The sequence below is a fragment of the Lampris incognitus genome, chromosome 6 (genome assembly GCF_029633865.1).
Source record: "Lampris incognitus isolate fLamInc1 chromosome 6, fLamInc1.hap2, whole genome shotgun sequence".
NCBI classification, from domain to species: Eukaryota; Metazoa; Chordata; class Actinopteri; order Lampriformes; family Lampridae; genus Lampris; species Lampris incognitus.
In genome coordinates, this window is record NC_079216.1 from 37,534,753 (window position 1) to 37,595,700 (window position 60,948).

The 60,948-nt window shown below is 46.1% G+C and overlaps 1 protein-coding gene and 1 long non-coding RNA gene across 2 annotated transcripts; one reads left to right on the forward strand and one right to left on the reverse strand.

Annotated features, from left to right (window-relative positions):
• Window positions 1-23,532: 23,532 nt before the first annotated feature.
• Window positions 23,533-27,095, reverse strand: LOC130114795 (uncharacterized). The gene is made up of 3 exons (XR_008810421.1): window positions 26,947-27,095; window positions 24,683-24,941; window positions 23,533-23,572 (listed from the first exon to the last, which is right to left on the reverse strand). It is a non-coding gene; the product is annotated as an uncharacterized LOC130114795 (long non-coding RNA).
• A 17,986-nt stretch (window positions 27,096-45,081) lies between these two features.
• Window positions 45,082-56,711, forward strand: tat (tyrosine aminotransferase). The gene is made up of 12 exons (XM_056281693.1): window positions 45,082-45,214; window positions 46,095-46,399; window positions 46,670-46,774; window positions 47,083-47,150; window positions 47,415-47,573; window positions 50,649-50,787; window positions 52,296-52,348; window positions 54,374-54,526; window positions 54,770-54,898; window positions 55,671-55,754; window positions 55,996-56,094; window positions 56,300-56,711. Exons 2-12 carry the CDS (start codon window positions 46,102-46,104, stop codon window positions 56,438-56,440), a joined length of 1,428 nt encoding a protein of 475 aa, XP_056137668.1. The 5' UTR covers window positions 45,082-45,214; window positions 46,095-46,101; the 3' UTR covers window positions 56,441-56,711.
• The last annotated feature ends 4,237 nt before the right edge of the window (window positions 56,712-60,948 follow it).

Here is a 60,948-nt window from a genome sequence, read left to right on the forward strand (position 1 = left end):
ACTTTGTATACAGGGCTGTCAGCAACTTGTTCCTTCACTACATGGATGGTCTTCTCCCAGTACGATCTCAACTTCCCGGAACCTCCTCTCTCGCTCAGGTTCCGTACGAGTACTCGATCTCCTGGCTGTAGCACAACTCCTTCCAAGTGTTGGTCGTAATACTTCTTGCCACGTGCACCCGATCGTTGACTGTTCTCCCCTGCGATGCGGTAGGCCTCAGTCATCCGTTTAGCCCACTTCTCAGCATACCCCCGTGGCGTCTTTGGCTCCTCATCTGTCCTCAGGCCGAACAGCAGGTCTATGGGCAGGTGTGAGTGGCGGCCGAACAGCAAGAAGAAGGGGGAGTACCCTGTCATCTCATGACAGGTACAATTGTACGCGTGTACAATCTGAGGTAGGTGCTCTTTCCATTTCTCTTTCTCCTTGTCTCCTAGGGTCCTCAGCATCTGCAGGATCGTACGGTTAAACCGTTCTGCCAGGTTGTCCTCGAATGCCCCACTCCACTCAGCTGCTGTAGTGTCCGGAAGAGTTCGTTCTCAAATTCCCTGCCCTGGTCGTGATGCAGTTTTGAGGGGTAGCCGAATCTTGGGATGTAGTCGTCAAATATCTTCGCTGCTGCCATTTTTCCAGATTTTTTGCGCGTTGCATAGGCTTGGGCATACCTCGTGAAGTGATCGACCACAAAGAGAATATACTCGTAGCCTCCTTTACTGGTTTCAAGATGTAGGTAGTTGATGGAGACCAGTTCGAGTGGTTCGCTGGTGATTATGCTGGCCATCGGGGCTCTCACATGTGTCACTGGCTTCTTTTGCATTATGCATGGGCACTGTTTGGTTACGTAGGCCTATATGTCATGCTTCATGGGGGGAGAGCAGTCCATGGTTGGGGTGGGTGGGATCTCTGCTGATGCTCAGACCCCTTCGAAGGCAGCGTTTGTGATAAATGTCTTTTATGGCTGGGAGCTGGGTACCGGTGATATGCTGGGCCACCTTGACGATCCGCTGCAGAGCTTTCTGGTCTACTGAGGTGCAGTTGCCGTACCACACTGAGATGCAGATGGTCAGGATGCTCTCTATGGTGCAGTGTAGAAGTTGGTGAGAATTTTGGGGGGTAGACGGGCACTCCTCAGCCTCCTCAGGAAATGCAGGCATTGTTGAGCCTTTTTCACAAGGGCCTGGGTGTTTAATGTCCACGAAAGGTCCTCGCTGATGTGGACTCCAAGGAATGTAAAGCTGGAAACACGCTCCACTTCCGCCCCATTAATGTGTATGGGGGAGTGGCTGCAGCTTCTAGACCTCCTGAAGTCCACAATCAGCTCCTTCCCTTCTGCACATTAAGGACAAGATTGTTGGTAGTACACCATGATGTACACACAGAGAAGTAGAAAACTACAGAGTTCATATGGAGTGCATATGGAGTACATTTTGTACTCCAAAATTCCCCCCTTTTGTTCATCATTGAAAACCAAGAGGTAACATAGAAATAATACAAATCAGCACACATAACATGTATACACAGGAATAATAAATGGACATGAGAACAACCGGAATGGAAAGGGTTAACCAGTGTTCGTCATAAAGTATCATTCAGACGGGGGAGTCGCTGTCATCGGAGGAGGTGTAGGAGGATTCAGAACCGGAGTCCTTGTGGGGGGGCGGGGAAGAGGGGAACAGCAGTGGTGGAGAGGGGGAAGACGAAACAAGGTCCCCATCCTGTTGGGCAAGGAGGTGATAATACACAAGCTGAGTAGCAATGAGGCCGTTTATCAAACGCCGAACTATGGGCAAGATGCAGCAGGTGAGGAGTAGCAGGACACCCAGGAAAAGGGATGCTGCTATGGCTAGGCGAGTACCCATTATTTGCATCAGCATCTCCAACATGAATGGCACCGGATCTTTACCGGCCTCACTGCCTTCAGGAATGTTCAGTACATGGAGATTGGCCCTCCGAGATCGGTTTTCGAGGTCGTCGATTCGGTCCTGCAGAGACAGGTTTTGGGTTCGGAGCATTTTGATGGTGGACTCAGCTGCAGTTAAACGTTCAAAGTTGTCACTGGTTACAGACTCCACAGAGGCAAGGTGATTTCAAACTCTCAAAGCCAAACCCAAATCTGTGGTCTCCAGAGCTAGGGAGTTGGTGCTAGTCTCATCTAGACAACCAGAGGGGTCTTCATGTGTGGGAGGATTGGCTGGGCCAGGAGCAGACCACCCTGACCCCCTCTCTCACCCGGAAGCTGACCGGGAAACCTTGGAGACCACCCTCACACCGACACAGCTCCTACAGCCGCGCTATGTGGCGGGTTGCTGTTTGTTCTGTCCAGCCGGGAGGCTGTCTTTCCGTGGAGCATACCTGGGGCCCTGGACCCGGTACCACAGGAGTGGGGGTGTTACCCAGCCCGTCTGGAGGAGAGGGAGGAGCAGGTGGTGTCAGCTCTGGGCAGGCTGCATAACCCTGGAGGAATGTTTTCAGTGCATGGACCTTTGGTTGGACAAATCTGGAGGGAAAAACTTTCAGAGTGAAACTGCACAACACTGAAAACACTGTCATTCCAGGATTCTGAAGATTTGTAGTCAACTTGATTCAGTGTTCTTCAGATACTTCCGCTATGATCTAAGTTTGTATTCGTTTGTTTCCTATGAAGTAAAAAATCAAAGAAAACTGTACAGAAGAAGGCTCACAACCATCCTAAATTTCAATTCCTCATTCCCACTACCCCTCTTTTGACACAAGAACAAAACACATTGTGTCAACCCAGTTAACCATGAAGAAAAAAAATGAAATTATGATATAATCAGTTTGTATGTTAGTTGTTAGTAAACCAAAAAACAATTTCATGCAGTCAAATGAATCTGACTTTCATTTCATCCAAGCTGTCCATAAATGTTCCGAAGTCTGTAATGTTGTACTTATCTGAAATAAATTGTCTTTAAAACTAAAACAGATGAGGGATGATAAAGATAGTTGTTATCTCAGATCCTGAACGTTCAAATAAACCTAAATTATAAAACCATAAGGTATCTTGTAAATCATTGAAACAATGAGCTGTTTGAAGACAAAAAAACAAGTGCCCACCACCTTAACCAAGTGAAACAACAAGCCCCTTTCAAGGCCCCAAAAAGAGGGGGGGGGTTTCAAAGAAAAGAAACGCTCAATTAACAATACAAAGAAATTGATGTAATCAGCCAAAACCAAATAAATCAAACCAAAAATGAGTCTTATGAGGAGGTTCAAAGTCATGGTAAAAAATAACATAAACATAGCTGTAGCATAAACATTTAAAACACCTGACTCAGTAGGTTTCATTCATATTCAAATAAAATGTAATCGTCCTCCACACAAGAAATTGTCAAAGAAATGAATACCCTCTTTAAAAAAAAACCTAAAATTCACACCTTAGTGTTGAAAAACAAAACGAGTTCAATTTAACACAGAGGTAAGTCAACATAAAAACAAATGAACCAATGGGTGTCTTCTAATGGAAAGAAAAACAGCAGCTTAACAACATAACTGTGGTTTACATTGTCCCTGTTACTATCAAGCGTGACACGCTCCCTACGCCCACCCATATCTAGCACAAAACCCTTAGGACCCGTCTCAAGAACCCGAAATGAGCCATCGTATGGGAGTTGGAGGGGCGAGCGGTGAGCATCATGCCGTACAAAAACAAAACGAGCCGACATGAGCTCCGCAGGCACGAACGACCGCAGAAAACAGTGGTGAACGGGGCCTGGAACCCGAGTACTGTCGGACAAAAAAGGATAAACGGCCGGACGGGGTCGAGGAGCGGAACTCCCAGGCAAAAATTCCCCAGGGACGCGGAGCGGCTGACCGAGCACCAGCTCAGCGGGTGACGCGTCGAGGTCCTCCTTAGGAGCCGAACGCAACCCGACCATAACCCAAGGTAAACGATCCACCCAGTTACCATCCGAGAGCGCAGCGCGCAGCGCTGCCTTGAGCGACCGGTGAAAACGTTCACACAACCCGTTAGCCTGAGTGTGGTACACGGTAGTGTGGTGTACCTGCACACCCAAGGATCGCGCAAGTGCCGACCAGAGCTCTGACACGAACTGGGGGCCCCTGTCTGAGGTGATATCTGACGGAGTGCCGAAACGGCCGACCCAGGAGGAAAGAAAAGCGCGTGCAACATCCGAGGATGTTGTGGAGGATAGAGGGACAGCCTCTGGCCACCTGGTGGTCCGATCTACCATTGTGAGCAGGTGCGTAAAACCCTGTGAAGAAGGTAGAGGGCCCACCAGGTCCACATGCACGTGGTCGAAACGTCTGGCCGGGATCGGAAACGGTTCGAGGGGCGATTTAGTGTGCTGGTGGACCTTAGCGCGCTGGCACGCTACACATGCAGCTGCCCATCCCTTGACGTCCTTGCGGAGGCCAGGCCAGACGAACTTGGAACCGACCAACTTCACCGACGCCCGAACTCCAGGGTGCGAGAGGGAGTGAATCGAATCGAAAACTCGACGGTGCCAGGCCACTGGAACAACGGGGCGGGGACAGCCGGTGGAGACATCGCAGAAGAGGACAGGACTGCCTTCCTGCATCACAGAAACCTCTAGCTTGAGACCGGTACGCGTTGACCTAAGGGCAAGGACGTCCGGGTCGCTGGGCTGGTCGGCAGCCATAGCGGAGAAATCCACACCGAGGTGCACAGGACACACAAGCACACGCGACAGACAATCAGCAACAGGGTTGGACTTCCCGGCCACATGCTGAATGTCTGTTGTGAACTCGGAGATCGCCGCTAGGTGGCGCTGCTGACGAGCAGACCACGGCTCAGTCACCTTGGACATGGCAAAAGTCAGCGGCTTATGATCCACATAAGCCGTGAATGGGCGACCCTCCAGCGGGAAGCGGAAAAGCCGGGTTGCAAGGTGCAGTGCCAGCAACTCCCGGTCAAAAACGCTGTACTTGCGCTCGCTATCCCGCAGTTTGCGGCTAAAAAATGCGAGTGGCTGCCACGCATTCGCCACACGCTGTTCAACCACAGCCCCCACGGCTATGTCAGACGCATCGGTTGTTAAAGCTATGGACGCCGTGGGTGTGGGATGGGCGAGGAGGGCAGCGTTAGCCAGGGCGCACTTAGCTCCGTCAAAGGCCTGGACCTGTTTGGGAGTCCAGTCGACAGGGTCGTTAGCCTTCTTAAGCCGCAGGGCTTCGTAAAGTGGCTGAAGGAGGTGGGCAGCGCGAGGGAGGAAACGGTTATAGAAATTCATCATGCCTAAGAATTCCTGCAATACCTTAACAGAGACTGGGCGGGGAAATTCCGCCACCGCTTGCACCTTAGAAGGCAACGGGACCGCGCCTTGCGGCGAAATGCGGTGACCCAAGAAGTCAATCACCGGCAGTCCAAACTGACACTTGGCCGGGTTGACTATCAGGCCGTGTTCGTCCAGACGACGGAAAACCTGTTTCAGGTGCGCCAGGTGCTCTTCAGCTGACGGACTGGCCACTAATATGTCTTCGAGATAAACGAACACGAAAGCAAGGTCACGCAACACTGAGTCCATCAGCCTCTGAAAGGTTTGCGCTGCCCCATTCAAGCCAAAAGGCATGCGCATGAACTCAAAAAGCCCAAACGGGGTGATCACTGCGGTCTTGGGCACGTCCTCTGCGCGCACGGGAACCTGATGATAGCCGCGCACCAGGTCCACCTTAGAGAAAATAGTGGTACCTGCCAGGCGTATGGAAAAGTCCTGTATGTGTGGGATGGGATAGCGGTCATAGGCGGTGACGTTGTTCAGGCGGCGAAAATCGCCGCAAGGCCGCCACGACCCATCCGCCTTGGGCACCATGTGAAGCGGCGAGGCCCACGGGCTGTTGGAACGCCTCACTATACCCAGACGCTCCATGATGGCGAACTCCTCCTTAGCTATAGCCAATTTTACCGCGTTGAGGCGCCGCGCGCGCGCAAAAACTGGCGGTCCCAGAGTGGGAATGAAATGTTCTACCCCGTGTTTAGTAACCGCGGTGGAAAAGGCAGGCGTAGTCACCGATGGAAAATCCCCCTGTCTCGCACGGAAAAGTGGCGAAAGACACCGCATCAATTAAACGGCGGTTTGCAGCATCAACCAGCAGACCATTAGCACACAGAAAATCCGCGCCGATAATAGGAACAGTAATGGCGGCGACTACAAAGTCCCACTCAAAATGGCGCCCGTGGAAACAAACAGTCACCAACCTTGTGCCAAACGTCGCAATGGACGAACCGTTAGCTGCACTTAACTGTGGGCCGCCGCCTTCGGCCGACCTGTCTGTCTTAGCAGGAGGGAGTAGGCTCTTTTGCGAGCCTGAGTCCACCAGAAACCGTCTTCCTGACATCGTGTCCTTAATGAAGAGCAGCTCACTACGTCCGCCAGCGCCCACAGCTGCTACTGAGCGCTGGCCCTGGAGTTTCCCGGCGCCTCAAACGTGCACGGAGGGACGCAGCGCCTCGCCTTGCCGCCGAACCGCTGGTGGAAGAAACAGAGGCCTCTACCGCGCCGTCTCCAGGCAGTCACTTCAGCCACCACTGCCGGGTCCGCGTCCTCCGACGTCGGCTGCAGAGGCTCCGATGCCACACTCTGCACAGAGAACCGTCTGGTAGCCAGCAGGACCCGATCGGCCTCCTCAGCCAAACCTCGGCAGTCACCAGCGGTGAGACACGGGGAGTTAGCCAAAGCCGCGCGCACAGGAGACGGGAGCTGGCGCAGGAAAACGTGCGGGAAAAGGAACCCACCTTCGTCTGAGCCTAGCACCGACAGCATATTGTCCATGAGATCCACAGCCGTCCCGTCGCCCAGACCGGATAGGGAAAGGATTCTATCTGCCCTCTCCGCGGCAGATAGACTGTACCTCCGGAGCAGAAGATGTTTGAGGGCGACGTATTTATCGTGTTGCGGAGGGGCGCGCAACAAATGCATGGCCCGGCGTGTGGACTTCTGGTCCAGCGCAGCGACGACCAAATAGTATCTGGAGTCGTCCGCGGAGATTCCACGCAGGTGGAACAGCGCCTCGACATGCTGGAACCACGAGGCCGGGTCGCTCTGCCAGAACTCTGGGAGTTTCACAGCCGCGGCGAGAACGGCCGGCTGTGAGAGTTGGGGCGGCGTGGCCGAAGTGGATTCACACTCCTCTTCTGCTCCAAACATGTTCAATTCGGGGTCACCAATGTGGCAGGAATGAGGAAAAACACAGGAGACCCTAGTGTCCGCCACACAATTACATTTTATATGAGGTACCTCAAAAAGAAAAGAAATAGATTTCTTGAAAGGATTTGAATAATCAATGCTTCAGGTTGGTGACTTTCTAAATCCAGTTGTTTGTCAAACAGGAACAAAAACCGGGTTGGGTCTGATAAGAATGCTAAACGAGGTGGTCTCTGAAAAACCCCTCTCACACCCCAATTGTCAGGAAAACAAAAGGTTTGGAAAAGCCAGAACAAAACCTCCCCCAGCCTTTATATCCCCTTTTAAGCCGCTCTCAAGGACTTGCAACTTCTAAACAACACAAAATGGCCAGACGGACAAACACGGAACAAACTATGAACACATACACAGACAAGTCATGTCAAACACAAAAGTCAGTCAGGGTCAGTCAAGGTGCGGTTTGGTACCAATGGTTTCGTGTCATAGTCCTCTGTAGTTTTTTCTTTCCCTACTTTCACACTCTTTCTCCCACATTCCCAAAATTCTTTCTTGCTCTGCCATGTACTCTAACCATTTTGTAGGAATCTTTTTCCTTTCTAAGACCTTCGCTTTTCCCTTTTCCATGGACTGTCGGACTTTCATTAGTTTATTCTTGCTCAAAGTTCCTTCAACAGGAAACCCATGACCCTGTATCCAGTCTAAAACATATTTTACCGAGTCTTCACCATATTTCCTTATCATTATCTGATAGATCGGACCCTCCATATCTATCGGGGGCAGTTTACTGCCCTTGTTTCCTTTTTTTCTAGTTTCACTTAATCCTACCAGGTAACCACTCTTATTAGTGCGAGACCGAGGGTGAACAACCGCTTATCGTTGCGCTGGTTCACTTAATCCTACCAGGTAACCACTTTAATAAGTGCGAAACCGAGGGTAAACAGCCGCTTATCGTTGCGCTGGTTCACTTAATCCTGCCAGGTAACCACTTTAATAAGTGCGAAACTGAAGGTAAACAGCCGCTTAATTGTCAGTGCACGACCTCATACGCGTTTTTAAATGATAATTTTATCCTTTAAAGAATTCTGCTTACCCGTGCGATGAATCTCCCAGGGTTTTGCTGAGGAATCTCAGCGACACCGACCAAACGGACCACCCGCCTCTCCCTTTCTTCTTCTCAAACCTGGTGAGGTTATTGGGAGATCGGTGACTATGTCCTTGTCCCGAGATGATCAGTCAGCCGGTTGTCCGTTTGGCGGGCGATGTGAGATCCCACTTCTGACACCAAAATTGTCGTGGATTTTCCTTTAACCTTTTAATGGGCTCTTGCCCCAGCAACCTCTGGGAAGAATAATCATCGGACAAATATTGGAGCAAACAGAGAATCTTTAATGCATCTGCAGATGGAGAGACATATGACCACAGAGATGTTAGTTCTTAGAGGATATGCTCTGCCCCTATACTGGAGATAGGGGTTTTTATAGCACAGTCTGTCGCGTCATACCCTATGTTTCTTGCATTAACCAAGGTGTTGCAGGAAAACATCAATCATGTTCTGTGACTGGTGAGTGTCTGTAGATTTACTCTTTTACTGCCCCAGGCCGGAGTGGCCCTCATATTTTAGTGACCATTTGTTGTTATCTTTACTGCCCAAGGCCAGAGAGGCCCTCATGTGTTAGTGACCATTTGTTGTTATCTTTGTGTGGGAAGTTTCATACACACAGAGAAGTAGAAAACTACAGAGTTCATACGGAGTGCATATGGAGTACATTTTGTACTCCACAGTATGCCTTCCCTTGGTCGAGGATCGAGAACCAACTGTATCCGCCCAGGGTGTCAGTGATGTCCTGGATTCTCGGCAGGGGGTGTCTGTCAAATATGGTGCGCTGATTCAGCAGTCTGTAGTCAATACAGAGCCTGAGAGCTCCATCTTTTTTTCGTATGCATACGACTGGGGCTGAGTAGGGCGATTTGGACTTGATGATCCAACCTTTGGCGAGCAGGTCCTCAATGTACTCCTTGACCTCCCTGTAGAGGGGTTTTGGAATGGAGGTATATGACCTTTGCACTGGGGTGTTATCTTTGAGTGCGACAGTCATTTCCAGGCTGGGTATACACCCCATATCATCGTCATTCCGGGAGAATGTGTTTGACTCTTCACGGAGCATTTTCTTTGCAATCTCCTGTTGCTCCTCACTTAGATGGCTCAGGTCGACTGGTGGATCCCACTTCACAGTTGGATCTACTATGCCAGCTGCTGGGCCTTCCAAGGACTGGACACTGCCAACTTCCACGCCCATCTGCTCCTCCTTTCCCTGCCCAGCTGTCTGGATGATCTTGATGATTGGCTGGATGCTTCCCAGGGCCGTTTTGTGAGAGAGAGTGACATCATGTTTTGTGTGGTTGCCGACAGGGACTCTCACGTAGGGTCTGTTCACTCTCTCAATCTGTACAAGACCATCGCCCACATCAAGCTGCTGTAGTTGAGCGTTTTCTTCATTTAGTTCGAAGAGCACTAGTGTGTTGGATGTGTCGAAGTTGGGTGGCACCTTGCACTTCACCTGCTTGACCTGTCCAGGCGGGATGACGAGGTCCCCTGGTCCCACCTTCACCATGCCATATCTCCTGTCACCATCATCTGAGGACTGTGTCTGGACGAAGTTGACCAAGGCCGTGACTTTGTCCTCCTGGATGTTCAGAGCTCCACAGAGCAGGCTTGCTATGGCAGGTCGGATGTCGTTGCCCTCTTTTGGTCCCAGGATTAGCTGCTCGATCATGTTGAACCCAATCAGGGGCCTCTCCATGGACACACTGCTCACGAGGAAGGGCACTTGTACCGCCAGGTCTGGATCACTGTTGCCAGGGAGGCTCACCATCACCCCCACCCAGCCATCGTATGGTAAGGGCTCACCATTGATGCCTACCACTTCGAGAGATTTTTACCCTGTGAGCTCAGCCAACGGCCGTATCTTCTCATCAGGGAGGTAAGTCTTCACCCACTGACGGTCTAGGATACTAACTTGGGCCCCAGTGTCCAGGAGAGCTTCCACAGCGTAGATGTGAATGTTACACTTGATTGTGCACTTCTTCCCCACTAGCTGGGCCAGCCTCTCATGTGTCTGTACCTCCTGAGCTTCGAGGTTGGAGGCCGCACTCCTAGCGTGCACTTGGTCAGTGTCTCCTGTCCTCCCCTCAGCCACGGTGGAGGCTTGTACATGGGGGCTGCTCACAGCGTGCCTGCCGGTGGTAGAGAGGGTCGACTGATATTCTGTCTCTGCCCTCCTCTCCTCTTGAGGCAGCCAACGGCTCTGTGGCCCTCCTCCCCACAGACAAAACAGTGGCTACAACTGTTACCCAGTGCCACACAGCTAGGGCAGCCGAATTATCTTGGTGTACTTTGGTGCTCAGGCTTGGTTGGGACAACCTGACGCTGCCGTGCATGTTCAGGAGGGGCTCTGGTGGGAAGGGCTCTTGTGTCTTTAAGGGTGTCAACCACCTTGGTCAGAGCATCGAGTTTGGCACATACAGCGCATCCGCATAGTATTCACACCCCTTCACTTTCCCCACATTTTGTTATGTTACAGCCTTATTCCAAAATGGATTAAATTCCTTTTTTTCTCATCAATCTACACACAATTCCCCATAATGACAAAGTAAAAAAGGTTTTGTAGAATTTTTTGCAAATTTATTGAAAATAAAAAACTGAAATATTGCATGTACATAAGTATTCACACCCTTTGCTATGACACTAAAAATTGAGCTCACGTTCATCCTGTTTCCACTGATCATCCTTGAGATGTTTCTACATCTTGATTGGAGTCCACCTGTAGTAAATTCAATTAATTGGACATGATTTGGAAAGGCACACACCTGTCTATATGAGGTCCCACTGTTGACAGTGCATGTCAGAGTAGCAACCAAGCCATGAAGTCAAAGGAATTGTCTGTGGACCTCTGAGACAGGATTGTATCGAGGCACAGATCTGGGGAAGGGTACAAAACATTTTCTACAGCTTTGAAGGTCCCGAAGAGCACAGTGGTCTCCATCATTTGTAAATGGAAGAAGTTTGGATCCACCAGGACTCTTCCTAGAGCTGGCCGCCCAGCCAAACTGAGCAATCGGGGGGGAAGGGCCTTGGTCAGGGAGGTGACCAAGAACCCGATGGTCACTCTGACAGAGCTCCAGCGTTCCTCTGTGGAGATGGGAGAACCTTCCAGAAGGGCAACCATCTCTGCAGCACTCTACCAATCAGGCCTTTATGGTAGAGGCCAGACGGAAGCCTTTGCTCAGTAAAAGGCGCATGACAGCCTGCTTGGAGTTTGCCAGAAAGCACCTAAAGGACTCTCAGACCATGAGAAACAAGATTCTCTGGTCTGATGAAACCAAGATTGAACTCTTTGGCCTGAATGCCAAACGTCACGTCTGGAGGAAACCAGGCACCTCTCATCACCTTGCTAATACCATCCCTACAGTGAAGCATGGTGGTGGCAGCATTATGCTGTGGGGATGTTTTTCAGTGGCAGGAACTAGGAGACTAGTCAGGATCGAGGAAAAGATGAATGGAGCAATGTACAGAGATATCCTTGATGAAAACCAGCTCCAGAGCGCTCAGGACCTCAGACTGGGGCGAAGGTTTACCTTTCAACACGACAACGACCCTAAGCACACAGCCAAGACAACGAAGGAGTGGCTTCGGAACAAGTCTGTGAATGTCCTTGAGTGGCCCAGCCAGAGCCCAGACTTGAACCTCATTGAACATCTCTGGAAAGACCTGAAAATAACTGTGCAGCGACACTCCCCATCTAACCTTTGTTGGACTTCAGCTCACTCTACCAACTCATCTTCATCTATGTGAGAGCGTAGTCCTGCGTGTTTGTTGATAAAGCAATAGGAGAAGATGTTCGGTCTCAAAACCATCCGTTTTATTTAGCAGTAAATGGATAAAGCATACAGAGCTCTGGGTCTAGATCTTCCTATCCCTGACAAAACAACAGATTGTGTCAGTTCACGAAGTCTGACTGTCTCTCCTTTCCCTGACCCAGTCTTTATACTATACAAAGTGTTGACTGAATATGGATGTGTGGTCTTCTTTCTGATTGGTCCGTTCATCTGACTCCGTTTCCACCTCACCGATATCCGGACTCCAGGTAATCTTCTACATCTGCTGTCGTAGTTCCTGTTTCTGAAACCACAGAGCACAGCACATCCTGTATCTACTCCCCCCAAGGCCACAGCACCCTTGTTGTTCCCTTTCCTATTCAGAGCCGCTAACCTTATCTAAGGTCAGCAGACCCTCACTCCTTCCATGGAGATAGACACACTCTCCTTCTTGGGACATCTTATTCTTTTATTGCCCCCCACTTCTCTTCCTGTAATTTACTTCTGCATTCCTCTGTTTGCTAACATACTCAGTACTTTTCCACTGCCACTATAGCCCCTCATGTTTTTGTAACAAGCCCTGTTCCTCATGCATATGTTTTCCCAATGATTAATATATCCTTATATCCCTTATTCCAATTAATACGTTGTAATCATCATTATTAAACATCACACCATTACATTTATCTACAAGTCCCCCTTTTTGGTCTCATATAAATGAGACCAACCAACCAATCGGATTCAAACATCACATTCAGCCTCTGTGTCACTGCCCAGTTCTTCACACCCTCCGTCCTCCATCAGAGCCACCGTCTCCGTCTCGACTTGAGCCATCTGATAGATCGATGAGGGACTCTTCTTTTCGATGGCAGTGACGATCAACCTTTCAAACAGAGATCTGATACAGGGGATACAACAGCATCCACACAACACAAGTGCAGTCATCATGCCTACCAGGGACAGAAACACAGACACCATCACACCTTTCCACTTCCCAAACCACTGTTCAAAAATTCTTCCCAGTGGGTCGTTTATACCTGAGTGGTCATGCATCTCCTCCGACAGGGTCCTAAGTCCTTTTAGGGCTCTAGTTACCGAGCCGTCTGGAGCAGTGTTGTTGGGGATGAACGTGCAGCATTGATCATCAAACATAGAGCAAACACCCCCTTTTTCAGCTAATAACATGTCGAGGGCCATTCTGTTTTGAACTGTCATCAACGAGGTGACAGCTAATTGTTCAGATAAGCCTGCTACAGCGTCCCTGGTTTTATTGGCGAGCCTCAAGACGTTATAATGGATATAATTAATTCTATCCACATTCTTATTGGGAGTGACTGGAAATAGCGCACTAATGATTGGGATGTTCTCAAATCCTGCTGCCACTTGATTTACCAACTTATACTCATCTGGAACTCCCCTGGGAACGCCTATAGCATCTATGTATGTGGGAGAGCCATACCCAACCTCAAATGTGTTTCTTCTGTGGCGAGTATATGTGAAATTTGCCTGTTGGCGTGGCCCTAGCAAAAACAGGGGTAGAACCAACCTGACCATTGCACACGTTCCAGACCAGTCTGCTGGCAGGCTGATATGTAGAGTCCTGTCCCCGCAATACCAAAACAGGTCAGCCCTTCCCCACACCATAGAGTTAGGGACCGGCCAACTGTTGACATCAAGTGTGTATTTGCACCAGCCGTCAGGCATGTGTCCCATCTTCATACCGGAGCTGGAGCTCCTAGAAAAACACGTATAGTTATTAGCTCTCGGGGTGAACGCCGGCGGCACCGTGGAGTTTATAACGGGTGGAAAAATAGAGCTGAGAGTAGTACAGTTAGGGGGGTTGGCTTGCATAGTTAGGGCCATCATGCAATGAAATCCTATAGGATCTGTATCAGGAAATAGAGGTGCTGGGGCGGTGAAAAGAGTTGGCCTGGCTGAAGAACATGCAATACAATTACTCATGTTCATGGAGGCAGCAGTAGCTGCCATCCAATCTAACCACAGGTTTTTGTCCCCATATCCAGTAGCCAATTTGACAATATCGCCTCTCGTTAATTTATTGTAATCTATGGTGATTACGTCCTTGTTCTGTCTAGGTTCAGTTTCGAATGTGCTAAGCGAGGCGTCTGTTTTCTTGGGGGATGGAGGTGTTAACAAATTCACCTTAACGAGGCCCATGGTGTCCGTGCCTTGTTGATATGCTCCCACAACCATATAGAATGCCTTTTTCTGGCCTGTCATAGATGGATCATCCCACAAGTCGTGTATTGTCAACAACAGGAGATTAACTCCACCTGACCTATGTCGTAGTTGGCCGCGTATGAAATTAATCTTATTAACTGTATCTGGATTTTTGACCGCGGTTTTGATAGGGGTCCATGGACCAGTATACTGCCAAATCAGTTCCCATCCGGCACACAAACTGCCCATGCCGGAGTTCTTAGGCGGATCCCCCTGCCTTAAACAACTGGAGTGAGTTTCTGGACTTCCGCACAGGTATAAATCATATCTTCTCCACATCTCCTGGTGTTTCCCACAATTAATAACATGGCATAAATCAAATTGAAATGTCACGTTCGTTCCCAGAGTGTAGTCTACGTCTATACCTCCATATGTTTTAATGCAGTAATCTGGTTGGCCTTGGCCTTCCCTTTTTTTTCTCTTGTGGTGTTGGTTTTGATCTGTGTGTCTGTCTCTGATGGCTGATTCCCACATCAATACTGGAGTAACTATTACTATAGAAATGATCCCGCTCACTCCCCACTGCCACCATTTGGCTCTGTGGGGTTTTCTTGTTTCCTCAAACATCTTAATCAACATATATCCAAAAAAAAAAATTCTTAACAAGCAAAACCTTCTTGTGTTCTGGTTATCAGTTCCTTGTATCCTAGAAAAAACCTTTTCTGGGAGAGCTTTTGACCTTCTATAGCAACATCAGAACATTCTTTTCGCAACTGGCAAAATTCTTCATTCCAATTTTGAGTATATTGTGGCTTGCCTGAGTATATGCAAAGCCTGTTACTATAAATCTTATCCAAAAGTGATAGCTATAATACCTGTCGCCACAGATAGTGGCTTGTGTCTTTACACTTATTCAGAGTCAACTGTGGTGTTTCTTATCTGTTCCCGTGTCCTAACGGGTGAATCCGCTGCTGCACACTGGCTCCAGTGGTACCAGCTGTCTCCTTTGCCCTGTAGTCGAACCGCGTGTGATGTCCTCTCAACCACCTTGTATGGCCCTGTCCACCTTGGCTCCGACCACTTCCTCTTGATCACCTTCAGTAGAACCCAGTCTGTGATGGGCGGTGTCTGTCCCTCTAGGTTCCCCTCTGCTGCTGCAACCTGTTTTGAGAAAGCTGACACCAAAGCTGTTAGTTGGTCATACTAAGGTTTGTACTTCAGCGGATCTCTTTCCTTTTCCGTGGTTGGGATTCCAGCTCCCGGTCCCGGGAACTGCTGCCCTGTTGTCAACTCATATGGAGTGAAACCTGTGATGGAGTTTACTGAGCTCCTAATTGACATTAGAGCTAGGGGTAGGGTATCCACCCAACTCATTTTTGTTTGAGCACACACTTTTCCTATTTTTCCTTTAATGGACTGATTCATTCTCTCCACCTTTCCCTGTGATTGGGGGTGATACACTGTTCCAAACGCATGTTTCAGTCCCAGGGCCGCTTCTACTGCCTGCAGGTCTTTGTTCTTAAACTGTGTGCCATCATCTGACCTGATTCTTTTAGGAAACCCATGCGTTGGTATGTATTGGTTGATTAGGAATTTGATTACCGTTTTGGCATCTTCCTTTTTAGCAGGTACTGCTTCTGGCCAGCCAGTGTATGCATCCACGGCGACCAAGAGGTACCTATACCCATTTACCCTTTCCAACATGTCAGTGTAATCAATTATGATTTCTTGACCTGGCATTTTTGGCAAAGGAAATTTTCCCTTGTGTGGCTTCACTGTAGCCCTGATATTGTATTCTGTACATATTTTACATTCCCTGATATGGTTCACAATCATTGTGGGCAAAAATGGATGCCACCAATGGGTCAGATGTCTCTGCATCTGTGCCTTTCCACAATGTGTCAGCCCGTGTGCCTCCTGTAACACGGAAGCCGTCCACCCTGGGGGTAACACAGGTCAGCCGTCCGGCGACCTCCACACTCCTTTGGATTCCGTTGCCCCTCTCTCTTTCCAAACTGTGAACTCTTGAGGAGAGGCTTTCTGTTGTTCCTTTATTAACATATTTACATCGCAGGCAGGTAGTAAATCATTCACCGTTTTTCCCACCTACATCATCATGTATTGGGCTGTGTAACCTGCTGCCCTTTTAGCTGCAGAGTCTGCCTCCTGGTTTCCTTTTGCTATCATTCTTTCAGTTTTGTCGTGACCTCTGCACTTTATTACTGCTACCTCTGTTGGTTTCATTAGGGCTTCTACCAGTCTCTTGATGTCTTTCTCATGTTTGATTGGGGTTTTTGCTGCTGTCAAAAATCCTGCTCTGATCAACTGACTGAGCTCCACCTGTATTGCTCCTACCACGTATGCCGAGTCTGTGTAGATGTTTACTTTTTTCCCTTCTGCCCATTCTAATGCTGCTATCATTCCCTGTAATTCAGCTAGCTGCGCTGATTCTTTTCCTATTACTCTCCCTGTCACTACCTCCTCAAACCCTTCATCTGTTTGTCTTACCACTGCATATGCTGCCTTCAGTCCCTCAGTGGGATGTCTGTAGCAACAGCCATCTGTGAACAGCACTTCCTCTGGGTCAGCTAAGGGTTTTGCCCGTAAATCTGCTCTGACCTTGACAACTTTCTGTACTCTTTCTTCACACACATGTGGCTCACCTTCCCCTATGTTATCTGCCATGTTGAGTCCCTTGTGTGTGAACGTTATGTGTGGTGCATTGAGGATTTTTTCCAACCTTATCTGTCTTAATGATGTCATGGTGAATGCTGCTGAGTTCACATAGGCCACTACGCTGTGTGTTGTCAGGACTGTTAGAGCATGTCCCATGACTATGTGTGCTACTTTTTGCAGAATTTTTGCTACCCCTGCTGCATGTCTTGTGCATGGTGGATGTCTATTTTCTGTTGGATCGAGTGTCACACTTGCATACATCATCACCTGCCTACCTCCCCCTTTTTTCTGAAAAAGAACACCATTCACTGTATGTGATTTTTCTGAAACATCCAGAATTAATGGCTCTTTGTAGTCAGGCAGTGCTAAATCAGCAGCGTTTGTGAGAGCCTGTTTGGGGGAAATGAAGTTATTCTCTGCTTCAGTGGTCCATTGTAAGCATGCTGACAAATTTCTCATCCCCTGCTCATTGACCATGGCCCTTAAGGGGTGCGTGAGTTCCCCATATGATGCTATGTACTGTCTGCTATAACCTGTCAACCCCAGGAATGAGAGCATGTCTTTCACTGTGACTGGTTTAGGATGGTGTAGAATTGAGGATCTATGGGCTGGGGATAAACCTGTTCCTCTACTAGAGATAATTCTCCCCAGGAACGAGACCATCTGTCTGCAGCACTGGAGCTTGGTTTTTGAAACTTTGAACCCAATGTGATACAGCTGAGTTAATAGGGATTTGGTGGCTGCTAGGCAGGAGACATGATCTGGAGCTGCCAGAAGGATGTCATCCACATACTGAATCAACACCACCCCCTCTGGGAGGGTGAGATCAGTGAGCTGCTGTTTCAGAACCTGATTGAACAGCCCAGGAGACAAGATGAAACCCTGGGGAACCCTCGTATATCTTAGCTGTTGGCCTTTATAAGTAAACGAGAAGATGTCTCTCACATGGTCAGCTAGTGGTAGGCAGAAAAATGCATTGGCCAGATCAATACAGGAAAACCATTTGTGTTCTGGGGACAGTGCAGACATAGCAGTATATGGATTTGGTACTGGGACTGTAGGAGTTGACACAATACTATTGATCCGTCTAAGGTCGTGAGCCATTCTATATATCCCTGTATTTTGCTTCTCTACTGGAAAAATAGGTGTGTTCCCGCCAGAGGCTGAGGGCTCCAACCCCCCCCCCCCCCCCGCTGCCAACAGTCCCTCAATAGTATCTGTGATCCCTGCTTCTGCCTCAGGTTTGTGGGAGTACTGTTTCTGCCAGATCGGAGTGTGATCTGTTAATTCAAAAGAGATTGGATCAACATTCTTGCAGTGTCCTACATCAGTTGGGCCTGCTGACCATAACGCCTCAGGGAGAGTGTCTATCATACTTGCGGCGTCAGAGTGATCAGCCTTCTCTCTGCCATGAAATCTCTCTATTTGTCTATGTTCTAACAGCACTTTGTCAGCCGTCTTGTGCATGATCCTGTAAGCCTTTTCGGATGGGGAGTACTGTAATTCAGGGAGTTAGGTCCAAACCCAGTCTGTCAGTGCCATCAGACGCTTGCACATCAGCCCAAGATCTCTAGCCTGGTGTTTAACATGCACTGCTAAGGTGATATGGGGCACCGCCTCTTCAGACATCTCATACCACTTAAATTGTTCTGGTGTCAATTCAACAGCAGCTGCCACACCTTCATTCCCCGCTAAAATACAACTAGACAATACTTCCCACTGTGTCCCTTCAATGTCATTGTAAAAAGTTTGCTGATGAATTTCATCCCCGTCCCTATCATAGTACAGAGTAACATGGAGGGGGTCGATTGGAGGGGAGTAGGGATGTAGCATTTGGACCCACGGCCGCCACTGATAATACAGAGTCTGTACGCCGTTGCTTTGCTTGGTTCCCGGTTCTAGGAGTCCCCAGTATATATCTGCCCAGAGTCCTTCAGCCGTGGGTGAAACATCAGCTGACAACAACATTTGAGAGCTGGACTGGATCATTGACAGAGAACAGTTCACAGAATATCCATTGGGAAAAGTCACTACCAGTCCCTCTGGCCCACACATGACTGATGCCCCGCACCTCACCAGCATATCCCGTCCCATCAAATTGACTGGGCATGCTGGTGATGAAATATATTGATGCAAAAAAGTCTGTCCTGCCACAGTGGTAGTCAGAGGTGTCGTCAATGGCAGATTTTCTGGTTTACCCGAGAACCCTACTAGCTGGACGTTGGAGGATGAAAGGTTGGACCGAGACATGGTGCACGTGATAGTGGAAAACCTTGCACCTGTGTCAACTAGGAAATGCAGATCCATGTCCATTACCCTTATTTGCAAGTAGGGTTCTGCCAGCCCCACCTGCCCTTGAGTTCCCGGGCCCCTTCAGTACTCATCCCCCTGACCACCCTGCATGGTCTGGGGATATTGTCCCTGCGGTGGAGCTGCTGTTGCATGAGGGTCTTGATGAAGTGGAACCATAACTGAAGGCTGTCCTTGGACCGGGGGCTGCACATAACCACCCCTGTTGCTGACTGGACCTTGACGTCCCCTGGGTCCCCACAGCATGGGACACTCCCTGATCCAGTGTCCAAGCTGGCCACATCCAAAGCATGTAAATGGCATACCTCTGGGTCCTCCGCGACCCCTCCCTCTTCCTCTCATACCTCCTGTTACTCTGACAGGCCTGCCCGGATAAGGGAAACTAGACACCCATTCAGGCACTGGGTACAAATTTGGGGTGTAGTTTTGTGGTGGCGGCTGTTGAACCATCTGATTGGCTACTTGTTGGTTTGTCTTTTTAGCATCATTTACCTTTTTCCTTGCCTCATCCAATTGGAGCTTTAGGAGCTGCACCTGGGCTGACTCTGTGCTCTGTCTACCCTCCTCCTGTATAGCCTTGTGTCTTTTCATATGATGAATCAAATGTTTTTCCCATTGCTCAGTAGAGTAGCCTGGGATGTCTGGATTGCCCTCCATGGCATCTTGTACTGCTTTGGGCATTCCAGTCATAACAGCTTTTCTAAACAATGTGGTCTGTAACTGTCCTGAACTTGGATGGCTTCCTGCAGTGTCTGTCCATATGCCTTTGCATCTGCTTAAAAATGCTGACATGTCTTCTCCGTCTTTCATGGAAAAGGTCAGTGAATGCATTGCTCTGGGAGGAATGGGGAATTTATCCCTCATTGCCCTTCCCACAGCTGTGGCTTCACTGGTAAATGGTTCTGAATCTGGTATATAACTAGTGCCTGGCGCAGCCTCAATCTGCTGTATTTCCCACATAGCTAGTTGTTTTCCCAGTAATGCTCTCCAATCTCCCATAGGTAATTTATATCCCAATGTATGTTGGCAAAATTTCTCCATCCAGGGCCCTCCTCCCTCCGTGGGAGTTGGCATTTTATCCAGGATGCAATTCATGTCTGTAAATGAGAATGGTTGATACACATCCCCCGTTTGGGGTCCTTTATATATCAGTGGCAGTTGATGGTATCTAGCGGGTGGTTGTATCTTTTCTCTGTCCCTAAGCTGGTGTCTATGCCTGTGGTCAGCACAGGGCGCTATATGAGTCTGGTTGTGCCTGGTTAGTGCCCCTGTAATTGTGACCTGGTATGTGTCTTTGTCTCCCTCATTATTATTCACACACCCCACCTCTGTACCTGCCTCTAATCTCTCCTCGGGACCTTCTGCCCTAATTACTTCCTCTCTTATCTCTCTGAGCTGTCTCTCCTTGAACCCATCCATTGTTTCAACCCCCTGACTCTGTATCCTCCCCTGTCCTGCTCCTCCCCCGTTTAGGGTGGAGGGTGTTTCTGACACTGTCGTGGGTGAGCTTCTTGCCTGATCTATCTCTTCCTGTCTGCTCGTCTGCTCATGTACTTTCCTATTCCCTTCTCTGGCTTCCTGCATCCTACGCTCTGCCTCCCTCACCAGGTCCTCCACCTCTGATTTTTTCCTTGTTACTACTTCCTCTAACGTCTCCCTAATCTGTCTGTATTCCTCCTTTCCTATTGCTGTCATTTTCATCACTCCTTCTTCCACACGCACGAGTGGCATCTGCGGTGTGGGATAAGGAGGGGGTTGTATCCCGGGCATTTTGGGATATATTGGCACTGATGCTTCTGTTTTTTCATTTCCTTTATCTTTTTCTTTGGTTATTTCTGAGTGTTTTTGATTCATTTCTACTGCCATGCAGGCTAAGGTCCTGTTGTGTAAGTGGGCTCTTCTCTGCTCATTTTCCTCTCCATCTTTCTTCCATTTTCTTTTGACTAACATGGAAACTTTTTCCGCCTTCCAGTGTTCATCTGCTTTCTTTTTAGCTTGTTTTTCTGCCTTCCCTAGGTATAATATCAATCTCTTCCTTTCCTCCTCTTTGGGGACCTTACCCTGTGTTTGTAAGTCTTTCCATATACTGTCATACGCCCCAATCATGGTGTCTCGCTTGTTTCTAGGGAGCCCTGCAAAAATTTGACACCTGGTTTTTTCCCCATTGTTGCTTAACGGTCCATATAACATTGGGAGGGCAACCTCCGTTTTCTTCACACTCCCTGTCAGATTCCCCTTCCATTATGTTTTATCTATCCCCACTCAGTAGCCAGCTGGTTTGTATGACACTTGCGTTCCGAGCAACCAGCCCAATCAGAGAAGAGTTCAGTAGCCAGTCAGTTTGTATGGCACATACGTCCCGAGCAACTGACCCAATCAGTGAGTGTTATCAGGCAGTTTACGTTGGCACCAGTTAGGTTTCCACTGCTGATTCTTTCTCACTGAGACACTCCCTCCTTCCTCTCTGAGACACTACTGAGTTTCTACCACCCTTATACACAGTTTTATCAAACAACACACTTTTTACTTATGCAAAATATCAAACATTCACACTTGCCGTTAAAACACGGCACATATCATAAACCAGTGAGTGCTGCTTTTATGGGAACCTCCGTTTTTTTTTTTTTTTTAATTCCCAAGGGTCTCTAAACCTACTCACTCAGGGACTCTAACCCCTTATACGGACATGCGCTGCTTTTATGAGGACTCTAACCTCATGGGTCTTTAAACCCGTCCGTATTTCCCACGTGCATGCGCTGCTTTTATGGGATTTCTTTAACCCATGGGTCTTTAAACCCGCACGTCTTCTTTTCAGTACTGTTGTTGTTTCAAGGGACTCTAACCCCTGGGACTTTAAACCCGTGCACAATTTATTTCAATGCTTTATTCATCCACTTTAACCAGGACACTTGCCGTATAATGACAACACACAATTTGGTATAGCCAATAACAGAACTTCGATAAAACAGGCGTCTGTTTACCTTAGTTTTTTCAGCGGCCGCTTGTTGTTGCCATCACACTGCAGTTATCCGTTGTCTTTTACTTCTGTGGTCAATCCGTAACTTCTCTGTCTTTATCACGTCGGGGTCACCAAATTGTTGGACTTCAGCTTACTCTACCAACTCATCTTCATCTATGTGAGAGCGTAGTCCTGCGTGTTTGTTGATAAAGCAATAGGAGAAGATGTTCGGTCTCAAAACCATCCGTTTTATTTAGCAGTAAATGGATAAAGCATACAGAGCTCTGGGTCTAGATCTTCCTATCCCTGACAAACAACAGATTGTGTCAGTCCACGAAGTCTGACTGTCTCTCCTTTCCCTGACCCAGTCTTTATACTATACAAAGTGTTGACTGAATATGGATGTGTGGTCTTCTTTCTGATTGGTCCGTTCATCTGACTCCGTTTCCACCTCACCGATATCCGGACTCCAGGTAATCTTCTACATCTGCTGTCGTAGTTCCTGTTTCTGAAACCACAGAGCACAGCACATCCTGTATCTACTCCCCCCAAGGCCACAGCACCCTTGTTGTTCCCTTTCCTATTCAGAGCCGCTAACCTTATCTAAGGTCAGCAGACCCTCACTCCTTCCATGGAGATAGACACACTCTCCTTCTTGGGACATCTTGTCCTTTTATTGCCCCCCACTTCTCTTCCTGTAATTTACTTCTGCATTCCTCTGTTTGCTAACATACTCAGTACTTTTCCACTGCCACTATAGCCCCTCATGTTTTTGTAACAAGCCCTGTTCCCCATGCATATGTTTTCCCAATGATTAATATATCCTTATATCCCTTATTCCAATTAATACGTTGTAATCATCATTATTAAACATCACACCATTACATTTATCTACACCTTACAGAGCTCGAGAGGATCTGCAGAGAAGAATGGGAGAAATACCCCAAATATAGCTTTGCCAAGCTTGTAGCTTCATACCCAAGAAGACTTGAGGCTGTAATCGCTGCCAAGGGTGCCTCAACCAAGTACTGCGTAAAGGGTGTGAATACTTATGTACATGCAATATTTCAGTTTTTTATTTTTAATACATTTGAAAAAATTTCTACAAAACCTTTTTCACTTTGTCATTATGGGGTATTGTATGTAGATTGATGAGAAAAAAAGGAATTTAATTAATTTAATTTTGGAATAAGGCTGTAACATAACAAAATGTGGGGAAAGTGAAGGGGTGTGAATACTTTCCAGATGCACTGTAGCTCATGTAGCAGATTGTCTTTCTCCTTACTCTTTGGTTTTGGTTCAGGAGGCGTGGTCAGTTCAAGCTGTGCACTGTGAGCATTGGTTACCTTTAGGTGGGGGCCGTAGCCCAGTTGTCGCTGTCTCTCACTCTCTTCGCTGCATATCTTGTTCACCTGTCTCACGAGAGTCTCATCTGTTACGGTACAGTCAGACAGGAATGGCTTGAGTTCAGTACAAACATTACTGTACTTCGGGAGAAGACCTTGGTGAACTGTGCGTAGAAACACATTTTGCACTGTGCGAGGCTCATACTGGATATCTGTGCTGGCCTGTTTTGACGCGAAGAGAACCTTTTGCTTCAGGCCCATCATTCTGTATAGGAACTGTTGGGGGCTCTCCTGCTCATTCTGCTTCGTGCTCATTAACTCTTGAAAGAACTCACTGCCACTCTTTTCGCTCATATGCCACTGCAGGAAGCCTTTAAGCTCACTGATGGTCAGGTCGTCTTTGTTGATGAGCATATCTTTAAACTGCCCTGGCTTAACAATACGGAGCACCCCTTGAATGACTTCATTCTCTGTATGTTTGGCTGTGACCCCCTCATCAATCTGTTTGCATAGACTGTTAAACCCTATGTCTAGCATACTGTCGCCAACCTGACCGCCTTGAATCTTAAATTCTCTGCGTAGTAACAGTAAGTCTCTCATGAAGATGACATTGTCAGTCATGGTGCGGGTGGGCGTGTAACTAGCACTAACTGTACCTGACTCTTGGTGAAGAGAGGATTGGCTAGTAGGTGTTTCGGGTGTGGGCTGTGTCACCTTAAGCTCAGCTAACCTTCTGCCTAAAGCCTCATAGTTAGCCATCAGAGTCTGGTACTCCAGTGTTTTTCTGTCAAGCAACTCAACTTGAGATGTGTCTGCACTGCTGTGTTCTGCTCTCACAGGGTGAGTTACTGGTGCAACATGAACAGGTGTTGATGTCACGGCACTACTGTGTTCTGCTCCTACAGGAGTTACTACTGGTGAGGTGATTATGGGTGCGGGCACAGACACAAAAAACCCCTTCACATTACTCATAGGTTCAGATATTACAGTAGTAGGCTGACGTAGAAGAACTAATTCTTTCACCATATCATTCAGTTGGAGTAACTGAGCAAACCCCTGATCCTCTAATTCAAACAGCGCTTGACTGTGGAGGTAAGTACATATATAATCAAAACAACTCTCCTCATCACCCTCCTTGGCATTGGCATACTCATCAGATCGTGGGATGTTTTGGACGATTTGTCAGATCTCCTCACCGGTCAGCTTGTGAAGTCCTTTCTTTATCTGCCAAATCAGTCTCTTTCTTTCGTCGTCACCTACGGCTACCTTGTCAGTGTCGGCCATCTTTCACAGTCCACAGTCCTAGACGTCTTTGAGGTGATCATCAGCCGGTCTGGTCACTTGGGTTCTGTTGCACGGACGAGCATCCCCGGTCATCAGATGCTCGCCCCACGTTCGGCGCCAAGAAATGTTACAGGTCCCAGGTAAGGGGCGGGGCCAGTAACAGGAATGGGTCTGTTTTAAACAGAAAGAAAGCATAAAACAGAAGACGTGGTTGACTTGTTGAGCAGGCTGGTGACGTCTGAATGCACGAGCCCACTGCAACACACTTATAGAAACACAATACCCTGCCAGACCAGCGCGCCTCCTTGTGGCGTCGAGACATATTGCAGCTGCAATACATTAGAAATACTTAGTCTACATAACAATGAAATAAATCTGGCTCTACTAACAATATATCAAATACAATAACTTAAATTGTGACAACACAATTGTGAGTGTCACATTTGCATTGTCTGGTTTTATTTGTTTGTGAAGCATTTTGTGGCATGGTTTTTGAAACATTGCTATATAAATAAAAAGGGGAGGGGGATAAAAAAGTCTTATTTTCTTTAACAAGAAAGGCTTCTTGTTGATTTAAACAATCTCAAACAGCTCTTTGTGTGGAGCAACAGTGCACAAACAGAAGTCACACTTCACACTTAATACTTTATACTAAAGTATTAAGGATGGCTTCTAAATTCAGTTGTGTGGGAGTCTCTGACGTTGTGCAGAGACACAGTGACATGCTTCTCTGAGACGTTTTATCTAACATATTTATCTTTGTTTGTTACGCACATCCCACTGTCCAATTATGTCCCTCACTCCTGAATCAGCTGATGATATCATCTAGTTAACGGACAGGAAGAGGTGAAGGGTGAAATGTGTGTGCATGGGGCACAAGAGTTAAAAAAAAAAAGTGAATGCTGCATTACCACGACGATTCACTTGTGCCATCAGTTAACTGCTCTCAAATTCAAGGAGCTGTTTGCACAATGCTGTTGGAGGGATGGGCAATGTGTTCATATTCCATGTTTGAGGTAAAATAAGGACACTGATGTAAAGGTTAGCCAGGCCTTTGAGCTTGAAATTGATTCAGAACTTGGGCCTTGAAACACATTATGGAGAACAAAATTGACAAGAGACACTTAAGGAAACATGTCAATTTGATTTCATGGAAGTAATGTAGTCCATTTATATTTGTGAATTTGTAATTTCTTTACTAACACCAGATAAATGCCACACATTCTAAAATCCATTTTGATAAAACTAATGGATTCAGGTGAGATTTGGAACCTCCTGTGTTTCTGTAAATTTGGATGTTTGAGCTTTGCAAAGTGTTTTGTTGCCAAATTTGGCTGTTAATTGTCATACGATTTATTCTATAATGCTGCCATTTCCTAAGGTGCTTGTGTGACTCATCAGAACTGTGATATTCGATAAATCTTTAACTTAAAGCTCAAGTGGACTGATCACTGTGTCCTTCCTTTGGTGAGTTTGAAGTGTGGCGCACACATCTGTTTGAGCATCTTTGCTTCTTCACGTATAAAGATAAACAATTTTTTAAGCAAGGGAGCCCAAGCATATGGTACTGATTTATTGGTAGAGTACAAAGGTCTATGGGTGGGTTGTGTGTCTGCGTGTGTGTCTGCATGTGTGTGTGTGTGTGTGTGTGTGTGTGTGTGTGTGTGTGTGTGTGTGTGTGTGTGTTGGATCATTGCAAAAGGTTTTAATAAGGTTTGTATTTATTCATTTAGAGAACCATGTGTACTGTCTGAGAATGTTTGTTGGGTTTTCCCTCTTATCAGTATTGCATCAGCTTCAGTTTATATTGTATGTTCCCAGCATGAGGTTAAAGAGCAAAGATGAATGATACAATTACCAACACGTTCTTACCTCTTCTGTTTCGTAACTGGTAGTATTTGTATTTAATTCATCAGGCATGTAGATACATTGGGTTATGGCATGTAAAACAGCCTGTAAGACAAGTCCAGTGAGGGTACAGGAATATGTGTTGGTGACCCATGATGCGTACCTTGCATCAAGTGCAAGAGGTCATACATTTTACTCTACTGTACATGAACACAGAAGGAATTTGTATCAACATATGTTATTTTTTTAAACTTTATTTTTATTGTTTTTTAACAAAAACAGAACAGAAACCAAGGCAACACGGTGGCCCAGTGGTTAGCGCTGTCACCTCACAGTAAGAAGGTCCTGGGTTCGATCCCCGGGGTTGTCCAACCTGGTCATCCCAGGTCCTCCTCTCTGTGGAATTTGCATGTTCTCCCCATATCTCTGCTGGGTTTTCTCCGGATGCTCTGGTTTCCCCCACAATCAAAAAGACATGCATGGTAGGGTTAATACTCTGTCTGTGCCCCTGACCAAGGCATGGCAAGATGAACTGGAGTTGGTCCGCGAGTGCTGCACGACGGCTGCCCACTGCTTCTAGCTACACAGCTAGGATGGGTTAAACGCACAGGGGATAAATGAAATATTAACCAAAAAAAAAAAGGGACAACAGATGGGGTCATCGTAGGTAAGGTGAAATGCTTGACGTTGTTTAAAACAGCTGGGTTACAATGTACTATCAAGGTCTGTTAGTCCTTTATGGCCACAATTGCCCTTTGAACTCATAGAGCGCCTTATGATCCCCGACTTTGACTCATACAAAGCCGGGGTGTTTTTCAGGAGGCAGGGGTCTTCCACTCATTCGTTCATAACCATTGTGTTGTAGTAGAGTATAGTGTGGTACAGAAGGAAATAAAACACAATTCTCGAAACAAAATAGATATATAGTAAAGAATCATTTCAGAGTCAAATAAGATTTCCAGTTTTTCTGGTATTTTTCACATTTTTTTAGTGGCGTGTCTCAGACGAAAAAGTCAATCGTTCCACAATAGAAATTTCCTGAACTATTTCTATCCATTTGGGGAGTGTTGGAGACTCTTTACTCAGACATTTCCTGGTTATTGCTTTTTTACTACCTGCTAGTAATTTTTGTAATAGATATCTGTCCTGATTTTTCAGCCCAGTTGGCACCTTTCCCAAATATATAACACTGAAATTAAAATCGAGCTCTGAGCTGATTATTGATCTGATCTCTGTGACCACGTTTACCCAGTAAGAAGAAATGTTAATGCACTCCCAAAACATATGAAAACGACCAGCAGACATATTACCACACATTCCCCAACACCGACCATGTTCAGGTTTGTTGCTTTGTGACTTTTTTATTTGGGATTATGAGAAAGCTTAAAATGTTTTTCCAGGTAAATCCCCTCCATAGATCTGAGCTCGAGGTGGTAGACCGTGTCCTACGTACACTGTAAACATGAATAAATCCTGGAAATCCGTTTTCTGTTAGTATTACCCTTGAATGCATCCACGAATATCCTAATGAGACTTGTTCCTTTCTCTCCGGTAGTCCTCCCCCCTTCTCCCCAATTGTACTTGGCTAATTACCCCACTCTTCCGAGCCTTCCCGGTCGCTGCTCCACCCCCTCTGCCGATCCGGGGAGGGCTACAGACTACCACATGCCTCCTATGATATATGTGGAGTCGCCAGCCGCTTCTTTTCACCTGACAGTGAGGAGTTTCGCCAGGGGGACATAGTACGTGGGAGGATCACGCTATTCTCCCCAGTTCCACTTCTCCCTGAACAGGCGCCCCAACTGACCAGAGGAGGTGTTAGTGCAGCGACCAAGAGACATACCCACATCCGGCTTCCCTCCCACAGACATAGCCAATTGTGTCTGTAGGGATGCCCGACCAAGCCGGAGGTAACACGGGGACCCGAACTGGCGATCCCCGTGTTGGTAGGCAACGGAATGGGCCACCACGCCACCCGAATGCCCTTCTCTCCAGTAGTTTTAATATTTCTGTCAATGTCCCACTTGAAGATATCTGAAGAAATCGTGTTTCCCTCCATTATAAGTTTCTGTGAGTTGTTGAAAGGTATCTAAACCTTTACTGGAATATATTACACAGTATGAAGTGATACCCGTATTTGTCCAATGTTAAAATCTAGCTGATATGAATTCTGTCATATGGTACCCAACATAATATTCACACATTTCTTTCTAATTTCAGAGGGAGTGCAATCCAGTTAGTCAATTTGTCTAAATATTTCTTTTGGAGTGTTTTTTTTTCTTTCTCCCAGTATGCATTGGAGGGGTATGCTTATTTGACTTTGTTCCAGGTCCTTCCATTTAGCACCACACCGACAGAGCAGAAAGTGCCATGGTGCTAATCTCCTAAGCAGGGTAAAGCCTTCCCACCTTTATCCTTAGGCAGTATGTCTGAAATCTAATGCTTGGTTTTTGCTTTCCCCAAATTAAAGTTGAAATCATTCTATTCCATTAATTGAAATTGCTTGGGAGGTACTTCAACAGGCAGGGACTGAAAAAGAAAAAGCAGCCTGGGTAATATATTAATCTTTATGAAGAAGAAGAAGAAGAAGAAGAAGAAGAAGAAGAGGAAGAAGAAGAAGGCCACTTTATTTTGTCATTGTACAGGTTACAACGAATTTGTCTTCTACATTTAACCCATCCTTTTGTACAGGAGCAGTGGGCAGCTGCAGCACCCGGGGACAAACTCCAGTTCTTCTTTCCATGGGACACCGACAGGAGTATCAACCCTAACATGCATGTCTTTTTGATGGTGGGAAGAAACCTGAGCACCTGGAGGAAACCCACGCAGACACGGGGAGAACACGCAAACTCCACACAGAAAGGACTTAGGATGGCCTGGGTTTCGAGCCCAGGACCTTTTTGCTATGAGGCAACAATGCTAACCACTGGGCTACCATGCTGCCCTTTATAGCATCTATTCGATTAGGCAGATTCTTTGGTAATAATGACTATGTCTGTGAATGGTCTCATTCATCCAATTCATGGTTATCCAAAGGAGTTGAATCAAGTGCAACTGGATTTGGTATATATCCGTGAAAACTCAGAATTTATCCTCTTAGGGTCGTTGTCAGAGCTATAGATGTCCATGGCTCTTTGTGTCTCGATGTTTACCAATGCCCGTCGCTAACAGAGCCATAGATATGCGTGGCTCTTTTGTGTACCGATGTTTGGCCGCGCCCGTCGTTATCGGAGCTATTCATATGCGTGGCTCTCCTGTGCTCCGATGTCCATGGGTAAACAAAAGAGCAACTCGTATATATGTCTCTGTTAGCAACGGGCGTTGGTAAACATCGGGACACAAAGAGCCATGGACATCTATAGCTCTGACAACGACCCTAAGAGGATAAATTCTGAGTCTCATCACCAGCCAGTTAGACTAGCTTCGTCTAGTCAGAAAGGCACGAATTGAGGAAGCCTCTTGGATGAGAGGCGAAACGTCTTCACGGATATATACCAAGTCCAGTTGCACTTGATTCAACTCCTTTGGGTAATAATGATTAGGGAATTAAGTCTGCTTTAATATCAGCTGTTATAGATGGCAGATAAATCTTTAGGTATTTGTACTCCTAGTTGTTTAATTAAAACATTCAACCACCTGGTTATCAAAGCCAAAGCAGTTAATAAGCAAATACAGATATCCCCATCGAACTGAATCAGAAGCCTTCTCGGCATCAAGACTATGGATTCTATGTTACTGTTTTTCACATGGTCAATGAGGCGGAGAGCCTGCCTGACATTGTCCTGGGTTTGACGGTTTTTCACAAAGCCTGTTTGGTCTGTGTCTATCAGATCCGGAACTATGGTTTCCGATTGCTTTGCAAGTATTAATGCATGTAATCTGTAATCCATGCTTCCTCCCCTTTTTCTCCCCAGTTATATCCGGCCAATTACCCCACTCTACCGAGCCGTCCCTGTCGTTGCTCCGCCTCCTCTGCCGATCCGGAGAGGGCTGCAGACTACTACATGTCTCCTCCAATACATGTGGAGGAGACATGTAGTAGTCTGCAGCCCTGTGGACAGTGAGGAGTTTCGCTAGGGGGACGTAGCGTGTGGGAGGATCACTATTACCCCCAGTTCCACCTCCCCCTTAACAGGTGCCCCGACCAACCAGAGGAGGTGCTAGTGCAGCCACCAGGACACATACCCACATCCGGCTTACCACCCGCAGACATGGCCAATTGTGTCTGTAGGGATGGCCGACCAAGCCGGAGGCAACATGGGGATTCGAACCGGTGATCCCCGTGTTGGTAGGCAACGGAATAGCCCGCTACGCTACCCGGACACCCTGTAATCCATGTTTAAAACAGATAACGGTCTATGAACTACATTCTGTCTTGTCTTCACCCATTTTAGGAATTACTGAAATGACTGCTGGCTGGCAGCCTGTCCAGGGTGTCTCCCCGCCTGCTGCCCAATGACTGCTGGAATAGGCTCCAGCAACCCCGTGACCCTGAGAGCAGGATAAGTGGTTAAGATAATGGATGGATGGATGGATGGATGAAATGACTGCTTGTCTCCAGGACAATGAAGACAACGATATCAGAATTAGGATCATGTTTATTGGCCATATTGGTTTGCACAAATATGGAACCTGACTCCGGTTTCGTGGCTCTCTCAGTGTACTTAACATAGAATATTAACACTTCAAAACACCAATCTTAAGATATATACACAAGGATTGACTTATACAGGTGAAATAAGAGGTGATAAGATGAAATGGTGCAGAGAATATATCAGCGATGCTGAAATAGATGTTAGCAGGTTACTTACATACATGCCTGAAGTGGACATGACAGAGTGTACCAGTATACGTACAATGTACAGTATAGTATAGACAAAATGGTGGAATTTATTTGACAGTGTTAAGCGTTTATGTGAATGATAGCCCGTGGAAAGAAACTGTTTTTATATCTGGTTGTGTTAGGGTACAGTGCTCTGTAGCACCTGCCAGAGGGGAGCAGTATGAACAGGTTGTGACCAGGATGTGATGGGTCTGCAGTGATGTTGCCTGCCTGTTTCCTGAATCTGGAGGTGTATAAGTCCTGAATGGCAGGCAGGTTTGCACCACTGATTTTCTCTCCAGGCTTAACTGTCTGTTGTAGTCTGTCCCTGTCCTGTTTGGAGGCAGAACCAAACCAGGCAGTGATGGATGTGCAGAGGACAGACTGGATTATTGCAGTGTAGAACGAAATCAGCAGTTCCTGTGGCAGGTTGAATTTCTCGAACCGGTGGAGAAAGTACATCCTCTGCTGGGTCTTTTTGGTGAGTGTGTCTATATTCGATGCCCACCTTAGGTCCTGGGACACTGCAGAACCCAGAAATCAGTAGGTTTTCACCGTAGACACCGTGCTGTTGAGTAGGGTGTATGTGTGTGTGTGTGTGTGGGGGGGGGGCAGTGTTGGGGGACTCCTGAAGTCCACTGTCATCTCCACTGAATATGGATAGTGAATATTTTAGTTCTTTGTCATGAACAAGTTTAGTTTTTTAGCTCAATAAACTTAAATAAACAATAAACACTCATTCTGAGTGAATCTCCCCAAGTCACCTTACGGCAAAGGCTATATTACAGATTCAATGTAAGCCTGTTGGAGATAACTGGCTAGCTCCCAGAGAGGCTATGGGTGAATCAATTGCACGTGGTGATGTCAATTAGTGCTATATTAGATGTTCCACTATTTTTAACTTCCTGAAAAATCTATTTCTGAAAAACTCCCCCTAGACCATTGAGCCAATTAATTCCAAAGTTGGAAATTCTCTGGACCCCATAAGACCCCCATTAAAACTATTGAAACCACATCCTTAAATAGCAGGAAATTATTGTGCTTGTAATTTGTAAAAAGCAACAGATGTTGATTTGTTGCATATTCTGGACATATTTTAATAAAAATGCTGATCCTTGCCAATGTCATACCGATTTCTTGTAGATATCTTGCTCTGTTTTTAACAAATGTATCACTGTGCATTTAAACCAACTTGCTCCTGCATGTCACCCGCTCCTCCGCGTATATATTTCCTTCTTTTCTTTACAATACAAAAAACGAATATTATATTGTAGCAAATTCGGGGGGCAACCACAGGAACTGCTGCGGCGTGAACCCGTATCGCCAGCACTGCGGGCGACATCGCTGACCGCTCGACTAAAGGGTCAGACCCATCAGTCAACGTGTCTACTTATCCATGCACATTACACTACATTAATCTATCAATTTCTGAATGAAAATACTGCTCCCTTGTTCGGTTTAGACCTTCTGATGTTTTGTCTGCACTGTTCAGTACTGTTTGCTGTATGCATGTGTATCAGCATGCTACACTGAGCAAAACCTTAAACATGTTAAGGTTGTGGAACCTTGTTTCAACTTCCAATATGTTGCGAATTCCCCAATGAGGAAAAAAAAAAAAACAAAAACAAAAAAACAGAACACTATTCCTCTGCAAACAGGTGCTGCAAAGGGATCTGGCTCAAACAGATTAATCCGTTATGAAACATTTCTGTAAACTCACTTATGACATCCAGGCATTGCTGAGTGACAGTCAGCCATACATGCAGGTAATCAAAAAAGACATGCAATACTCCTGTCTGTGCCCCAGACCAAAGCAACCTGAAGAAATAACTCGAGTTGGTCCCCAGATGCTGAATGGCGGCTGCCCACTGCTCCTAGCTACACAGCTAGAATGGGTTAAATGCAGAGAGTAGGGTGTGCGGGTACCGTAGCGGTCTAGTCTGTTGCCTACCAACACGGGGATTGCTGGATCAAATCCCCGCGTTACCTCCAGCTTGGTCAGCTGTCCATTCAGACACAATTGGCCGTGTCCGCGGGTGGGAAGCCCGATGTGGGTATGTGTCCTGGTCGCTGCACTAGCGCCTCCTCTGGTCAGTCGGTGCGCCTATTTGTGGGGTGGGGTGGGGTGGGGTGGACTGGGGGGAATAGCGTGATCCTCCCACGTGCTACATCCCCCCAGAGAAACTCCTCCCTGTCAGGTGAAAAGAAGCGACTGGCGACTCTACATATATCAGAGGAGGCATGTAGTAGTCTGTAGCCCTCCCCGGATCGGCAGAGGGGGTGGAGCAGTGACCGGGATGGCTCGGAGGGGAGGGGGTGATTGGCCAAATACAATTAGGGGGAAAAGGCCCAAAATAGCAAAATTGTTGTGGCCTGGACTCATCCCACGCCGACACTTTCATCCGGCCCACATACTGCATAGAATGATGGCACTTGGCGGTCCACTCCTGTTTGCCAGATCTGGGCCAGAACCAAGCCATAGTAATGCCGCATGTGCCACATATTTGCCAAAGGTGGCTCATATTGTTTTGTGATATTTGGGCCATATTCACCATTTACCACACGGGTAACTTCTGGTCACATCCAGATTACATGTTGCAGAGAGCACCGCATCTTTGCCAAAAAAGGCCCACATTGTCACAGCCTCTCGCCCTTGACATCAAAGCGATCGCCCTTGACACCTGCTACGCCAGCTGACACCTGCTACACCAGCTGACACCTGCTGACCCCCCCTTCACCCCGGCAATCGCCCTCACCCTTAAAAGGCCTCCACTATGGACCAGTCTTCGCTGGAACGTCGCCATTCATGGACTTCTGCCTGCCTGCCTACCTGCCACAGAGCCACCTCCTGCTCTACCCCCGAGATCAGTCACTTCAATAAAGACTGGATTCTTCCCTTACCTGGTTGTCCCGTCTGCTTTTGGGTTCCTTCCTGATACGTGACAGTACGTTCCAGCCACTATGGACCCAGCAGACCATTCCACCACAGACCTGGCCAAGGTCTACCAGGCTGTAGCCAACCAGGAATCGGTCCTCGGCCAGCACAGCCAGGTGCTACAGAGGATGGCTGACGCCCTCCGTGGGCTCAGCTCAAAGATCTCCGGAATCCAGACCCAACTTGGTGCCTCCGCTAGCCCGGAATCTGCCCCTCCAGCTCCGCCACCCCCAGCGCCATCAACTTCAGCTAAGGAACCATGGGTTGCCCCGCCCAATAAGTATGATGGAGATTTTGGACTTTGTCGCCCTTTTTTGATGCAGTGTGAGATTGTGTTTAACCAGCAACCCCAGTCATATTCCACGGATGGAGCCAAAGTCGCTTACATCATGGGTCTTCTCTGGGGAAGCGCCCTGGATTGGGCTACAGCGGTGTGGGAGATGCGGGCCTCCACTTCCTCATCCTATACTGAGTTCACCACTGCTTTTCGCCAGGTTTTTGATCATCCCGTGCGGGGAAAGGATGCTTCAAAAAGATTGATCTCTCTCCGCCAGGGTTCCTGCAGCGTCGCTGACTACTCAGTTGAGTTCCGTACGCTATCAGCGGAGAGCAGATGGAACAACGAGTCCCTCCAGGCCGGCTTTTCCAACGGGCTAAGCGAATCCATAAAGGACGAATTGGTTTCCTACCCCGAGCCTGGAGGGTTGGAGGAATTGGTTACCCTGGCCATTCGTGTGGACAACCGTCTCCGGGAGCGGAGGCGAGAGAGGACGCGCCGCTTTCCTGGTCACAACAACTTACCACGGGCCACACCTCCAAACTCTGCGGGCCGAGCTCGCTCGACTGAGGTTGCCATCCTCCGAGAAATCCCGAGGCGTGACTCTTCCCCAGCTTCGGAGCCGATGCAACTTGGCCGCTTCCGGCTCAACCCGGAGGAGCGTCAACGCCGCATCACCGAGAACAGCTGCTTGTATTGTGGTCAGCCTGGCCACTTTCTCGCCTCCTGCCCTCACCGTCCGTCAAACTAGCAGGCTCACGAGGGAGGGGGAGGATCCTCGTGAGCCCAACTGTCTGCCCTCCGTCTCCTCGTCCACGTACCCAGTTGCAAGCTACCATCAGTTTTAAAGGCCAGTCAACTAAACTTTTGGCTTTAATTGACTCTGGAGCTGATGAAAGCTTTTTGGATGCAAGTGTTGTGAAGCAGCTAGGTCTTGCCACTGTGAGTCTGGACCAGCCTCTTGAAGCTAATGCCCTGGATGGACGTCTCCTGGCCCAGATAACCTATAAGACCGAGCCTGTGCGCCTCCTGTTGTCGGGAAACCATCAAGAGGAGCTACGTTTTTTCGTTATCAATTCTCCATTTGTTCCCATTATACTTGGTCATCCCTGGCTGGTTAAGCATAGTCCCCATATTGATTGGTCATCGGCCAGAATTTCAACTTGGAGTCCCGTCTGTCATGCCATATGCCTCCAGTCTGCTCTGCCTCAGTCTGTCCCCTGTCAGGTGTCAAGCTCTGAGACCTCTGACCTGTCACTGGTGCCTCCAGAGTACCATGACCTCCAAGCCGTGTTCAACAAGCAGCAAGCTCTCTCCCTGCCTCCTCATCGCCCCTATGATTGGGCTATTGACATGCTGCCGGGCGCTCCCCTCCCCAGCAGCCGCCTATATAGCCTCTCCAAGCCTGAGCGGGAGTCCATGGAGAGGTACATCAAGGACTCCTTGGCGGCTGGTCTTATTCGCCCGTCGTCATCATCACCCCTTGGCCTCAATAACATCACAGTCAAGAATAAGTACCCTCTGCCCCTCATGACTTCCGCTTTTGATTCTCTCCAGGGAGCCACATTGTTCACTAAACTAGACCTCCGCAATGCTTACCACCTGGTCCGGGTTCGAGACGGAGATGAATAGAAGACTGCCTTCAACACCCCCCTGGGGCATTTTGAATAACTGGTGATGCCGTTTGGTCTCACTAATGCCCCAGCTGTCTTCCAGAGTCTGGTCAATGACGTCCTACGTGACATGTTGGATCATTTCGTTTTTGTTTACCTGGATGATATCCTGATTTTTTCCAGAGACCTGTCAGAGCATGTCATGCACGTCCGCCAAGTCCTTCAACGGCTTCTGGAGAACCGCCTTTGCGAATTCCATGCCCCTTCAGTCACCTTCCTGGGCTACATCGTGGCCGATGGGCAGGTGAGAATGGACCCCACCAAGGTCAGAGCGGTTCTTGAGTGGCCAAGCCCGACCAGCCGTAAGCAGCTTCAGAGGTTCCTCGGGTTTGCCAACTTCTACAGACGGTTCATCCGCAACTACAGCCGCGTTGCGGCCCCACTAACCGCTCTTACCTCCACCTCCAGACCGTTCCTGTGGACCCCTGTAGCAGAGGCAGCTTTCCAAGCCCTCAAGCACCGCTTCACCACAGCTCCTATCCTCATCCAGCCAGACCCAACCAAGCAGTTCGTTGTAGAAGTGGACGCCTCTGAGATTGGGGTGGGGGCGGTCCTTTCTCAGCGCTCCAGTGAGGATGGCAAGACACACCCCTGTGCCTTCCTGTCTCGCCGTCTCTCCCCAGCTGAAAGGAACTATGATGTGGGGAATCGTGAGCTCCTGGCGGTGAAATTGGCACTGGAGGAATGGCGACATTTTCTGGAGGGGTCTGAGCTTCCTTTCATAGTGTGGACTGACCATAAGAATCTGGAATACATCCAGTCAGCAAAGCGACTCACCGCGCGCCAAGCCAGGTGGGCGCTCTTTTTTGGTCGTTTTAATTTTTCTTTGACGTACAGACCTGGCTCCAGGAATGCCAAGCCCGATGCTCTGTCTCGTGTGCATGGGGAGGAGTCTGAGCCCAAGCTCCAACCTGACACCATCGTTCCCTCTACCTGTGTGGTTGCGGCTGCGGCTGTCACCTGGAACATTGAAAGGGAGGTCATGGCAGCACAACAGACTCAGCCTGACCCAGGTAACGGTCCCCCCGGGCGCTTGTTTGTTCCAGACCCTGTTAGATCTGGCGTGTTGCAGTGGGCTCACTTTTCCAAACTTACCTGCCATCCTGGAGTAACCCGTACCCTAGCCTTCCTCCGCAGGCGGTTCTGGTGGCCTTCCATGACAGAGGATACTGGGTCTTTTGTTTCTGCCTGTCCTGTTTGTGCCCAGAATAAGCCCTCCACTCGGGCCAGTGCCGGTCTGCTGCGCCCCCTGCCTGTTCCACACCGTCCCTGGTCGCATCTGTCCTTGGATTTCATCTCTGGTCTGCCCGCCTCCGACGGTAACACCGTTGTACTGACTGTCGTTGATCGCTTCAGTAAATTTGCTCACTTTTTGCCCTTGCCTAAACTGCCTTTCGGCCCGAGAGACTGCGGATCTGCTGGTCAGGGAGGTTTTCCGGGTCCACGGTCTTCCCCGTGATATAGTGTCTGACCGTGGCCCCCAGTTCACTTCTGCTGTCTGGAAGGCTTTCTGCTCTGCCATCAGTGGCACCGTCAGCCTGTCATCAGGGTTCCATCCTCAGACCAACGGCCAGGCCGAGAGGGCCAACCAGGCATTGGAGACTGTCCTCTGCTGTCTGGTGTCTGCCAACCCATCCTCTTGGTCCTCACAACTTCCCTGGGTAGAATATGCCCATAACACCTTGCCATCGTCTGCTACTGGGTTGTCCCCTTTTCAATGCCTTTACGGCTATCAGCCCCCCGTTTTTCCTTCTCAAGAGGTAGACATTCCGGTTCCGTCTGTCCAAGCCCATGTCTGTCGGTGCCGTCGGACCTGGCGGCGAGCCTGTGCTGCACTGCTCAGGGCCTCTGGCCGTTACCAGCGCTTGGCGGATCGTCATCGCACCCCTGCTCCGGACTACTCCCCCGGTGACCAGGTATGGCTCTCTATCAAGGATCTACCCTTGAAATCGGACGCTAAAAAACTGTCCCCCAGGTATATAGGTCCCTTTCCCATTGTCAAAGTCATTAACCCCTCTGTGGTCCGTCTGAAGCTGCCCCGCACTCTCCAGGTTCACCATTCCTTCCATGTGTCCTGCCTCAAACCTGTCTCTGCCAGCCCTCTAGTTCCTCCGGCCCCCTCGCCCCCACCTCCTCGTATGATCAACGATCATCCAGCTTACACCGTTCGTCGTCTCCTGGACTCTCGTCGCCGCGGTCGCGGCCTGCAGTATCTCGTGGACTGGGAGGGATATGGCCCGGAGGAGAGGTGTTGGGTCCCTCGTCGCCTTGTCCTAGACGCAAACCTTATCCGGGACTTCCACAGGACGCACCCTGACGGGCCTGGTAGGTCGCCCGGGGGCGCCCCTCGGAGGGGGGGTACTGTCACAGCCTCTCGCCCTTGACATCAAAGCGATCGCCCTTGACACCTGCTACGCCAGCTGACACCTGCTACACCAGCTGACACCTGCTGACCCCCCCTTCACCCCAGTACACCAGCTGGCCATCAAAGCAATCGCCGCTCTTCCTTGACATCAAAGCGATCGCCATCACCCTTAAAAGGCCTCCACTGTGGACCAGTCTTCGCTGGAACGTCGCCATTCATGGACTTCTGTCTGCCTGCCTACCTGCCACAGAGCCACCTCCTGCTCTACCCCCGAGATCGGTCACTTCAATAAAGACTGGATTCTTCCCTTACCTGGTTGTCCCATCTGCTTTTGGGTTCCCTCCCGATACGTGACACACAGTTGATTTGGCATATTTGGGCCATATTTGCTCTTATACATGTGGGCCACTTCAGGCTCACATCCATTTTGTCAGGGCCAGAAGAAAGCCATCAGTGCCACATCATTGCCTGAAGTGGCCCACATCCGGATGCTATCTGGGGGGGGGGGGGGATAAGATAAGATACTTTATTGTAATTGTGTGCATACAACAAAATGTCATTTGGTGACTCTCAGACCAGCAGCACTAGACAAGGTAAATGATTAAAAAAAGCAAGATAAAATCAAGGACAAACAACATTTAGTATAAATAAGTGTGGCAGTAAAAATAAGTGAGGTAGCAAAAATTGTGATGAGACAATAAAAGATAGCAGCAGAGATGGATGGAAGCTGTTCAAAAACATGCAGAGAATACATTTCATTTGTATGTGTGTACAAAATGACTAATAAAGAGTATTATATTCTTTTAGGAGACTAGCAAGTGGCAGACAGCAGAATTTGACGAGGCACAAGCTGGGCAGAACAATGAAAGGTGGGAGAAAAATTAACTCATCTGTGATGTCCAAAATATTATAGATGTCACACATTTTTTATACATTGTTTAGTGGAGTTTTTTGTTTTGACTGGGCAACATTAAGAGAAAGATTAAAGAGTAACCAAACCTCAGCTCATATTTGGTGAAGTTTCAATATTGTCTGACAGGTAGAAGCAAAGCCTGACGGTTATTTGCAACCAACATCTTGTCTGCCTCTTGCAATGAGCAATCACCCAGGTTTGGAAAGACGTGACTTATAGCCAATTGGTGTCTAAATTCAGGAATTACACAGGTTGTAAGAACACGTTTGTGCATATTGTAGCGAATTCAGGGAGCAGTCCGGGAACCACCACAGCCGGGACGCGAACCCATGTCTCTCGCTCCGCAAGCGATAACGTTAACCAGTTGACTAAAGGGTCCGACCCGTTAGTCAAGGACCAACGTGTCTACTTATTCATGCACGTTACAATATGAAAAATTGATGAATGAGGCCCATTTTTTCCTGAACCAGATCTCTACTGAGCAGAGTGTGTAATACCTAGGACACATCTCTTCAGCCGTCCAAAAAAGATCCGGTCATTGCACAGCTAACGCTGAAAGTCTTTGTGATTGGTAGAAAGATGTTGACCCAGATGCGGACATACTAATGCAGGAGGACTGATAGTTTACCGAGTGTAAGACCAGTAACACAAGCAGAGAGAAAACAAAAAAAAAACAACAGGCAGGTTTTTCTACAAGAACATGGAATGAATGCGAGAGAGCAGGTCAAAAAACAAAACCCAAAACAGAACAATCTCTGGAGAATAAGGAGAAAAGGCCCACTAATTACAAGACACCGCTGGTGCAGGGAAGGGTTGGTTGCAGGCTAGCAGGACCAGTGTGCAGGTCAGGTGGCGAGGCAGGTGTGGTGGACGGCAACCCCGTGACAGTCTTGAAATGTAATTCAATTCTTATGTCCTTGCTGTGCAAGGCAGACACATATTTATTCGTCATACTTATTGCAATTCTTCTTCCGTATAAATTTCGCCGCGTAACTAGCCCCGTAGCTGTGAGAAAAACCTCATACATCAAGACGATCGGGAATGGTGCGCTACGACTTTCCTTAGCGACTCGAGTAACTATGGCGACGAAAATCGCAATAAAAAAAAAATCGCGAAAAATTTCCCATCGAAAAACGTCGTCACTAAAATGATCACACCCGCTCCTCTTTGGAGCCACGTTACTTTGTAATAGTTTAACGTAGAAACATGGTCGAAGCTTTAAACGGTTCCCAAAAATTCAGGCCTTGTTGAGCTAAAACGACATTTTGATATCTTGTATGGTTTTTGCGAAATCGCAGCTTAAGTTTTGTGCATTTTTTAGACCGTTTCAGAATGTATAGTGGGTGTGTATGGGGCGGAGTGGTCAGAGCTAGAGTGCTTTGCATGACCCACACCGCCATCCGCGAACATTTATACCACCCCCCCTAAAAAACTGATTTAACCTCTTTTAATTCCCTCATTTTTTCAACCGTCAGGGACAATTTATACATCAAAACGTAGGTAAATTTGTCCTCTCTCACCCAGTGTGACTCTCAGTGAGACAGGACTTACGGCTTTTGAATAAATCGCCTCCAAACACCGAGTGCTGACCAGAACTGCCATAGACTGTCATGTTAAATAAATTGAGCTCTAAGTTCGTTAAAAACTCAGAGCTCAAACAGCTCCTATACTCCTACACCGTAAACAGCAGGTTGTGGTGACCCACATCTATATATCGAGAGACATTCACCTAAGAGGACGGTGTACCTTTAAGGCAGGGGTCGGGAACCTTTTTGACTGGGAGAGCCATAAAAGCCAAATATTTCTAAATATATTTCATTGAGAGCCATATAGTATTTTTAACGTATAATAAATTAAATATGTCTTACTTTTAATGCGACTTCTGGTGCTGCATGGTTTTGCTGATGGCCTTGTAGTCTGGTTCATACGTGGTGAGGTTGAGCTTCATGCAGGCGTTGAGGCTTCCATCAGTTAAACGTGAGCGTAGGTTGGTCTTAATGTTCCTCATATGCGAGAAAGACTGTTCACATGCATATGTAGAGCCAAACATGGTCAATACGGCAATACTCACACGCTGCATTGTGTGGTATGTCACAGGAAGCTCGTTCCAAGTTTTAAGAATCAGCTGGTCTTCAGGTTGAAGACTTTTAATTTCTGTCCACTTGTTCCCTCGCCAGCTCTGCTCGCTGTCGCGCAAGACTTTCCAACTCTCCATTAAGTGACTTGAACTTACTCATCCACATGTCTGATGCCTTCAGGTCAGCAACTTCCAGCTCAAAGTCTCCGATAGAGACCCCGGGGATGCATGTCAGGTCGATTTTGTCCACTGCACACTCATGTGGATGAGTGATGAACTTGAAAAGACCAGTGCGCGCACGAAATTCTCCAAAACGTGCTTTGAATGACTGCAGGAGATTGAACGTAAAGCCAGCTAGCTGCTGGAGATCCAGATGTTGAGTGGAGTCACTTGCTAAGCATGCATCTCTAAATTGTTGCAGTCTTTCAAAGTGCAGAAGACGACCTGTTTCAATGTCCCTGAGAAAGACTTCCAGCTTGCTTTCAAATGCAAACACTGCTTGTTGAAGGGATGAGATTGTATTTCCAATACCTTGCATTTTCACATTGAGCTGGTTCAGATGGCCAGTTATGTCCACGAGATAGTGAAACTGCAGGAGCCAGTCAGTGTTGTCTAGCTCAGGATGCTTGACGCCTTTCATTTCAAGAAAAGTCCGGATTTCACTCAGGCAAGCTGCAAAACGGCTGAGCACCTTCCCCCTTGACAACCAACGCACGTTGCTGTGTAAAAGCAGACCGGGATAATGATTCCCAACTTCTTCTAACAGAGCTTTAAACTGGCGATCATTTAAAGCTCGGGCAACAATAAAGTTGACCACTCGAATGACCAGAGACCTCACCTCGCCAAGCTCCTGGCCACACGTCTGAGCGCAAAGCGCCTCCTGGTGCAGGATGCAATGAAAACTTAGGATGGCTCTCTTTTCATGTTCACGGAGAAGCGCTACAAATCCTTTGTTCTTCCCCAACATACAGGGTGCACCATCAGTACAGACAGAAATATGTTTATCCATCGGTAGTTTTTTTTCTTTAGCAAACTCCATGAAAGACATGAATAAATCCTCTCCTCTTGTTGTCCCTTTCATTGGCAAAACAGCCAAGCTTTCCTCACGCAGTGTGTCACCTGCAGCATACCTGGCAATGATACTGCACTGAGATAGATGGCTAACGTCTGTTGACTCATCTAACGCGAGAGAAAAGTATGTCCCGGCGTTTATGTCCTTAATTTGTGTTTCCTCGACTTGATTTGCCATCATGATGCTACGATCGTGCACAGTTCTTGCTGACAGGGGCGTGTCTTTTATTCGTTTGATTATCTTGTCTTTATTTGGGAAGTCATCAAACAGTTCATTGGCCACATCAAGCATGAATGTTTTGGCATACTCGCCATCTGTGAATGACTTTCCATTCCTTACTATTGCCAAAGCCCCCGCAAAGCTAGCGGAATTCCCGTCACCTTGCTTGGTCCACACACGTAGTTGCTGCTGACTCGTCTGCACTCTCCGCTGTAGCTCCTCGCATGCCCTTTTCCTGCTGTCCCCCGCTGGAGATTTCGATGCAAATGAAGCATGGTGCGTATCGAAGTGCCGCTTTATATTTGACCGTTTCATCGATGCAATTTTATCATTGCATATTAGACATACCGCAGATCCTGCTCTCTCCACAAATGCAAATTCCTCTGTCCACGCAGCCTGGAATGCACGGTAATCATCGTCTTTTTTTCTTTTCGCCATCTTTTCCGTTACAAGGGTTGAAGCGGATAAACTAGTAGTTGGCTATCTGATCAAATTGATTTCTTCACCTTTACAATGACCCGGACATGCTCGCGAGCCATTGGTTCCCGACCCGACCCACGGGTGACCCGTGACCCGTGAAATTTATCTTCAAAACTAATTTCTGTTTACTTTAAAATGACACAGTATTATTAAGAAATATCACAAGTATTTTAAAATCAGTTCCAAACTGATTTTTTTGAAAAAAAAAATAATTTTCAACTCAAAATTGTCTGGGAGCCATATGCCGTCACCGGAAGAGCCATATATGGCTCGCGAGCCATAGGTTCCCGACCGCTGCTTTAATGGAAGAGGCGAGGGGTCAGATAATGCACTTCCGCTTCCGGTTCACAGTCAGTTCAGTGTCGTTGTCGAACGTATGACATGCAAAAGTTGGAGCTAGTAAACTACCTCGACTACGTCTACTCTCACGTCTCCTGTCTCGTTGTTTTCTAACTCCACAAGGTACACATACTATAATATATCAGCCTCCCCACTGAAGCCTTGTGACGTTCTTGGGGGATGGGGGGGGGGTTGTTGGTACAACTTGTACTTTTGGAGCTATGAGGACAGCAAGCAGCAGGCACAACTCAAAATTTCTCCAGAAATTTTATAGTTTGAATATACTAGGGTTTTTTTCCAGGCTCATGAAAAACATAAATTTTAAGCTTTCTGACATTAAAACAATCCACGTTGTGTTGACTGCTCTGGTCAGCTGTTAATTAAGCAAAAACATCCAGCCATCACTACAATCCAGCAGTCTTTTCAGGTTTTTTTTTTTTTGGTATTTAATTGTACTTTTGTCAATATATGTTTGGTGTTTTCAGGCTTCCTTGACATTTTTTTATAGCAGCGACTTGTGGCAAACAAGAGGGGTATAAGACTACAGCTCCGTCAAACAGTTCAGCCGGTTTTTGTTTATTTGCTCTTTGCGGTTCGTGCATTTACAGTACACCATAACAAACCTTGACTTTTGGTCTGTAATTCATAGTCACTCAACAGATTGACATCCGTTAGCCTTATTTTAGTGGAAGGGATCGCAAAATGACCCAGAATGCACTGAAACACCCGTCTGAAAAAAACCTCCCATGCCTGACCGTTATGTAAGGAGTACTTCTCCGTGGGTTTGATGTACCGAGGGGGCAGAATTCATTGATGAACACAGTGTGTTCAGAGCAATATGCAAGGGACAAACTCACTCACTCACTCACTCACTCACTCATACACACACACACACACACACACACACACACACACACACACACACACACACACACACACACACACACACACACACACACACACACTCTCTCTCTCTCTCTCGGTTTGTGCGTGCGTGTGTGTGTGTGTGTGTGTGTGTTGGTGACGATGTTTCACATCAGCGGATTGTGCACCGCGCGCCCTCCTCTCTTGGCGCATTACGCACCAAGATCCATTCATCCTCATTCAGGCTAGGGATCGCGCCGCTTGAATCTCATTTCATTTCATGTATTTTATTCTAATTCTATTATGGGTGAAAATGAAATGATGGAAGTCGATTGGCTGAGGTGATGCTTTTGGATCCTAGGTTTTGGGGAGTGATGTAATGGGGGTGTGGGGCACAACCTACAGTTTCCACCAATGGAAATATTGGCAGGATTCAACACCCATTTTTTGGGCGCTTGGTATAAAGCCGGTTTATAGAATTCGCAAGTGTTCATACACAGTAGCGCATTTTGCCGGAATTTCTGCGTGTGGAGAGTGAAAGTCTGTTGAAAATTTAAAAGGTATTTAAAAGCTTTTTTTCAGTTAAAACAGACGCCTTGTACTCTGTGTTTATCTATTGTATAGAACAAATAACTGGCCACTGTGGACCACTCAAAATATAAAGGCGAATTACATCATAGCTATGTGTTGTTTCTGGTAGTTTTTGCATGTTTTGTGCAGGTTCATATAATGCAGAACCACATCTTTAAAGGTGATGCAGTAGGCAATGTATTAGACATGAAAGTGGCCCCTTGGGGCGAGTGACAGGTTGTTTTGTGTGGGTTTTTTTGTGGCTTTTTGGAAAGTTGTTTTCTCAAATGCATTCATTTTAGAGACTGTTAGAGCCATTTGAGTTCATTTTTTACTCTAAAACGCTGTATTTTCACCTCTATACTTTTAAACAAGAGGAGCAGAATAGAATATATGTTTTTTTTCGGTGCTTCATTGACTCAATTCTAGATTTTAACCAATTTATCGCAGTGTTTCATAGACCGTCAGTGGACTGGATTTTACAGATTTAAGTCAAAGGACGTTTTGAATTTAACAGGTAAATCTACCAGTTCATCAGAGAAGAACCTCAGTCTGCACTTGTCGTGTTTTATTTTCTTTTTTGGGCAGTTTTTGGTGGTTGAAGTCTGGTTGTTGTTATTTAGATGGCAATTTAAATCTAGTTTACAGTATTCAATTATACAATACAAATCATTTGATGCCCGGCTAATTGTAAAAAGGGAAAACCCTGAATTACCACTCAAATGGCTCCAGACTAAAGCGTTTTCATGTTTTGCTGCAATAACAACCTTTATGGGCAACTCCTGGAGTGTGAGTTACACATCAAGAGTTTCCCACAGAGTTAGCCTGCGTGCCTCACACTCACTCCTCTTCCTCCTCTGTCTCCTTCAGCCTCAAGATGGAAAGCAAGTCTTATGTGGTCAAGGTGAATGATAATGGAGTCCATGGCAAAAATGCTATCAATGCAAAAAGCCTCAATGGACATGGAGTCAACGGGAAAGGAGTAAATGGGAATGGGATTCACCACGTCAATGGGAATGGCAGCATATATCTGGCCAAAAGCAAGAGCCGCAGGCAGAGATGGGACATCAAGCCTTCGAAGATGGCCAACAACACCCTTAACCCCATCAGGGCCATCGTGGATGGGATGAAGCTCAGTCCCAACCCGGACAAACCAATGATTGCACTTTCCATAGGTGAGATAACCTGTTAACGATAGATACATAAACAGATAGATGGATGGATAGATTGACAGACGGATAGAGCTTTCATGGGGATAGTGAGATTACTAAACAATACACAATCCAACGATCCTTCATTTTGTTCATACATCAACAGTACTTTTTTCTATAATAATTGAGCAAATTTTAACAGTGAAATGTTTCATCGCTCTGCCACTATCTGACCTCTCCCTGCTGCATGTATCATGGCTATATACCAGGCTTACTGTTAAAACTCATCCACAGGAGACCCCACGGTATTTGGGAACCTGCCCACAGATGATGCAGTACTACAGGCCATGAAAGATGCCATTGACAGCAACAAATACAATGGCTATGCTCCTTCTATTGGTGAGATTTACATTAGCAAAAAAAAAACAAACACAAAAAACCCCAAAAAAAACACATACCATCAAGCATAATGAGCATTTTGTAAATATTTCAGCAATATTACATACTTTATTGTGGGACAATATAAGAAAGGAGCCAACACATTTTAGAAGTGTACTGTGGTTCCTGATGAGCAGAGATGTAATATATGCGGAGGTCTCTGTCCAGCCTCTCCCTACTTTTCCTTTTCACACGCAGTTTAAATCAATGTAGCTGAACAAAATTATATAAAAAATGTATCTCAATTATCTGCCTTTCCACACTTGCAGGTTACCAGAAGAGCCGGGAGGCAGTCACCAACTTCTACAGCACTCCAGAGGCTCCATTAGAGGCAAAGGTGCACAGTCACACATGCCTCCTCAACACGTTCCCCAGTGTTACTACTGACTTGCTCCTCTTTCCCCTTCAGCCTCTGCACTGTCAATATTACTCACTATTTACTCACCTGGAGGTGGAAACTCTTTGTTTAGAGATATTGAATGTAGTATTGAATGTAAAAGAGTTTGCTTCAAGTGATGTAAACACTGTCCCTTCCCAACTGCACCCTCTATCTCGCTCCATTTTTCTTTACCTCCCCCCATCCCCCTTCCTGTTCCTCTAGGATGTGATACTGACCAGCGGTTGCAGCCAGGCAATTGACCTGAGTATCAGTGTCCTGTGCAACCCGGGAGACAACATACTGGTTCCACGTCCAGGCTTCTCTTTGTACAAGACCCTGGCTGTGTCACTGGGCATCGAGGTCAAACTGTACAACCTGCTGGTGAGTGGGAGGGAGGTTGGCCCTTCGGTCTCCTCCCCCTCCTCTTATAGCCTATCTCCTCTTCCAGCCATATAGCCTTCCAGCCATATAACCCATGCTCTCTGTGACCTGGTTGTCATATCACCTTAAACAATGTCTGGTATGAAAAAACACTATCGTTAAGCCATAAAATTCAACATTTTTGAGGGGTTTTTCTTTTTTTCCATCACATAATTATACAAACACTGTAGACAATGCTATGCAAATGACTATAGTATTTTCTGTGGGTTTCTCATTATGTTGCTGTAGAAAGTGTTTCTATTGCATTACTATAGAATGCTGTAGTACATGGCTACAGTGTTTGTATAGTAATGCAAAAAAAACCAAAAAAAAACAACAACAATGCAGGAAAATACTATAGTAATTTTCTATTTTCTGTGGTTTTACTACTGTCCACTTTCAAAGTCAACTCAAAGTTACTCCAAATTTACAAGTAGTCTATTGCCCCAAATCACCATTCAGTCCTATAGGGCTTTACAGTCACATTACATTCCTTTTTTTTTCTTTTCTTTTTTTTGTTTTTGGTTATCCTTACATCACTGATTTGGATGAGAGAAAACTCCACAGAGGAAAAACAAATGAAAGAAACGACGGGAAGACCGGCAGAAGACAGATCCCTCTTCCAGGCTGGATAGATGTGCACTAGTTGCCAAGTGGACAGAGTAGACAGATACAATAACCACTCAACCAGGCCCTTAAACTATATACTGTACAATTATTAAGCCATAGCAAATTAAACAAACCTCATGATTACATAAGATATAGCAAACAATGTAGAACACACACACACACACACACACACACACACACACACACACACACACACACACACACACACACATATGTTTATATGTATGTGTGTGTGTGTGTGTGTGTGTATATACATATAAAAGAGTCAAACATTCTCCCCAGTAGCATGTCAGACATCCGCCACACATAGGTGGTATGGCCCCATGCATCTACACCAGTTTATTGCCCTGTTGCCTTGGGGAAAGGGAAGAGCTCTCATGTACACAGGAGGCAAACCAAACCAGAGCCAACATGTGGCTGACTCCCTCGTGAACAAACCCATTCAGTAATACACAGAATCTGATGTGCTTTCGTATGGGACATCTCGCATTTTGTACCTCCAGAAATTAAATTGAACGAGAGAATTTTAAAGATGTCTTCTTTGCCCCAGATTGCCACGGTGAACATATTTAGTGGTTCAGGATGAGTTCTGCAATTTCTCCACAAATGGGGAGCAGACCTCTGGTGGGGGATTAGAGACAACCTCACAAAATCAACCACAACAGCACCTCCAGGTTTAAACTTTACCAATATAAAGTCACTGATTGGCCATCGCACCATCCATGAAACCTGATGAGAAACAATACTGACAAACAGCAATAACGACAATAATGTTTATAAACAGTTTGGACTGTGGCAGTTAGATGGGAGATGGGACGTGTACATGTGCATGGACAGGTGACAAGAAACAGTCTATCAAAAATGGGGACACAGAGAAATGTCAATAGAGAGTTTCATGTGGGGTACAAAGTCTGTAATGAACTGGCGAGGACAATGCAGAAAATACTTAGACTATGGGGAGAGGTTAGGCAGAAATGAGTTGGGTATTTTTTTTTACACACATCTGGTAGACATTAATCATGTTGGTGAGAAACACACACACACACACACACAATACATGTGGGGGCCCCTCATTGACTACATTCATTCCCTATCCCTTAACCCTAACCTTAACCATCATAACTACATGCCTAGCCTTAAACCTTACCCTACCCTTAACCTAATCCTAATTCTAACCTTAACCCTAAACCCAAATCCTGACCCTAAAATAGACCCTTTCCCTCATGGGGACCCATAAAATGCACCCAAAAGGCAGGTGGTTTCAGGTTTTTGTATCCTAATGGTACAAAAACCTGGCACATACACACGCACGCACGCACGCACGCACGCACGCACGCACACACACACACACACACACACACACACAAATTCAAGAAATTATTACTGGCATCCTTGTTAGTTCTGTTTTCTACATTGAGGATTAAGGTAATCATGTATTTGTCATATGTTCACTCAGAAACATGGGTTACTTCAAAACTCTATCATCAAGGACAAATGGGCTTCTTCTTCCTTTTCTTCTTCCTCTTCTTCTTCTTCTTCTTCTTCTTCTTCTTCTACATCAGTCATAATGCAATATATGATTACATGATACAGTACAATCTGATAGAAAATGACATCATACATTTCAATCTGATATAAAAAGTGGAGTCCAATACACTTTACCTATCTTTATTTGTGAAATCGCAGCGGTCAGCAGCGGCAGACAAACAGTTCAAATAATAAATGCAACAAAAAAATTAGGTTGAAAATGCAGTAGTGAAAACAAATACCATACATTCTACATGGTGTAGCATCGTGATGGTGTCTCTTCAAAGTAAGTAAGAATTACTGCTAGTAATAAAAAAGAGGATATAAATAAGAATATGAGTAAAGCAATATCAAATGAAGAAATAGCAAGTCAAAAGATATAATGCTATTATAATAAGTAATACTACTCATAACTGTAAAAAGTGATGAAAGAGAAATATGAACATGTGAAAGTTGTGTCAGATCATTTGCCTCAGTTCAGAAGATAATTTGAAATCATTCAACACGTATGAATGATTTCAACCTTCAGTGTCATAGGTCTATGAACAAAAAGATAATAAAAGACCATTTTCACCCATATTTATCTAAATGTGTAGTTCCCCCCTCCGCACTTACGTTTTTTTGCATTCAAACAACCCCAAACCAAAGCAATGTACTGTTGAATTAAGTGTCCAGGTCAAGGACACTTGGAGGACATGTGGCTAATGAACACACTTTGGCTTGTTCTGGGAATACGCCCACTGCAACGTCAGTTGCTGCAGTCACTCTTACCACAGGGTCAGCAAACTACAGACCCACTTCTCCCAGCTGTAGTCCCATGGCCTTTCTAATGCATGTGAAACAGCATCGGGATGACTGATGTATTGTCTCCGTTTGCAGCCTGAAAGGTCTTGGGAGATTGACTTGCAGCACATGGAGAGCATGATTGATGAGAAGACGTCCTGTGTGATTGTTACCAACCCCTCCAACCCATGTGGCTCTGTCTACAGCAAGGAGCACATGCAGAACATCCTCAAAGGTCAGTCATTATGTGATTGAAAAGCACACTATAGCAAGATGATTCAAGTCAACTGCTGTATTGGAATGATATCTGGCACAGCAGAGTAAGCCACAGGGACATCTTGGATATTAGTCCTGTCCCGCTCAGGTAAACCTGCTCCAACACAAAGGCTCCCTTCTGTGTGTCCATCCAGCACTGAAAATAAACCACGTACAAGGCCTAAAAAACAAACGTTATGTAAAACATTGGCAAAAAGTAAAAGTAAATAATCACTATATTTTTCAATCAGAAATGCAATAGTCAGTCTTTTGCATCTCTGATTCAGTTACTCTTTTTGACTGGGCAATGTGATAAAACTAACCAATATCGCAATAACACTGAAATCCCTTTGTCCGAAATACCCGAAAGTGAGAAGTTAGCCTAAAGTTATCGGTCATTTTCAACTGGGTTAAAAATCTCTATTTTGGGTGTCCGGGTAGCATAGCGGTCTATTCTGTTGCCTACCAACACGGGGATCGCCGGTTCGAATCCCCGTGTTGCCTCCAGCTTGGTTAGGCATCCCTACAGACACAATTGGCCGTATATGCGGGTGGGAAGCCAGAGTGGGTATGTGTCCAGGTCACTGCACTAGTGTCTCCTCTGGTCGATGCTGGTCGATGAGGCGCCTGTTCGGGAGGGAGGGGGAACTGGGAGGAATAGCGTGGTCCTCCCTCACGCTACACACCCCTGGTGAAACTCCTCACTGTCAGGTGAAAAGAAGTGGCTGGTGACTCCACATGTATCGGAGGAGGCATGTTGTAGTCTTGCTCTCCCCAGATCGGCAGAGGGGATGGAGCAGCGACTGGAAATGCTCAGAAGAGTGGGGTAATTGGCCAGATACAATTGGGAGAAAAGGGGGGAGGGGGAAATAAATTCAAAATTGTCTATTCTTCTATTTAACAAACAGGGCAGGCTGCATTTTAAACTTTTTTTTTCTTCTTGTGTTGCTGTAAAGCCTCTTGAGGCAAATTTGTAATTTGCGATATTGGGCTATACAAATAAAATTGACCTGACTTGACTTGACTTGACTTGTTAAGTAAAGCTTTCTTGTATTGTCAAATAAAGATCTGGTTACACTTGGATAATGTCAAATGACCTTTGAGTTAGAAGATGAGGTGCAAGAAAAATGGGAAAAATATAAAGGTAGGGACCTGGAAAACAGAAATGATTGGGTCATTCTTGGTATGGTAGCATCTTTGGAGATGGTGGATTCCTTAAACATTTATGGAAGATAGCTGATTTTAGCTTTTCTTGAAAAAGGGGGTCTGCACAACAGCAATTCTTGATTCCAATTACCATCTCTCCAAGCCCTTATTTGCTCACAACACCCCTTTCATTTCATTAATGATCAGTTATCGATACAGAATGAGGAAACAACACAAATGTATGACTTATGCTTCTTTTTTTTTAATCTTATAGAGGCATTCAACACCTGATCACCGTCATCTTGCAGAGATATTTATCATGTTGACTCTTCCTTTCCCCAGTGGCGTCCAGACACTGTGTTCCAATCCTGGCTGATGAGATCTACGGTGATATGGTGGGTGGAAAGACATGCACAAACACAGAGCAGAAAGAAACACACCTACATGGTAGAAACGAGTGTATACATGCGTTCCACACCAGTCCACAGAAAGCACGGCACTTTCTGTACTCCATTTTTTTTTTTTGCCGTGTTCGTTTCCGCTGAACTGTAATGCACAACAGAGGGGCTCACATTACAGTAAAGGTTGGCCAGTTGCGAGGCACATTCTTCACCACAGTGGCAGGGGAGGTAGGGTTTGGTTGGTATTTTCCCTGCCTCAGCTTGGCTTGACTCAGAGAAGAGGGTTCGACATCCCCACATCAGCACAGGGAGGATTATCGGCAACACGGTGTGAATGAGGCCTGGGAGCGGTGGAGAGAAAGGGGCTATAGGCGTGGCATGGCAGGGCACGAGGTCAACCAGGATAAGCAGAGGATGTGAGCAAAGGTGAAGGCAGTAGTGGCGTGTGTGTGTGTGTGGCATGTATATGTACCGCAAACTGTGCACACCTATAACCGAACACACGTAGGGAACACACAGACTCAGGCACACACAGATTAGCACAGAGACACACATTAACATACCTGTAATTTAAGGCGCATTGCAGTCGGTTGCCCTTTCAATTGAGTTTATTAGCTCTATGTCTTTTGGGAAGGTTGAAAAGCCTAAATGTATGTTCCTACTTTATGTTCTCAATGTTGACGCCTTCAGCAGGTTTAAAAGAAAATAGGTTTTCTCCACGTAGAGTTGAGGAAGAAGGAGGTTTGAACATTAAAAAATGGTGCAGTTCCTCCCTCGGTAATGACAATTGCCGAGGGCGGACATTTTTAAATTTGGGGTCACTGAGTGCATTCAAAGCTTACATTTGGGTTTGAGCTGGATTCTATTGGCTCTGTTTCCCTCTCCCTCATTCTTGCTTTGCCCATTCAACATAAGCAGACCAGAATGACTTTGCACTTTTTGAAACATGTGTTTGCGATTAATGCCTCTACGAGGTTTGTCGCTGCAGAAGAGAGGGAATGGGAGGGTCCGGGAAGCAAGGGGTGGGGGCTCTGGTTTGGGAAAAGGCCTCTTTCTTAATGACTGATGGCCCAAGTCATAACTGCAATCTTGGGGCCCCAGGTTTCAAAAAAGAGCTCCGACTTGAGGTCTGTCAGATTTAATGGTATGCCATTCATACCGGTTTTTGTCCAATAGGAGATGGGGCAGCTCCCCATCCAGACAACTGGGCCAACATCACAGCTAGACATTTAATGAAAGCCAGCTTAAAGCAGTTACTGTTCTCTTTCACTGTTTCACTTTTTCTGGTTTCATCTCTCCCTCGCCTGGAGAGTCGTTCCATCACTTTTGTCTTTCCTCCCTTGCCCTACTTCCCTCCAGTCTTCCTATCCATCCCCTCACCCCCTATTGACTTACCCTATTGGTTATCTTTTCTTTTTTATTTAAATATTAAATTGATTTTCTTTACCTATCAGAGTAAGATATTGATTGATTGATTGATTGCAATGCTTAATCATTTAATCAAATCAGTATTCAAAATTGTCATAAAATGCTAATTTATAGTCTTATACACATTGGTTTGTTCATTGTGTATGTGTGTGTGTGTGTGCATGTGTGCGTGTGTGTGTGTGTGTGTGCGTGTGCGTGCGTGCCTGTCTATATGTACTCTTTTCAAACAAATGTGTTTTACACACAAATGCAAGGACACATATGTGGTGTTTGCAGCCTGGATTCTGGGCCAGTGACTTGCTAACCTACATGTAGCGCTGTGTTGAACCGTCAGATCCATTTCATTTTTAATCGACAAACAAACACAGCTGGATTGTACTCTTTATTGACTCATGTTAAGCCCACACGCTCATGTATGGATGGGTACATGTCCAGCAAAGTTTTATAGCAAAGTTCTGGTCTATCAGCTTCTACCAGTGTTTCACTGTACGTTGCTGGTGGTTTAATGTCCACGGTGTTCTCTAAAAGAACCTTTGCCCCCAGCTGTTGTTTGGTTATTTGCATGACTTTGGGTTCATTTACTGTCACCAGGTCTTTCCAGATTGCAGATTTCACTACTTGGCATCACTCAGCAGCGACGTTCCCATCCTTTCATGTGGCGGTCTTGCCAAACGCTGGCTGGTGCCGGGTTGGAGGATGGGATGGATCCTCATCCACGATAGGAACAATGTATTCGGCTCTGAGGTACATCATTTTCAGACTGCATTCTAGGAGGTGATAGAATGAGATAGAAAGGTAGACTTAAAGAGACGGCACACATACACATGTGAAATTGATTTGGGCACAAACAAAAACACAAACACATGCACATGCACAAACAAAAACACTAATATTCACACACACACGAATTATTATAAACCATGTACTATTTATACATACTGTATTTTCTTTTTTTTTCTCTCTCTCTCGCTGTTGCTCTCTGTGCAGATCAGAGATGGCCTTGTGAAACTGAGTCAGCGTATCATAGGAGCAAACACCATTGTCCAGGGGGCACTGGAGAGCATCCTCAACAACACACCTCAAAGTTTCTACCACAGAACCATCAGCTTCCTCAAGGTAAATACGAGGAGAGAGTCATTTTTCTGCATTCATATTTGAACAAAACAATTTTTAGGTCACCTAAATACAACCCAGCCAATCTCAACTGAGGGAGAGGTCTCTTTGCTAGATGCATGCACACACACACACACACACACACACACACACACACACACACACACACACACACACACACACACACACACACACACACACACGCACACACACACTTATCCTTTGTTATTTCCTTACTTAGACGATGAAGGCCTCGGACATTAACAGTCTATATTTGCATATGCAGTATGCGTCTTTGCTGAAAGTTCCTTTGTATCAGAAGTAATCAAACAATTAATCACAATAAATCTAATTGGTGGGGTGTTAATGTGACGCTAATACACTAGCATCCCAACACTGAGGTCCCACCATTGCAATTAGCCACCAAGACTACATGTTACATTTCATATACATTTTATATATTTTATCTATTTTATTTCATTTGATATTTTTTCATATTACATATATTTTATGTATTTTATATATATTTTATTTTATATATTTTTTTATATATACACATTTTACATATTTCATTTTTGCCACACCAGTAATGGCATCATAAGAGAAACATAAGATACTAATACACTGGTAATAGTAGCCCTGAGTAATCTTGGGTTTTCCTCTGATAATCATGTCCTTTGAGTGATATTCTGTTAGTTAGGGCTACATTGATGTATAGGCGATATTACAAAGTCTACATCGCAGTCTTATTGAATGGATCATTGATTTTCCACAGTCCAATTCAGAGATCTGTTTCAATGAGCTGTCCATTGTACCTGGTCTCACCCCAGTGATGCCCTCAGGAGCTATGTACCTCATGGTAAGTTCAACAAAATGATACGGTACACTAGTGAAAAAAAGATCCCATCTGTCTCCTCATCCAGGTTTTTGAATAGTTCTGTCATTTTTAGTTAAGTGTTGTGGTAGGAACTCCTCTACTCGCAGTATAGCATTTATTCTGACTTCTCACTGCTGTGTGCAAAAAGAAGAGGTGAGTTTTAATTTGAATTTGAGTTTGGTGTAACTTTATAATTCAGTGGGACTTGTCTGTTTATTTCCAGGTTGGGATCGACATGGATCACTTCCCAGATTTTAAGAGCGATGTGGACTTCACAGAATGCTTGGTGACTGAGCAGTCTGTCTTCTGTCTGCCTGCCACAGTAAGACACCATGTTTCTTTCTGTCATGACTACATCCATCTCTCATCACTCTTGCTGTTCATCCCATCCCATCGTCACTTAATCATCTATCCATCTATCTATCTAACTGTCCTGCTATACACCCATCATGCCTTCTTAAATCAAGATGTGTCAGTGTAATATATTGTGATTTAAAAAAAAACAAATGTATCTATCTCTCTCCCAGGCATTTGAGTATCCAAACTTCTTCCGCATTGTGGTGACAGTGCCAGAGGAGATGATGGTGGAGGCATGTGGACGGATAAGAGAGTTCTGCCAGCGCCATTATCGGCCCCGCAGCCAAGACAGCAGTGAGCTGGACCAATGACCGCCCGGGACTGAGACAGAATTGGACCAATGGGAAGCACACAGACCCAAAGAAAGATAGAGGGACAGACACACAGACAGACAGACACAGACACACAGACAAGGAGAGAGAGAAAAGACAGACAGGTAGGCAGACAAAGAGAGACAGAGAGCGCGAGAGAGAGAGAGAGAGAGAGAGAGAGAGAGAGAGAGAGAGAGAGAGAGAGAGAGAGAGAGAGAGAGAGAGAGAGAGAGAGAGAGAGAGAGAGAGAGAGAGAGAGAGAGAGAGAGAGAGAGAGAGAGAGAGAGAGAGAGAGAGAGAGAGAGAGAGAGAGAGAGAGAGAGAGAGAGAGAGAGAGAGAGAGAGAGAGAGAGGACAGAAAGGGGAGGGTACAGGTTTTGAGGTTTATTCCACTCAGGTTAGTGTGGTGGTGTATTCCTCTTTAGGCTTAAAGGTAACAGGACACAGTATCCCCAGGAACTCTACTCTACTTCTTGGAAACACAATTAATGACCATTATCTATCAATTGGACTTAATTACACTACCCTTTTACGAATCATTTATGTACAAATGTAGATGAAACTAGGATTTGAGTATAGGATCCAAGTAGCTCTGGCCCAAACTAATTGTTCAAATTCCTCTTTAAACCATGTGTGTATGCCTCAACCGTATTCCCCTACAGTACTGGCTGAAGCTATGGTTTATATTCAACTGTGGGATGGTACTAGGTCGGTAGGGTCAGCTAAGGTAAGGTTGCATAATTGCATAATTGTACAGTGCCACTACTAGGTGAACAAACTACTTAGCTTATTTACCCCCTGTATCAGTGCATGAGTTAATAAATGTTTCTTTGTGAGTGAGATTATTGGAGAACTGGTCAACTTGCAACTAAAGAAGGTTGAGGAGACCTAGATATCTTATGCCGGAACAGTTATTGGCGCTCAAGTCGAGGAGAACAGAGATCAGCAACACAAGTGTAGACACTGTGTAATGCCATCCAATTCTTAAGGTTGCTTCCTGACCAGGGAGTATTTAAACCCTTCCCTAGACCCACGGTTAACTTATGTTAACCAAGGTCATGTTGTCTGCATTCTGGTCATACATATCCAAGAGGAGTCAGCGTGGCCATCCCCGACCGTCTGAAACAGAGCATCACATCCTCTGCAACCTTGGTTTCCACAGGAGACAGCTCGTTCTTACCAGGACTGCTGCTTTGTCCAGTTGACCCTAACAGACAGAGAGATGTGAACCGAGACAGACCTTGTCCCACCACTCCCGGGTTAAACGTAGAGTTCCCAGGGACACTGTGTCATATTTCCTTTAAGTCTAAAGTGGAAAATCCCACCACAGTTGGAACTGGAGACACATAAAAAATCGGTCTCAAAACATATTGACGCGCTGAGGGAGCAAAGGCTATAATGACATATTTGCTGGTCCACGCATGTCGAGGGAATTTTCTGGTCTGAACCCAATTTAATGAGCAGATTTAATATTTATATTTCGTAAAAGTGACTTCTGCCAACCTATATATATATATATATACATATGTTTTTTCCTTTTTATTTGTATAATGTTTTTTCCGAGGCCATGTAATATTAACTATTACCTCCACAGTTATATTCGTCCAAAGAGCAGCAGAATCACAGACTTTACATCCCTTTAAATCCTGTGCTTTCACAGAGAATATCTATTTTTCTATAAGTGTATTTCAAGATATCTATTGGCGTTATCTATAGTTCATATACACACCTGCCTATTTTATTCTGCATGTGCTAGGAAACAGCTCTTGTAAAAAATGTTATAATGTATGTGCATGCTCATGCATATTATGATCGCTTGTCATGCTGATGCATATTGGATTCATGTCTTATTTTCACAGGAATGTAAATGTAGTTGTTTGTAGTTGTAGCTGTTTTGGTAATCATTACCAAATAAAAGGTGGTTTGATGTTTTACATTTTTGATTGGTGAAAGAAAATAACATCTCTGATAAGCTATGCACACACATACACCCACAAGCACACATTGGTGGTCTTGCAGTCACTTCATTTACTTTTCTGACAGCGGTAAAAAAAAAAAAGAAAAATAAGTTTGATCATGAAAATAATCCAATCCCAAAGTTGGAGCCAGTGCGATGAGAGGAATGAAAAAATAATTACGTGAGTGAAACACCAGCACGTTCAAAACAACATATAACAGGTAATGCATCAAGGACTGAAGGACTGACTCCCATACAATAAAATAGTGAAGCCCTAAATAGATTCAGTGTGCACTGTCACTCTCCCTGCTTTAACAATAATAATTTGCCATCAGGATATTTGTTATGTAAGGAAAGGATTTTTTTTTCTTCTCCCAGGACTTCATACATACAAATACATTGCACGTGCACAAGACCCACACTTTGGCCAGCCTATTGGATGTACTCTTGCTAAGGTTGGAGTCCCTCCATAAACTTATGTAACTTAGCTTCAGAGGGCAGCGGTGAGTCGGATGGCTCAGGACGCAGCAGGCTTCACACTTCACAACAGGGTCTCTGCAGACTCTGCTAAAACATTTCACAGCAGCAGAAGAATTTTGCAAAAAAAATTATTTGCGGAAAGTAGAAAAACGTATGTTAAAATAACACTACTTGAAATTAATGAAATTAGTATTCAAAATAATTAAAATGTGATTAAATAAGACAACAATGATTTTTTAAACCTGTTTTTATTTGTGCTGTTTTTATTTAAATGTTTACTAGATGGTTGCCTCATCTCATGTAAGCTGTCCCTAAGAGGCAGCCTTGACAGTTCAACGAACACACCAACATAAAACCATGTAAAGTGGCTAGAAATGCTCCAGCTGAGTCGTAATCCTGCATCTTAATGAAAGAAAGAAAGAAAGAAAGAAAGAATACACCCTTCCATCCGTACGCATTATTTTAACCTGTCACTTGATCTCCAGATCTGTGTAAAGGGATTCTATAGCACCACCCTCTGTCGAACCGCTGTACTACATTCCCGGAACGACGTTCCTACTAGTTAAAATCCGACCCACTTACAACTTTTCCCACTAATGTGACACAAATGTATTTATCTATTTATTTATGTTTACTTCTGACTTAGCCCGCTTTCAAGTGTGCTTCTAGATCAGACACATATCCGCTATGTAGACATGCGTCAAGTCCTAATTTAAATGCATTTCTTGTTTCCCACCTTGGCACGAGAGTCTCTGTGGACATTCTCTCTGAAACCATGTGATAGACGAGGATTTATGATTCACTTTCTCAGGCTACGGTTAGGGGTTAAGTAGTGGCCAAGTTTAGAGTCAAGGTTAAGTAGTAGTTACTGAGGCCTACCTACAAGAGTTCGGCTATTTGTCTAATAACGTAGTTTCCGAGAGAATGTCAATGGAGACTCTCATTATATACACCATAGCATAGGCTGTTCTTATAGGGGTGTGTGGCAGAAGTAAGGTGGGTGAAAAATATGACACTGATCTAAGTCTGTGGATAGACAGCGAAGTCACTGGTTTTAGCCTGTTTGGAGGGTGTCTCTATTTAACCTAAACCCGAGGAAACATGTCGAGACTGGCCTGTGTTTGAAAAAAAAAAAGCTGGTCAAAGGGCTAAGTGCAATTGCTGAATGCTCATTTACGCATGCGCGTCGTTTTGCACTGATATCAGGTATGAGTCACTTTCAAATATGAATGTGAACACTGGAAAAAAATCCAATCTGAGCAAAAAAATTAACATCTGAACATATCCCATGAGAGCAGAGTTCAATACTGTGTTATTTACACATAAATCTTCCCCTTAATCCATTTGGTCCTGTGTTATTGTAATGGACCATGTTGTTATATTCTGTGAGCCGACAACAAAACTGGAGGTCCACACACACAGTAGTTCGATGCAACATAAAAAAATTCTTTACTTCACAACGCACACTCCCGTAAAGCTGTCAACTGTCATAAAATACCAAAACACTGTACTCACATACACATTTTCCCCCTCCTATATAAATCTCTTAACACAAAGATGTGAACGGTGTTCAATAACCATAATTCAACCAGAGGCTAACACACCTGAGAGGAACAGACCTAGGTATGGAAAGAGGTTTCTTTAAGGTGGGCAGAGTCTTTAAGGTGGGCAGGGTGAGTCCCTACTCGTGTAGACCAACCCTCAGCCTTGACGAACGGTTATGGCTCAGGTGGAAGGTCGGGTGCGGGCTGTACTGGCGATGGTGCAGACCAGCCGGTTGCTGTAGTGAAATGTGGAGGAGACTAAGGTGGATAAACTGGAGGAGGTGTGGGCACTTTCCTGAGGCAACTGGCGTGCCAACGTGAACCGTCACTCAGTCTGAATGTGGCAGCCCCCAGTTTGTGTGTGACTTGCAGGGGCTGTGAGACCAGAATGTGCTCATTTTATTGACTCGCTGGGGCCGACAAGTTCGCACCCAGTCTGACTCCTGAATGCGAGGCTTCTTTGCTACGTGCATTGTCAAAGCACTGCTTCATCTCCCTCTGGCACTTAGCCACGGCCTATTTTGCTT

Excerpts from the sequence above, each read along its gene's own strand:
- tat (XM_056281693.1), top strand. The coding sequence starts at position 46,102 with ATGGAAAGCAAGTCTTATGTGGTCAAGGTGAATGATAATGGAGTCCAT. Across the intron at positions 52,349-54,373 it reads ATGAGATCTACGGTGATATG|GTCTTTCCAGATTGCAGATT; the intron begins GTGGGTGGAAAG and ends TACTGTCACCAG. Across the intron at positions 55,755-55,995 it reads CAGGAGCTATGTACCTCATG|GTTGGGATCGACATGGATCA; the intron begins GTAAGTTCAACA and ends GTTTATTTCCAG.